Consider the following 72,089-nt stretch of genomic DNA (forward strand, 5'->3'; position numbering starts at 1 on the left):
AAAAGCAGGATAAGTGCCTGCTATAGGGGCTTCTCTGAAAGGCTCCATCCAACAGGGACTTATAGCCAAACTTTGGGCAGAGCACAGGGAGTCTTTTGTTGTTGTTGTTTTATTTTAATTTTTATTAATTACACTTCATTCACTTTGTATCCCCCCATAAACCCACCCCCCTCCTAATCCCACCTCTTCCCTTTCTCCACGCATGCCCCTCCCCAAGTCCACTGATAGGGGAGTTCTTCCTCTCTTTCCTTCTGATCCTAGTTTATCAGATCGCATCAGGAATGGCTGCATTGCCATCTTCTGTGGCCTGGTAAGGCTGTTCTGCCCTTAGGAGGAGGTGATCAAAGAGCAGGCCAATCAGTTCATGTCAGAGGCATATTACTCAGCAATGAAAAACAAGAAAATCATGAAATGTGCAGGTAAATGGTGGGAACTGGAAAGGATCATCCTGAGTGAGCTATCCCAGAAGCAGAAAGGCACAGGGAGTCTTATGGAAGAAGGGGAGATAGAATAACACAAAGGTGACAGGAGCTCCACAAGGAGACCAATAGAGCCAAAAATTCTGGGCCCAGGGGGTCCTGCAGAGACTTATGAATCAACAAGGACCATGCATGGAGAGGACATAGATCCCCTGCTCAGATGTGGCCCATAAGCAGCTCAGTCTCCATATGGGTTCCTAGAGCAGGCTTCCTCTGTCATGAACTCAGCTGCCTGTTCTTTGATCACTTGTCCCTGTTGTTGTGACCTTGCTAGGCCACAGAGGAAGAGGATCCAAGCAGTCCTCATGAGACTTGATAAGCTAAAGATCTGGCAGAGAAAAACTCCCCCTTTCAGAGGACTGGGTGAAGGGGATAGCAGAAAGAGGGAGGGAGGGTGGGAATGGGAGGAACTGAGGGAGGGGGCTTCAATCGGGATATTTAATGAATAAATTATTTAAAAAAAAGAAAAAAGAAAAGAAAAGAAAGCCAAGAAAAAATTCAGAACTCGGAAACTGGGAGGAATGTTCTGAAACAGTTTCTTATCTGGATACACACTCTAGACTGTTTCTGATAGTGTGAAATCCTATAGAATATCTATTTTTATTTGTTTGAGGAGCCGCCATACTAGTTTACAGAAGCACTGGTAGTAAGAGTAAGAATCTTTCCGGTCTCCTTTCATCCTTGCACCGTACCCACTGAGAGAGTATAAGGGGACCACATGGTCTCCCTCAGTCATGCACCCACTAAGAATGTATAAGAGGTCCTCCTCACCTCCCCTCACGTGTGCATACTACCCACTCAGTGTATGAGGGGACCCACCATGTCTCCTTACCATTGCATCCTAGGCATTATTTATTTCTGGTTTCCTTGACAATAATAATTTCGAATTATGTGAGATGGAACCCTATTTTAGCTTTGATTTGCATTTCTTTCTTGACAAAAAATCTTTAGCCTTTAAATAATATATTTATTGGTCTTTGTTTATACTCATTTCCCACTTATTGGTTGGGTTTTCTTCTACTTTAGTAATTATTTTAGTTTTTTGTATTTTTATATTTTTCAATTCTTTATATATTTTAGAGTCACATTAGTAGTTGACAAAGATGTTCTCATTTTTTTAAGAATCTTTTTTATTCTGGTTATTCATATTACTTTGCTATATTGAAGCCTTTAAGAAATAATTTATTTAGTTTTATTTTATGTGCATTAGTGTGAAGGTGTCAGATCCCTTGGAATTGGGGTTATAGACAATTGTGAACTGCCATGTGAGTGCTGAGAATTGAACTCTGGTCTTTTGGAAGAGCAAACAGTTGCTCTTAATGACACTGAGCCATCTCTCCAGCCCCTGTTTTGAAGCTTTTCAAATTTTATGTCATCACATTGGTCAGGTCTTGTTATTATTTACTGAGTAAATTTCAATTCAGAAAATTATTCTTCTCTTGCTTTCTCTATAGCTTCTGATTTTTGGGTGTTGTGTTAAACTATTTAATGCATTTTTGAATTAATTCTTGTAAAGAATGAGAGATAGAGAGTGAACTAGCTGTAGTCTTCCACATACAGATTTCTAGTTATCAAAATATATTTTATAAGGATATCTTTTATCCAACAGATATTTTAGACACCTTTGTTGAAACTCATGTAGCTGGAGCTGTTTGGATTTATTTTTGAGTTCTCTCTTCAAATCTTTTAGGGTTTTGGAGGGAGGGATATAGCTGAAAGGATTTCTTTGCAGTCTATCCCTTCAGTTTATGCAGACTTTTGGGCTTGTCCTGTGCTATTTTGTTACATATGTTAACACATGTGTACCGTAGTTTAATGAAGACTCAGATATCCCAACACATCCAGAATTGTACTCTCTCTCCCTCCCTCCCTCTCACTCTCTGTCTCTCTCTCTCATGTGAATGTGCTTTCACATTCATTTTATATTTTTTTTCTAAGTATCTGAAATATATTGTTGGAATTTTCTTAAGGTTTGCATCAAATTGCAGGTTTACTTTTTTTTGTTTTGTTTTATTTTTTTTGAAATTTATTTTTATTTTTATAAATTACAGTTTATTCACTTTGTATACCCACTGTAGCCCCCTCCTGCAACCCCTCCCATTCCACCCTCCCTCCCTCATTTCCTCCCATGCCCCTCCCCAAGTCCACTGATAGGGGAGGTCCTCCTTCCCTTCCATCTGACCTTAGCCTATCAGGTCTCATTAGGACTGGCTGCATTGTTTTCGTTTGTGGCCTGGTAATTCTTCTCCCCCATTAGGGGGAGGAAATCAAAGAGCCAGCCACTGAGTTCATGTCATGGACAGTTCCTGTTCCCATTACTAGGAACCCACTTGAAGACTGAGCTACCATGGGCTACATATGTGCAGAGGTTCTAGAGGTTCTAGGTTATCTCCATGCATGGTTCTTGGTTGTAGTATCAGTTTCAGAAAAGTGCCCTGTGCCCAGAATTTTTTGATCTGTTGCTCTCCTTGTGGAGTTCCTGTCTATTCCAGGCCTTCCTATCTCTCCCTTCTTTGATAAGATTTCCTGCACTCTGCCCAAAGTTTGGCTATAAGTCTCAGCATCTCCTTCAATACTTTGCGGGAAAAGCCTTTCTTCTACAGCCTTCTGTGGTAGGCTCCTGTCCTGTTGCCTGTTTTCTTCCTCTTCTGATTTCCATCCCCTTTGCCTTTCTGCATGAGGATGGAACATCTTACCCAGGGTCCTCCTCCTTGGCTTTGGTGGTATAGTGGTGAGCATAGCTTCCTTCCTTTTGTAATGTAGCTATGTTCACAATAGAAAAATGCTAATTTGCCAGTTTGTATAGCACGTTCGAGATCTTTTCCTCATTGGAGACTTTCAGATTCATTCTGCAATATTGAAAAGGTTTTTATGACAGATGCTTTCACCTCTGTGATTATATTTATTTTTACTTATTTTTTTGATGCTCTTGTGAATGTGACTCCTTTTCTTACTCTGTTCTGGGAATGTCTATTATTGGTACATAGAAATGCTAGGAAGTTTACAATTGATTCTGTATCCTGCTACTTTGCTTAAACTATTTAGAATACAGTGGTATTTCCTGGTACAGGGCTTAACACTATTTAAACATAAAACTATATTGCTTGTAAATAATATCATTTTGGAATTTTTCTTTCTTATTTTTATTATTTTCAAAATTTTTAATTTTTTTCACAATTTATTCATTATATATCCTGGTTGAAGCCCCCTCACTTAACTCCTCCCAGTCCCACCCTCCCTCTCTCTTCCCCCCATCCCCTTCCCCTAGTCCACTGAAAGGGGAAGTTTTCCACCATTGCCATCTGCCCATAGCTTGTTAAGTCTCATCAGGACAGCCTGGATCCTCCATGGCCTGGCAAGGCCCCATCAGCAGGGGCAACTGTTCAAAGAGCAGGCAATTGAGTTCATAAGAAAGGCAGCCTCTGCTCCCCTCACTCAGAGATCCACATGAAGACTGAGCTGCCAATCAGCCACACCTGAGCAGGGGGTCTAGGTCTTCTCCATGCATGGTCCTCAGTTGGTGCATTAGTATCTGCAGGACTTCCTGGGCTCAGATCCTTTAGTTCTGTTGGTCTCCTTGTGGGGCTCCTGTCTCCCCCATGTCCCTCTATCCCTAACCTCCTCTTCTTCTGTAAGACTCCCTGTGCTCTGGCCATTAGTCTCAGCATCTGCTTCGATCCCCTGTTGGGTGTATTTTATCTACAAATTCAATGTCAATTGAATAAACATTGGAAAACTAATATCGTTTTCTCATTTCCAGTTTTAGAAGAAGTACTTCCAGTTTCCCCCACTTTACTGCAATGTTAGCTACACATTTGTTGTATATGAGCACAGGTATATTGATGTTTGATCGTTCTATTCTTCATGTCTTTAGGACATTTATCATGAAAGAATGTTGTCTTGAAAAAAAATGTTTAAATAGTATTTACTGAGAAAACCGTAATTTTAAGTGTATCCTACACTATACTTAGTGATTTATGTATGTTGAATCATCTTTGCTTTTCTGGAATGAAGCCAAGTAAATTCCTATATGGTATACATTTTAAATTAGCATACAAAGGAATGAGTTTAATTATGCATTTTTCATTCATTCTCAGTTATTTTTTTTTTTATTTTCATCTCCCTTACCTATGATGTGTGTTCTTAGTGCATCGTTATGGAAACATCAAATGTGGTGTATTTCTGCTGAGTTATCATGGAAATGGACAGTGGTTATGCACAGGAAGAACTAAAAATAGCATGAGAACGAGCAAAAGGAGGGACAAACGGGGAGAGGAAATGGTAAAGAAAATCATTATTGTAAATCTGATGAGAGAGACCCATATATATAAAACATTCTGAAAGACTTTCATGAAGACCAACAGAGCCAAAAAATCTGAGCACATGGGGCCCTGCAGAAACTGATTCACCAACCAAGAAGAATGCATGCAGAGGACATAGACCTCTTGCTCAGATGTAGCCAATAGGTAGCTTAGCATTTATGTGGGTGGCCTACTAAGGGGAGCAGGGGCTATCTCTGACATGGACTCTGTTGGATCACTTACCCTTGGTGAGGAGGCATTGTCAGGCCACAGAGGAAGAGAATGTAAGCATTCCAATGAGACTTGATAGGCAAGGGTAAGATATTAGGGGGGAAGCTCTCCCCCTTTCTGAGGACTAGGGGAGGGGAATATAGGGAGAAAGTGAGGGAGAGTGGGACCTGAAGGAGATAAGGGAGGGGGATGCAATTGGGATGTAAAGTGAATAAATTATAGAAATATAAAGTTAAAAAAAAGATTGGTACTTTTTGGAACTGAAGAGAAGAGAAATAGTAATATCAACGAGAAGATAGATTTCCAACTCTGAGAGAAAGCCTTTTTCTAGGCATTGTGATACAGACAGCTGGTTTGTTCTCTGGTTTGCATTGGTAACAAATGATTGAATTACTTTATCAATAATTATCAGCTACTTTATCTATGATAAAACACTCTGGCTTTAGGAATTGAAGTCAATGTAAGTAAGGAAGAAAGGGTTTGTTTTGGCTCAAAGTTAGATTGTAGGATCTATTATGGCAGGAAATTCTGCCACAAACCCATCATACTTGATCCTTAACTTTACATTCCATATCTCCATAATCTCATGACTACGTTATAATGCAAACATGCACCCATTCAAGCCTCAGAACTCCTCATTCCTTCGATGTTGAAAAGTCCAAAGGTTTTAGAAAATAAAAGCTTTTAGGCAAGGTTTGATAGAGTCACCTTCATACAGATTCCAGGGTGTTTTCTCCTGCACTAGCTTACCAGATTACCCCGCACACACTCCCCAAACGCTGAGCAAATCCAGGCTTCATTCCTCCGTTGAGGGACATCCAGGTTGTTTCCAGCTTCTATCTATTATGAATAGAGTTGCTACAGACATGGTTGAGCAAATGTCCTTGTTGTATACTTGAGCATAGTTTGGATATATGCCTAGGAGTGGTATAGCTGGATCTTGAGGTAGCGCTATTCCCAATTGTCTGAGAAAGAGCCAGGTTGATTTCCAAAGAGGTTGTACAAGTTAACATTACCACCAGCAGTGGAGGAGGCTTCCCCTTTCTCTCCAGCCTCTCCAGCATGTGTTGTCACCTGAGGTTTTGATCTTGGCCATTCTGATGGGTGTAAGGTGATATCTCAGGGTTATTTTAATTTGCATTTTCCTGTTGTCTACTGTGTAAATGAGTTTAAGGCTCTTCCCCACTTTTTCTTGTAACAGATTTAGTTTGTCTGGTTTTATGTTGAGGTCTTTGATCCACTTGGACTTTAGTTTTGTGCAGGGTGATAAACATGGATCTATTTGCATTTTTCTACGTGTAGACATCCAATTAGAGCAGCACCATTTGTTGAGTATGCTTTTTTCCATTGTGTTGTTTTGGCTTCTTTGTCAAAAATCAAATATCTATAGGTGTGTGTGCTTATTTCTGGGTCTTCTATTGATTTCACTGACCCACTCTTCTGTTTCTATGCCAGTGCCATGTGGTTTTTACTACTTTTGCTCTATAGTACAGCTTGAGATCAAGGATGGAGATACCTCTAGAAGATCTGTTATTGTAATTCTGTTTTGTTTTTCCATATGAAATTGAGAATTTTTCTTTCAAGTTCTGTAAAGAATTGTATTGGTATTTTGATGGGAATTGCATTGAATCTGTAGATTGCTTTTGGTAGGATGTCTATTTTCACTGTGTTAATTCTATCAATCCATGAGCATGGGAGATCTTTCCATCTTCTGAGAGCTTCTGCTTCTTCAATTTCTTTCTTTAGAGACTTGGTGGTTTTTTTTCATACAGGTCTTTCACATGCTTGGTTAGAGTCACACTAAGGTACTTTATGTCATTTTTGGCTATTGTAAAGTGTGTTGTTTCCCTAATTCCTTTCTCAGCTCTTTTGTCTTTTGTATACAGGAGGGCTACAGATTTTTTTTTTTGAGTTAATTTTGTATCCAGCTACTTTGCTGAAGATATTTATCAGTTGAAGGAGTTCTCTGGTAGAATTTTTGGGGTCACTCAAGGATACTATCATATCACTGACATATTATGTGACAATATATCTTCCAGCAAAAGTTTTTCTACTCATAGTGGACCTTACAGACAGCATGCAGGCTTAAAATTATTCAAGTTGCAGTACTATCTTTTGAAATCATTTGTATGAGTTTCTTTTTACCTAGGTTTTAATCATTTTTGAATTCAAACTCTTAAGTTCCTGTCTTTTATGGGGCACCGCTCATTACTGAAGCCCAATCGCACATGTTCTGACCTAGAACTCTAATTTGGAGTGCCCTTCCAACAACAGTACCTTCCTTTGCATATGCTTCTTTTTTGCTAAATTTATCTCTAAAGTTATGTCCCCATTTTCTATACTATAAATTTTACTCATTTGTAGTGTTTGTTGTTCGTATCCTACATTAAATCCATCTCCAGAAAAAAAAGAGATATTTGCTTTCTTGTCCTTCCAAACAAATTATCAGAAATTAGATTTCTTAAAGCAAATGAATTGTCAGAGTTAAAATCAAGATGCTAATAAAACTGTTTCCTGGTGGACATGAACAAAAAATAGTTCTATTTTTCTTTTTTTTTTTTTTCTTAGAGCTTCTTCTTGCTGTTCCAACTCTCAGCTTCCTCAATTTGATGGCTCAAATCCTAGTGTCTGCCCTTGTCTTCACATGGACTTCTATTTTTTCTCTTTCCTTTTTCTAAAAAGGAAATTCATAGGAACCATAAATCTCTCAATTTAGATGTCACTCTGATCTAAGTTTACTTCATTTTTATATCCTTTTCTTAATTGCTTTTGATAGAACTTTATTGTAAATAATTCTGCATATGTATCCAGGGATGGCCATTGGGTTTTGGGCACACAGTTTAACTCACGATGGGAAGTATGACTTTCCTGTTGTGTTCATTCCAGGACCTTTAGTCTGTTTTAGAGGTGGAACATAATAAGTACTCACAAATGATTACATTAGAGACTACAAAAGCTATACAAAAATTGAGTTACTCAGATCATTTATATTTATTCCATAAGTGTAATTTATTTTCTCTTCTTATGTTGTAAGTTCTTTGAAAGAAAAAAAATTCTCTTTGTGTGTTTAGGAATTTTGTATCTCTTCATTTACTTTTTTTTCCTTTTTCTGTGTATAGTTTGTGTGCACACATGTGTTTGTAAGTGCATACATTGATGGACCATGGTACAGTATGTGTGTGGGGATCAACTGAGTAAAATAACTTGGTTGTGCCTTCTTGCCTTCTATCTTTTTTGAGATATAGTCTTTTGCTTGCTAGGCTAGGTGGCCTGCAAGTTTCTGGAGATGTTTTCTCTTCCTATCTCATCATAGGCATCCTAGGATTCTGGATACCCAATACCATGTCCAGCTACTTCTCAATACAATATTGCATGACTGCATGTCCAACTGATAATGTATACATATACATGAGTGAGAAAGTTATTTGAAACCACTATTTATTTAGCTTATCTTGCCCTGAAAGCATTCTATACCTCCTTCTTGGTTTGTTTTTCCATTTTTACTGGAAGCAGTCTTTTCAGAAATGGAGGGCATTTTCACTTCCAATTGGATATGTCCTTTATTTTGGAGTGTCTGTATGTATATATGGAAATATATAATATATATGTGGAAATATATATATAATGAAATTGTGTCTGTATATATATATTTCCATATATACATGGAAATATATTATATAATATATGTTAGGAAATTGTGTAAATAAGATTCTACATTCTGGTACTAAAATTAGTGGTAAAATTTGTTACTTAGATAATCATTAGAAATTGTACTTGACCTACATTATGCTGCATTCTACTATTTATTTATAAGCCATGGTTTTGCACTACAGTGTGTGTGCATGTTCATTATATGCATGTGGATGACAGAGGACAACTCTTTAGTTCTCTCCTTCCACCACATAGATCCTGAGGGTTGAATTCATGTCATTAGGCTTGGAGTCAAGTACTTTTATCCACTGTGTCATTTCACCAACCCAGTTCTATTTATATGATAAAAATGCATAATTATTTGAAAGTGAAAATTACAAAAATCAGTTTAAAAAGAAGGTAGTTCTAATCCTGTCACCAATAATTTAATCCTTTTCCTCTCATAAGTGTTTGCTAAAAATGCCGAAGGCCCCAATTTAGCTACTTAAATTCCCATCAAAAAAGCATTCCCCAAATTGCCCATTCACTCACAGTCTTTATAAATCAGGAAAACTACCCGGGTCTTCCTGTGTGACTGTTATATGAAATTGGTAGAACAACTTTTTTTTTTCCCTCTCTGTGTAATGTTATGCTCACTTACCATTTAGTTACTTAATTAGAGCATAAATTTAAGGTATAAAATGTGTTTACAGAAACAATGTACTTATATTTTCAGAATGAAATTTAGAATATGTTATGCTTCTCCATAAAGGCTCACTAGAAAGAGGTATGAAATGCCCTATAGCAGTGGTTCTTGACCTGTGGTTAGCAACCTCTGTGGGTGTAGGGGTCAAACAAGTTTTTCACAGGAGTCGTATATCAGATATTTATATTATGATTCATAACAGTAGCAAAATCACAGTTATGAAGCTGTGATGAAATAATTTGTGGTTGGGGTTCATCACAACATGAGGAATTGTATTAGTGGGTCCCAGCATTTCGAAGGTTGAGAACCACTGCTCTGCTTTCTAATTGATTTTATGCCCAAAATATATACAGCTAAAATATTGCTTTCCTCAACTTTCATATAAATGTTAGGCATTACAAAACTTACACATATTTCAGTTCTTTATACCCCCACCAACTTCTCCAGTCAACACACCGCCATAAGATGGAAACATTTTGGACACTACCTAAATGAAAGACTTAGGCACAAGAGAGGAAACTCTTTTGTCATTGATAAGCCAGTCTTCATGTCCCTCCTCCTATATACACTGTTACTGATTTAATAACAGAAAATATATTTTCTATTACACTTAGCTATATAAAAAAATCTGTAGTTTTTTAATGAAAACATGACATAAAACATCTCCAGATACCAATATTCCGTGTTCAAGAGGAAAAAAAAGAAAGTAGGCTATTTAAAAGAATCTGTGAGAAAAAGAAGTAAATCTATTATGGGTTGACTGACTGGCCGCCAGGGTCACAGGCCTGAGTTTTCGCAAAGTCCCCCAGTTCTGAGAATGGAGTCCAGATGCTCTCCTAGGTATGGGTGTCATTATTTTTAGCAAAAGAAACCTTTTCACCCTTAGTCATGTCAAAACACGAAGAATTCCATAAATCAGTGCCAGGTTTGTTTTTATTTCTAAATATCTGAGCAAATATATACTTATGCCACATAAATTTTTGTCTTATTTTCAGAATAAGGATTTAGAGGATTAAAATGGACTTTAAAATGAGAGGGATAGAGGGAAGCATAGAGGGAGAGAGAAAGGTGGGGGGAGAGAGACTTCTTTTGGAGTTTTCTGCATCATGAAATTTCTTAGTTTGAAGAAATAAAATTGGACCAGTCAGTTTAATTTTATTGCTAGTCAGTTTCTTGGAACAAGACCAAGCAATAGGGTTTTTCTGAAAACATTCTAAGAAATGCTTAAAACCAGGCATGAATGTACATATAAAAACACTGTCATTACAGCTTCATAAATTTACAAATGTCTTGATTCTGAATGCGTGCCCCTTTTTGTCATTGGGAATTACAGAAATATTTGAAATTCTCCAGTAATCGTAGGCTCGCAAGTGGAAACATTTGATTGCATTTGGCTCATGAGCACACAGAGGCTTGTCTGCTTTTAGTTCTGTGTGATTAGAATGTACAGATCTGACATCAAATGTGTTATACTGTGGTTACAACAAAATGAACTCAGGACAAATGTACAAAAGGTTGGATGCAATTTAGATTATAATGTTCTAGAAGTGGAGAGAGAAAGAAGAAACAAGCCAAGTGTAATCCCCTGGGTACATATAGCAGATCAACACAATAACCACCCCTTAGGACTGGGCAATTATCTTACTGAGACCAAAACAAAAGTTGAAATCTCCACACGAGATTTCTGCAGTAGCTTGGTACATTTCAGATAAAATACACTGAATAACTTAACACCTTCCTTTTTAGTAAATTTTATATATACTTGCTAAAGTCAGATTAAATAAATGAACAATGAATTGACTGATCAAATATGTCATTAGGTGTATATTAATAGAACAGAAAGGATATACCAGTATATGGGGGGGAAAACTCTACAATCTCGTGTTGGAAATTATCACCTCAAATCCCTTGACACATAGAATGAGATAAACCTTTTTTTTTTTTTTCCTTATCCATCACTACGTACAGGTTTGAGATCCTATAATGAAAGATAAATGAGAAGAAAAGTTACAAAAAAAAAAAAAAAACATTATTACATACATTATGTGCAATGAGAAATCCAAAGAAATAGGGGAATCTCTTGCTATTTGTGGAATAGAACAACCAGTGAGATATGGTCAGTTGTTACTATTAGATTTTTCTCAGCATGTGTCCTTTTCCTATGCATGCAAAAAGGGACACAAAGTTTTATATTTGATGGGCAAGAAGAAAGTAATAGTGGCCATGTTGATTTACTTTCTAAGTGTTTTTGCATAATATTTGTTTTTCATTGTGATTACTTTTACTCATAATGATTAGCCTCATATGAGCAGGCATACATCCCTAAAATTTCTTTTCTTCTTTCCTCCCCCCGCCCCTTTTAAGACAGGGTTTCTCTGTGTAGCCTTGGCTGTCCTGGACTAGCTTTGTAGACCAGGCTGGTCTCATACTTACAGAGATCCAGCTGTCTCTGCCTCCTGAGTGCTGGGATTATAGGCATGTGCCACAGCTCCCGGCTTCATCCCTAAATTTTCAATGCTAGCCCTTTGCTGAACTAATGACACAAAGGAAAAGGAGATAAAATGGGAGCTTAATTTCAACCAGAAAATTTCAAAGTGAAACACATTACTAATCAGCTCATAGAAAGGTGTAGGTGGTTACTGAAACAATTAAAAAAAATTAAAAAACACACTTGAAAGGTAAAACTGCAAACATGTAGGAGGTAAGCAGTGTAATAATGGAGAATGAGTGTAATCATGGACACCCATGAGCTACCACACACGGAGGAATTACATATTTCGTAGCAGAAAAAGGTTGGCTAAGGCTAAAATAAAATACTTACACACAATTCAATCTGGGGACTCAATTATTCTAACACTATATACTCAGTTCTTATCCGCTTTGAAGAAATTCCCTTTGGAGTTGACCTCAGCTGATACTGTCATCCTCAAAACTGTATAGTATTGTCCCAGGGTCCACTAACCTCTGTTAAATCAAGGAAACAAACAAACAAACAAACAAACAAAAAATGTCCAAGATTTGGAAGGCATTATGTTGGGTGGGTCAATATAGCTCAAATCCTGCCTAACTTGTGTAAATGTTGTTTTTAATTCCTCAGATGAGGGGATGATGAGATGAGAGCTTACCCAAACTTTACAAATATGTGGGTTGGGCTGACCCCTGATCATTTCTATCTATCTATCTATCTATCTATCTATCTATCTATCTATCTCTCCCTAGGCCTAGGGGTGGAAGCTTCTAGCTTCTGTACAATCTAATCTTCTGCAAGCCTGGACCTTGAAAGCTTCAGCTTCCAGCTTCTGTCTGCTAACCTAGGCCTAGAATGTTTTCAGCTTCCAAGTGCTAAATAAGCTCACTCTTTCTAGTTCTTTTTGAACTCTGAGTGGCTGGTTCAACTTATATGTTATGGTTCAAAACTCCTCTCCAAGCTGACTGATTCAAACTGTCTTCTCTCTACTTCTCACTGAATTGCTCTGCTTGGAAAAACTCCCTCTGAACTTAAGGAACTCAACTGCAGAAACTCAACTTCACTCAGCCTAACTGCACTGAACTGTACTATAACCCCTAAACTCTATTGTACTGTCTCCAGGAACTAAGGACTCTCTCTGTTTGTGCATGTGTTACTCTTATGTAGATCCTCCTGTCTGCCCATGTGAAAGCTGAGCATATCCTATCTCTGACTCATTCTTTCAACTCTTTCTCTGATGTGTCACTTTGTCTATCCCTCAATAGACATGACTGTTTGGGATTAAAGTTGTGTGCTAAATTTCAGTCAGAGCGAAAGGTGTGTCTGTATTCCAGCCAGATCACCCAGCTCTAGGTCTCTGAATGTGACCCCTGCCAGAGTAACCATGTTGCTATGTTAAGTTTACTCTACAAACGTGTAGTAAACTTTTCATTGCTATGAATCTATAGATTATAATTGTGTTGATTGGACTAGGCTAAGTGAGCAAGACATACTTGAGATATCTTTAAGTAATTTAGATATTCTGGCAACATTACTTAAGCTGGAGAAGGAAGCCAGTCTGAAGGAAATGTAATTTTTCTCTTAATTCTATCATTAAGATGGTTTTCAAAAGCACTGCCACATGCTCTTTTCATTGTGATAATAAAAAAGAAATGATCATCGTGTGATGGTCACCAGTTCTCTATTATTTTATATTCTGTAGTTCAGTTATACAAGGTCAGCCCAACCATGTTCTAATAATATTAAGGAGAAATTTCCAGTAAAATCAGTTCATAAATAATAACTTCTCACCATTCTGAGCAGCATGATGACGTTTGACCAAAGCTTGCTCTGTTCCTCCTGGGGTGTGAATCATGCCTTGGTTCAACATCTGCACATATGTACACCTCTACCCATTAGTGTTAGGTACCCTGCCGCCATCTTGGGTAGTTACCCTGCTGGTGTTTTAGCAACCCTCGGCAATAGTCTTTTCACTATTGATTGAATAAAGGAGACTACAGTACACTAAGATATCTTGCAGAGAAGAGAAGATAATGCGAGAGGAGATGAGCAGAGAGACAGATAATAGATAGATAGATGATAAATAGAATATTTATTGTAACATATTGTTATGTATTTAATTTTATAAGTAATTATTGTTAATTTATTCTTACCACTCTATAAATTCAAATTTATAATAGGTGTGAAAAATATGCTATATATGTAGGGCTTGGTTCTGTCTCTGATTCGTTATTGAAATGAATCACCTTTAGATGGGTGGTGGGCATTATATGACCACATAATGACAACATATAAAACTAAGAAAGAAAAAGCTTAACCTTTATCACCCAGATTTGAAATATCAATTATAAAAGAAAAATACTGTCACCAATTTTCTTTTTAGTCTCTCTCAAACATAGTTTATTAATGTGATTTAATATTATTTGGTTCCTTTTTATAGCATGTGTTTTTAACATATTATGAGTATTGTCCAATTAATATATGTATCACTCCTCTGAATATAATAATCGAGATGCCTAATGCATTGCTGATAGATGTTCTAGATCTTTCACTGTTCTTTGTGCAGCACATTTAATGTTAGTAAAATCTTTTGAGCTTGTGTTAGGTTTAACTCTGAGTTTAAAGTGTTTATTTAGTGTTTATGGTCTTTCATAAAAGTTACTAATGAAGCTACATGGTTGACTTAGTGTGTTAGAATGCTATCCAAGATCTCCCCCATCCTCACAAAAACATTGAATCAGGTTACATCATCTGTAATGAAGTATGGTACTGTATAGTCACACGAATTTGCAACTTTTCAAATAACAGAACACTTTGAATAATTTAAAATATATCTATTAGTAATTTGCATTTTCTCTTTGCACATTCACATTTCTTTGTTTAAATATCCAATAGAATTTATGTATTACTTATTCATTAAGCCTCTTGTTTTGAAAATAAAATTGAAAATAAATTTTATCACAATCTTTATGCTTCTTTTACTTCTCTTTGCATATAAGTAAAAATTTATGTTAATATATTCAAAGTTATAAATCTTTTTATTTGTTCCCTTTTCATATATATTACATATGTATTTTACTTTTAAAACTTAATTGTTTTTATATGTTTAATTTTATTACCTAACATTAATTTATTTTTACATGTGGTAGAAAGCCCTGATTCCTAATTCATTTCATTCCAAGGATCAATTGATTCCTGTGGCATAACTGATAATTGATTCTTGTGGCTTGCCCCTTTCTGATCTGAAATGACCTTTTGTCATTACTGTATTATTAACTACGCACATCATGTATGTATTAGAAAATTTCATGACACTACTGTTTGTTTAAAAATGCATTGAGTTCATGTCAGAAATAGTTCCTGTTCCCCTTACTAGGCAACCAATTGGATACTGAGCTATCATGAGCTATGTTTGAGCAGATGTTCTAGTTTATATCCATACATGGTCCTTGGCTGGAGAAACAGTCTCAGAAAAGACCCCTGTGCCCAGATATATTTGGTCCTTGTGGAGCTCCTGTCCTCTCCAGATCATATTACCTCCCCATTCTTTCATATAATTCCCTGCACTCAGCCAAAGGTGTGGTTATGAGTCTTAGTATCTGTTTGATATACTGCTAGGTAGAGTTTTTAGAGGCCCTCTGTGGTAGGCTCCTGTCCTGTTACTTGTTTTCTCCTACATACAATGCCCATCCCATTTGTCTTCCTAAGTGAGGACTGATCATCTTACCCCAGGTCCTCTTTCTTGTTTATCTTTTTTAGGTGTATAGAGTTCATTACGTTTATCATATCTTATAGGTCTAAATAAGTAAGTATATACCATGTGTGTCTTTCTCCTTCTATTCAACGGCAGGCTGTTTGACCTCCCCACCCCCCAAAGGAGGAGGAGCCCTGCTAGATCACAGAGGAGGACTTTGCAGCCAGCCCTGAAGATACCTGATAAAACAGTGTCAAATGAAAGGGGAGAAGGTCCTCCCCATCAGTGGACATGGAAAGAGGCAGGGAGAAGATGAGGGAGGGAGGGTGAGATTGGGAGGGAATGAGGAAGCAGGATACAGCTGGGATACAAAGTTAATAAAATGTAACTAATAATAAAAATAAATAAAAATAAAAAATTAAGTTTTCATATATTCATATATAACAATGAAAATTCTTTCTTAAAATGCCTAAACTTTTTCTGAACTGAGCCTCTCATTACTAATCTCTAATCTATGATAGAGGCTGGGGAGTTTGGCTCATGAATTTATGGCCAGCCTTGGCTATAGACTGGGTTCAAGGGCAGTCTGTATAACTTAATGGAGTCTTCTGTCAGAATTTAAAACAAATTAAAAGGTAAAAGTAGGAAAGAGACAGAATGAGAAAGAAGAGAAAGTTAAGTGGAGGTTCAATGGCTTGAGAGGTCTAACTTCTATCCTTAATAACACACACACACACACACACACACACACACACACACGCGCGCGCGCGCGCGCGCGCGATAGATAGATAGATAGATAGATAGATAGATAGATAGATAGATAGATAGATAGATAACCCCACGGTGCAGGAAAAGATTGGGACTGACCTTAGGTCACCCAGACAATCATGGGGAAAGACACAGGGTTCCGAGGGTGTACAACAGCCAGCCCAGAGCCGAGCCAGGAAACACAGGTGCCAGCACAGAGTCCTGCCTATGCGCCTGACTTGCTGCCCCAGATAGAACTGTGGACCCCAGGGCACCAGAGACTGAAAATAATAAATCTAAAAAATTCCTCACACAAACCATCCAAGAAATCCAAGCCAAAATAAAAAGACAAAACCCAAGAATAATAGGAATAGAGGAAAAAGAAGATTCCCTCCTCCAAGGACCAGAAAATATTTTCAACAAAATCATTGAAGAGAATTTTTCCAACTTAAAGGAGAGGCCTACAAGAATACAGGAGGCCTACAGAACACCGAATAAATTAGACCAGAAAAGAAAATCCTCCCAGCACATAATAATCAAAACAGTAAGTATACAGAACAACAACAACAACAACAAAACACTAAAAGCTGCAAGGGAAAAAGGCCAACTAACATAATGGGAAACCCATCAGAATCACACCTGACTTCTCAACAGAGACTATGAAAGCCAGAAGGGCCTAGACGGATATCATGCAGACCCTAAGAGAACACAGATGTCAGCCCAGGCTGCTATATCCAGAAAAACTCTCAGTCCTCATAGACGGAAAAAACAAGATATTCAACGACAAAAACAAATTTCAACAATACCTACACACAAATCCAGTGTTACAGAAGATACTAGAAGGAAAAATACAACCCAAGAAAACTAACTATTTTCAAGAAAACACAGGAGAATAACCTCAGTACAGCAAAACAAAAAGTAGCCAAACATACAAACACACTACCATAGCCAACATCAATATCAAAGGATCTAACAGCCACTGGTCATTAATCTGCCTCAACATCAATGGACTCAGTTCTCCAATAAAAAGACAAAGACTAACAAAACGGATACATAAACAAGACCCAACAATCTGTTACATAAAAGAAACAAACCTAAGTCACAAAGATAGACATTACCTGAGAGTAAAGGGCTGGAAGAGAGTTTTCCAAGCAAATGGACTTAAGAAGCAAGCAGGAGTAGCCATTCTAATGTCTAATAAAATAGACTTTCAACCAAAATTAATCAAAAGAGATAGAGATAGAGAACAACACTTCATAAACTTCAAGGGAAAAATCCACCAGGAAGATATCACAATCCTGAACATCTATGCCCCAAATGCAAGGGCACCCACATATGTAAAAAAAAAAAAAAATTAATAAAACTTAAAACACACATAGACCCCCCCGACATTAAAAGTGGGAGACTTCAAGACCCTACTCTGGACAAAGGACAGGTCAACAAAACAGAAATTAAACAAAGAAACAATAACTCTGACAGAGGTCATGAATCAAATGGACCTCACAGACATCTACAGAACCTTTCAGTCAAACACAAAAGAATTTACCTTCTTCTCAGCACCTCATGGAACCTTCTCCAAAATTGACCATATGGTTGGTAACAAAGAGAGCCTCAACAGATTCAAGAAGATTAGAATAATCCCTTGTATCATATCTGATCACCATGGACTAAAGCTGGACCTCATTGACAAAAATAGCAAAAGGCCTACACACACATGGAAACTGAACAACTTGCTACTAAATGACAGCTGGGTCAGAGAAGAAATAAAGAAAGAAATTTAAGTCTTCCTAGAATTCAGTGAAAATGAAGGCACAATATATCCAAACTTCTGGGACACAATGAAAGCAGTGCTAAGAAGAAAGTTCATAGCACTAAGTGCCTTCAAGAAGAAATTTGAAACATCTCATTCAAGCAAGTTAATGGCTCACTTAAAAGCCCTAGGGAAAAAAAAGAAGAAGCAGACACACCAAAAAGGAGTAGACAGCTGGAAATAATCAAACACAGGGCTGAAATCAATCAATTAGAAACAAATAAAACAATTCAAAGAATCAATGAAAACAAAAGCTGGTTTTGGAGAAAATCAACAAGCTAGACAAACCGTTAGCCAAACTAATTAAAAGGCAGAGGGACACTATCCAAACCAACAAAATCAGAAACGAAAAGGGGGACATAACCACAGACACTGAAGAAATTCAAACAATAATTAGGTCTTACTTCAAAAGCCTATATGCCAAAAAATTTGAAAATCTAAATGAAATGGGCAATTTTCTTGACCAATTCCACATTCCAAAGCTGAATCTAGACCAGGTAAATCAATCAAATAGTCCTATATCACCTAAGGAAATAGAAGCTGTCATCAAAAGTATCCCATGCAAAAAAAGCCCAGGACCAGATATTTTCAGTGCAGAACTCTACCAGACCTTCAAAGAAGAGCTTACATCAATACTTTTCAAACTATTCCACAAAATAAAAAAGAAGGAACACTACCAAACTCATTCTATGAAGCCCCAGTCACCTTGATAACTAAACCTCACAATGACCCAACAAAGAAAGAAAATTTCAAGCCAATCTCCCTTATGAACATCGATGCAAAAATACTGATCAAAATACTTGCAAACCGAATCCAAGGACACATCAAAGATATCATCAACCATGACCAAGTAGGCTTCATCTCAGGCATGCAAGGGTGGTTCAATATATGGAAATCCATCAGTGTGATCCACCACATAAGCAAACTGAAGGAGAAAAACCACATGATCATTTCCTTAGATGCTGAAAAGGCATTTGACAAAATCCAACATCCATTCATGTTTAAGGTCTTGAAGAGATCAGGGATACAAGGCACATACATACCTGAACATAGTAAAGGCAATATATAGCAAGCCTATAGCCAACATCAAACTCAAAGGAGAGAAACTTAAATAAAACCCACTGAAATCAGAAACAAGGCAAGGCTGCCACTCTCTCCATATCTCTTCAACAGTGTTCTTGAAGTCCTTACTAGAGCAATAAGACAAGTAAGGGAGATCAAGGGGATACAAATTGGAAAGGAAGAAGTTGAAGTATAACTATTTGCAGATGATATGATTATATACCTGAGCGACCCCAAAAATTGTACCAGGGAACTCCTACAGCTGATTAACACCTTCAATAAAGTGGCTGGATATAAAATTAACTCAAAAAAATCAGTAGCCCTCTTGTATACAAAAGACAAACGGCTGAGAAAGAAATTAGGGAAACAACACCCTTCACAATAGCCACAAAGGAAATAAAGTACCTTGGTGTGATCTTAGCCAAGCAAGTCAAAGACTTATATGAAAAACATTTCCAATCTCTGAAGAAAGAATTAGAAGAAGATATCAGAAGATGGAAAGATCTCCCATCCTCATGGCTTGGCAGGATTAACATAGTAAAAATGGTCATCTTACCAAAAGCAATCTACAGATTCAATGCAATTCCCATCAAATTACCAATACAATTCTTTACAGACCTTGAAAGAAAAATTCTCATCTTCATAGGGAACAACAAGGAACCCAGAATTTCTAAAACAATCCTTTACAATAAAAGATCATCTGGAGGTATCTCCATGCCTGATCTCAAGCTGTACTATAGAACAACAATACTAAAAACTGCATGGTACTGGCATAGAAACAGACCGGTAGATCAATGGAATTGATTAGAAGACCCTGACATAAATCCACACACTTATGGAGACCTGATTTTTGACAAAGATGCCAAAACCATTCAATGGAAAAAAAGACAGCATCTTCAACAAATGGTGTTGGTCTAACTGGATGTCTACATGTAGAAAAATGCAAATAGATCCATACTTATCACCCTGCCCAAAACTAAAGTCCAAGTGGATCAAGGACCTCAACATAAAACCAGACACACTAAACCACTTAGAAGAAAAATGGGGAAGAACCTTGACCTCATTGGCACAGGAGACAACTTCCTGAACAGAACACCAACAGCATAGGCTCTAAGAACAACAATCAATAAATGGGACCTCATGAAACTGAAAAGCTTCTGTAAAGCAAAGGACACTGTCATCAGAACAAAATGACTGCCTACAGATTTGGAAAGGATCTTCACAAACCCTATATCTGACAGAGAATTAATATCCAGTATATATAAAGAACTCAAGAAGTTAAACAGCAACAAATCAAGTAATACAATTAGAAAATGGATAACAGAGCTAAACAGAGAGAATTCTCAATAGAGGAATATCGAATGGCAGAGAAACACTTTAAAAAAATGTTCAGTGTCCTTAGTCATAAGGGAAATGCAAATCAAAACGACACTAAGATTTCACCTTACACTCTTCAGAATGGCTAAGATCAAAACTCAAGTGACAACACATGCTGGAGAGGTTGTGGAGAAAGGGGAACCCTCCTACTCTGTTGGTTGGAATGTAAACTTGTACAACCAATATGGAAATCAATCTGGTGCTTCCTCAGACAACTAGGAATAGTGCTTCCTCAAGACCCAGCTATTCCAGTCCTAGGCATATACCCAAAAGAGGCTCAAGTACACAATAAGGACATTAGCTCAACCATGTTTGTAGCAGCTTTATTTATTATTATTATTATTATTATTATTATTATTATTATTAACATTTTATTAACTCTGTATCCCAGATGTATCTGCTCCTTCATTCCCTCCCAAATTCTCCCTCCTTCCCTCCCTCATCTCCTTCCTGCCCCTTTCCAAGTCCACTGATTGGGGAGGACCTCCTCCCCTTTCATCTGACCCTGTTTTATCAGGTATCTTCAGGACTGGCTGCAAAGTCCTCCTCTGTGGCCGAGCAGGACTGCTCCTCCCTTGGGGGGGGTAGTCAAAGAGCCTGCCATTGAGTTCCTGTTAGAAATAGTCCCTATTCCCCTTCCTATGGGAAACCAGTTGGTTACTGAGCTACCATGGGTTTCATCCACGAAGAGGTTCTAGGTTATATCCATACAAGGTCCTTGGTGGAGTGTCAGTCTCAGAAAAGACCCCTGTGTCCAGATATATTTGGTCCTTGTGCAGCTCCTATCCTTTCCACATCATACAAACTCCCCCTTCTTTCATATGTTTCCCTGCACTCTGCCGAAGGTTTGGTTATGAGTCTTAGTATCTGCTTTGATACACTGCTAGGCAGAGCCTCTCAGGGGCCCTCTGCAGTAGGCTCCTGTCCTGTTACTTGTTTTCTCTATGTCCAATGCACCCCCCATTTGTCTTTCTAAGTGAGGATTGATCATCTTACCCCGGGTCCTCTTTCTTGTTTATATTCTTTAGGTGTATAGATTACATTATGTTTATCATGTCTTATAGGACTATATGAGTGAGTATATACCATGTGTATATTTCTCCTTCTGGGATAGCTCACTCAGAATGATTCTTTCTAGATCCCACCATTTGCCTGCAAATTTCATGATTTCCTCATTTTCAACTGCTGAGTAGTATTCCATTGTGTAAAAATACCACAATTTCTGTATCCATTCCTCCATTGAGGGACATCTGGGTTGTTTCCAGGTTCTGGCTATTACAAATAAAGCTGCTACAAACATGGTTGAGCAAATGTCCTTGTTGTGTACTTGAGAAAATTTTGGGTATATGCCTAAGAGTGGTATAGCTGGGTCTTGAGGTAGCCTTATTACTAATTGTCTGAGAAAGCACCAGATTGACTTCCAAAGTGGTTGTACCAGTTTACATTCCCACCAGCAATGGAGGAGGGTTTCCCTTTCTCCACAACCTCTCCAGCATGTGTTGTCACTAGAGTTATTGATCTAAGCCATTCTGATGGGTGTAAGGTGAAATCTCAGGGTCATTTTGATTTGCATCTCCCTGATGGCTAAGGATGTTGAGCATTTCGTTAAGTGTTTCTCTGCCATTCCATATTCCTCTACATAGAATTCTCTGTTTAGCTTTGTATGCCATTTTTTAATTGGAGTATTTGATTTACTGCTTTTTAGCTTCTTTAGTTCTTTGTATATGCATATCAGCCCTCTGTCAGATATAGGGTTGGTGAAGATCCTTTCCCAGTCTGTAGGCTGTCATTTTCTTCTGACGACAGGGTCTTTTGCTTTACAGAAGCTTTTCAGTTTCATGAGGTCCCATTAATTGATTGTTGCTCTTATAGCCTGTGCTGTTGCTGTTCTGTTCAGGGAGTTGTCTGCTGTGCCAATGAGTTCTAGGCTGTTCCCCACTTCTTTTTTTCTAACCGATTTAGAGTATCTGGTTGTATGTTGAGGTTATTGATCCACTTGGACTTTAGTTTTGTGCAGGGTGATAGATATGGATCTATTTTCATTTTGCTGTATGTAGACATCCAGTTGGACCAGCATCATTTGTTGAAGATGCTGTCTTTTTCCATTGAATGGTTTTGGCTTCTTTGTAAAAAATCAAGTATTTATAGCTGTGTGGGTTTATTTCTGGTTCTTCTATTCTGTTCCATTGATCCTCCTTTCTGTTTCTATGCCAGTGCCATGCAGTTTTTATTACTATTGCTCTGTAGCTTGAGATCGGGTTTTGGAGATTCTGGGTTTTTTTGTTCTTCCATATGAAGCGGAGAATCTTTCTTTCAAGAGCTGAGTTGGTATTTTGATGGGAATTGCGTTGAATCTATAGATTGCTTTTGGCAGGATGGACATTTTCACAATGTTAATCCTACCAATCCATCAGCACAGGAGATCTTCCCATCTTCTGATATCTTCTTCAATTTTTTTCTTCAGAGACTTAAAGTTTTTTTTTTTTTTTTCAAACAGGTCTTTCACTTGCTTGGTTAGAGTCACCACAAGGTATTTTATGTTATTAGTGGCTATTGTGAAGGGTGTTATTTCCCTGATTTCTTTCTCTGCTCTTTTGTCTCTGCTTCTGATTTTTTTTTTGAGTTGATTTTGTATCCAGCCACTTTTGCTGAAGTTGTTTATCAGCTGAAGGAGTTCTCTGGTTGAACTTTTGGGGTTGCTCATGTATACTATCATATCATCTGCAAATAGTGAGACTTTGACCTCTTCCTTTCCAATTTGTACCCCTTGATCTCCTTTAGTTGTCTTATTGCTTTGGCTAGGACTTCAAGTACTATGTTGAAGAGATATGGAGAGAGTGGGCAGCCTTGCTTTGTCCCTGGTTTCAGTGGATTGCTTTAAGTTTCTCTCCATTGAGTTTGATGTTAGCTATAGGCTTGCTATATATTGCCTTTACTATGTTTAGGTATGTGCCTTGTATCCCTGATCTCTTCAAGTCTTTAAACATGAATGGGTGTTGTATTTTGTCAAATGCTTTTTTGGCATCTAAGGAGATGATCATATGATTTTTCTCCTTCAGTTTACTTATGTGGTGGATCACATTGATGGATTTCTGTATGTTGAACAACCCTTGCATGCCTAGGATGAAGCCTACTTGGTCATGGTGGATGATATCTTTGATGTGTTCTTGGATTCTGTTTGCAAGGATTTTATTGAGTATTTTTGTATCAATGTTCATAAGAGAGATAGGTCTGAAGTTCTTTTTTTTGTTGTTGTTGGGTCTTTGTGTGGTTTAGGTATCAAGGTGACTGTGGCTTCATAGAATGAGTTGGTAATGTTCCTTTTGTTTCTATTTTTGGAATATTTTGGAGAGAATTGAAGTTAGCACTTCTTTGAAGGCCTGGTAGAATTCTGCAATGAATCCATCTGGCTCAGGGCTTCTTTTGGAAGGGAGACTGTTGATGACTGTTTCTATTTCCTTGGGGAATATAGAACTATTCAGTCTTTCTTCATGATCTTGACTTAATTTTGGTAGATGGACTCTATCTAGAACATTGTCCATTTCTGTTAGATTTTTGAATTTTATGGCATATAGTTTTTCATAAGAAGACCTAATGATTGTTTGGATGTCCTCATTGTTTGTAGTTATGTCTCCCATTTCATTTCTGATTTTGCTGATTTTGCTAGTTTCTCTCTGCCTTTTAGTTAGTTTGGCTAAGGTTTGTCTATCTTGTTGATTTTCTCAAAGAACCAGCTCTTGGTTATATTGGTTCTTTGAACGGTTTTATTTGTTTCTAATTGATTGATTTCAGACCTGAGTTTGATTATTTCCAGCCATCTGCTCCTCATAGGTGCATTTGCTTCTTCTTTTTTTTTTTTTCCTCAGTTGGGCCATTAAGTTGCTTGTATGAGATGTCACAAATTTCTTCTTGAAGGCACTTTAGTGCTATGAATTTTCCTCTGAGCACTGCTTTCATTGTGTCCCATAAATTAGGGTATGTTGTACCTTCATTTTTATTGAATTCTAGGAAGTCTTTAATTTCTTTCTTTATTTTTTCCTTAACCCAGCTGTCATTGAGCAGCAGGTTGTTCAGTTTCCATGTGTTTATAGCTTTCTTCTAATTCCATTGTTGTTGAGGTGCAGCTTTAGTCCATGTGTGGTCAGATTTCAATCCTCTTGTATCTGATGAGGCTTGCTTTGTGATAAACTACATGGTCTGTTTTGGAGAAGGTTCCATGATGTGCTAAAAAGAAGGTTTACTCTTTTGAGTTTGGATGGAAAGTTCTGTAGACATCTGTTAGGTCCATTTGATTTAGGATCCCTGTAAGTGTCTTTATTTCTTTATTAAGCTTCTGTCTAGATGATTTGTCCCTTGTAGAGAATGGGGTGTTGAAGTCTCCCACTATTAAGGTGTTGGGATCGATGTGTGATTTGAGTTTAGTAATGTTTCCTTTATGAATATAGGTGCTCAGGTATTGTTCAGAATTGTGATGTCCTCTTGGTGGATTTTTTCATTGATGAGAATGTAGTGCCTCTCCACATCTTTTTTTTAATTAATTTTGGTTGAAAGTCTATCTTATTAGATATTAGGATAGCTACCCCAGCTTTTTTTCTGGGTCCGTTTGCTTGAAAGACATTTTTCCAGCCCTTTACTCTGAGGTAGTGTTTGTCTTTGTTGCAGAGGTGCATTTCTTGGATGCAGCAGAATGTTAGATCCTGTTTCTGCACCCATTCTGTTAGTCTGTGTCTTTTTATTGGAGAGTTAAGTCCATTGATGTTGATAGATAATAGTGACCAATGAACGTTAGTTCCTTTTATATTGGAGTTGGTGGTCTTGCTGTCTTCCATTGCTTGTGTTCTTTTTAATTTTTTGTTGGGATATTATCATATACTATTTTTTTCTTGGGTGAAGTTGTTTTCATTGGATTGGAGTTTTTCTTCTAGTATTTTCTGTATGGCTGGTTTGCTGTATAGATATTGCATAAATTTAGTTTTGTGATGAAATGTTTTGTTTTCTCCATCTATGTTGATTGAAAACTTTGCAGGGTATAGTAGTCTGGGTTGGCATCTATGGTCTTTTAGAGTCTGCATGACACCTGCCCAGGCTCTTCTGGCTTTCATAGTTTCTTATGAGAAGTCCGGTGTGATCCTGATAGGTCTACTTTCATATGTTACTTTACCTTTTTCCCTTGCTGCTTTTAATATCTTTTCTTTGTTCTGTAGATTTAGTGTTTTGACTATGATATGACGTGATGTGTTTCTTTTGTGGTCTAGCCTATTTGGTGTTCTGTAGGCCTCTTGTATATTTATTGACATCTTTTTCTTTAAGTAGGAAAAATTTTCTTTTATGATTTTCTTGAAAATATTTTCTGGACCTTGGAGCCTGGAGTCTTCTTTTTCATCAATTCCTATTATTCTCAGATTTCATCTTTTCATTGCATCCTTGATTTCTTGGATATTTTGTGTTTGGGACTTTTTTGATTTTACTTTTTCTTTGAAAGAAGTATCAATTTCTGCGAGTGTATCTTCAGCTCCAGAGATTCTCTCTTCCATCTCTTGAATTCTGTTGGTGATGCTTGCCTTGTGGTTCCTCATCTTTTCTCTAAGTTCTCCAGTTCCAGGGTTTTCTCAGTTTGTGTTTTCTTTATTGATTCTAATTCTGTTTTCATGCCTGCACCATTTCCTTCATCTGTTTGAATATGGATTCCTGTCTCTCTATGATGATCTCTATTTTTTTGTTCATTTCCTCTCTATATGCCACTAATTATCTCTCTACTTGTGCCTCTATTTGTTTGGCTATATTTGCTTGTGTTTCTTTTAAAAATTTTGTCCACTTCCTCTTTCTTTGCCTCTAGATGACTGGCCAAATCTTTGATTGATTTGTTCATTTCATTTTTAACTGTCTGAATTTGCATGGCTATTGCTCTGAAAGAATTGTTTGTTTCCTCTTTATGAGCCTCAAATAATTGGGTAAGCATAGCTTTAAAGTCATTTCCTGTACTTCTGATGAATTGGAGTATCCATCAGTTTTGGGGGTTGCTGGTGCAGTCATGATGTCTTGATTTATGTTGGATGTGTTCTTTCGCCTACCACTGGCCATTGGCTTATCTGAAAACCTCCCTGTTTGTTTCTGGATTCTGCAGATCAGACTGGTACTGTCTCTTGCTGGTGTCTGCGGAGTTCTTCAGGAAGCTGAGAGAGATCCTGTAGCCTCAGTGTGTGCGTTGGCACACTATGTGTACCTGTGGGAGGAAAGTATGCAGGCCCAGAAGGGCAAATGTAGGCTCGCGCAAGCTAGCAGGAGCTAGTAATGGTCGCTGCACATTAACTGCCTTAACTCCTCAGTTGGGCCCATAGGGTAGGGGGTTCAATGTCTCAAGAAGCCCTATGTTTCTCATAGTGGGTATGTGGGTGAGAGGGGTCCAATGCCTGGCTTCTATTTTAGAAGGGCCCTGGATATAGGGTTCTGCAGACACTCAAGGGCATACTCACTCTTATGCAGGTCACATCAGCAGGGATCAGGGCTCTCTGCTCTCTGGTTTGGCCCTGCTTGGTCTGCAGGAGGACTGACAGGCTCCAACAGCTCAGTGCTGCTGCCGCCGCCAAGTTAGAAAGTCCAGCTGCAGCTGGAGACTGGGATGCAGGTCCAGATGCCTTCTGGGAGGTCCTGGGTGCCCTTCACTGTGCTCTCCAGGCCTGGGAGGCCCAGCACCTGGTGAATCTAGCTTGTATGGTGGGTTTGTTCGGCTTTGGTGGGTACATAGCGAATTATCTGTCTCTGAGGGTTTGGACGTGCCGTTCAGTCACTAGCTGGGTGACCCTGCAGAGCCAATATGGTGGCAAGCAGACCTGGGACCTCTCAAGCAGGTCACCCTCACAGGGATCAGGGTATCCAGGCTCTCTTCTCTCTGGTTTGGCCCTGCTTGGTCTGCAGGAGCACTGACAGGCTCCGCCAGCTTAGTGCTGCTGCTACCGCCAGGTTAGAAAGTCCAGCTACAGCTGGAGACTGGGATGCAGGTCTAGATGCTTTCTGGGAAGTCCTGGGGATCCTCTGCTGTGCTCTCCAAGCCTGGGAGGCCCAGCGCCTGCTGTGCCTGGCTTGTATGTTGGGTCTGCTGGGCTTTGGTGGGTATATAGCATACCCACTGAAGATCTGGGCGGGTCCTTCAGTTAGTGACTGAGCGACTCTGCAGAGCCAGTATGGTGGCCAGCAGACCTTGGACCCTGGGAGGATGGTTTTTGAGGGTCTGAGACTCCAAGACCAGTACAGCTGCCACTAAGGGGCTAGGGGACTCTGTCTTTGCTGCTTCGGACCCCAGGCAGTGAACAATGAGCTGAGAATCTCAGTGAGCCTGCTGTGCTGAGGAGAAGGGAGGTCCGAAAAAGGGGGGTGCCAGGGGATCAAAGGATTGTTTCTCTCCTCCCCCACACAATTCCCCAGTTGGCCCGAGACCAAAGTTCTCACGTCATGTGATGTTCCCTGTCGTTTATAAAGCCTCTCCGTCCTTTCCCTGACTTCAGAAGTCCTTCCACTTACCCACTCAGGCATTCAGCTCTTCCACAGTTCAAAAACTGTGCGTGCTAGTCGCCATCTTGGCTCCGCCCCCCTTCAGCTTTATTTGTAGTAGCCAGAACCTGGAAACAACCCAGATGTCCCACAACGGACGAATGGATACAGAAATTGGGGTACATGTACACAATGGAATATTACTCAGCAATAAAAAACAAGGAAATCATGACATTTGCAGGTAAATGGTGGGATATGGAAAAGATCATCTTGAGTGAGCAATCCCAGAAGCAGAAAGGCACACATGGTATATACTCATTCATATAGACATATAATATAGGATAAACCTACTAAAATCTGTACATCTAAAGAAACTGATCAAGAGGGAGGACTCTTGCCAAAATGCTCAATCTCTATGCAGAAAGCCAAAGAGGATGGACATCAGAAGAAGGAAAAAAGAGGGAACAAGTCAGGATCTTGACACAGACGACCTCTGAAAGGCTCTGCCTTGCAGACTATCAAAGCATACGCTAAGACCTATGGCCAACTTTTGGGCAGAGTGCAGGGAATCTTATGAAAGAAGTGGGAAACAGTAAGATCTGGGAGAGGACAGGAACGCCACAAGGAGAGCAACAGAACCAAAAAATCTAAGCATAGGGGTCTTTCCTGAGACTCGTACTCCAACCAGGGACCATGCATGGAGATAACCTAAGACCCTTGCACAGATATAGCCTATGGCAGTTCAGTGTCCAAGTGGGTTCCATAGTAATAGGAACAGGGACTGTCTCTAACATGAATTGATTGGCCTACCCTTTAATTACCTCTCCCTGAGGGGGAAGCAGCAGTATCAGACCAGAGTAGAAGACAATGCAGCCACTCCTATGAGACCTAATTGACTAGGATCAGTAGGAAGAAAAAGAAGACCTCTCTTATCAGTGGACTTGGGGAGGGGCATGCGTGCAGAGGGGGGAGGAATTGAGGAATTGGGACAGGAAGAAGAAGGGAATCGCAGGGGGGGGATACAAAGTGAATAAAGTGTAATTAATAAAGAATTAAAAAATTATAATTGAATATCCTTTTTAATAAGTAGTTTTGACATAAACTGAAATGAAAATTATTAGTTGATATTGGTTAAATTTTTCTTCTCTTCTATGTTATATGGTGCAATAAGAAGCACAATTTTACATTTTTGACAATGGTTGAGGCTTTTCAAATCTCATTTCCTATTTAATTCACTTTTATAAATGTACAACAGGAACAGGTTCTTGAATAAATATTGCTTGTGTGATACATAACAATTATAATACTAAGTATATAATACAGAATCGGTGATTTCTTTGTTTCTGCCATATATCCCAATACTTTTATCTTCTTTGTTTTCACTTTAGTATTTGTCTCTCATTTTGTATAAGTACACAGAGCATAACAGAGTTTATTTTTAACTCACTAAATTACTTATAATGGTAAAGAGCCCTGAATTAAAGGAGTAGTTGATGAGGTCAACCAGATGTATTTGAGAGATACTTTAGAAAGGAGAATGAGTATGACCTGGTGACTCGAATGAGAATAACATCATTATATGAGGTAAGCAAACAAATCCTGCAGGAAGTCTTCACCTGTGAGAGGTACCTGTAGATTCTGCAGAGCAGAACAGGAATATACATCAGGCACTGGATAAATGAAAGAGTTCAGATATATGATAAACCTTTACTTCAATTGACAAGGGTATCGTTTAATGTTCGAATTGAGATAAAAATAAAATTTACTACAATGAATAGAAATGAAAGATTGAAGATAACATGAGAGGTGTGCTTAATTAATCAGCAATAGTTCTACAACATAAGAAAATCTGTGGACCTACAGCAGAGGCACAGCTTTCATTCTAGGTAGGAGAAAGACTTCCAAACAGGAAGATTAGTACAAATAATAACTTGTTAACCTGAAAATTATATGAAGGTAAAGGAGGAGTTATTTATCTTTTTATTTATCTACTTGTTTTGCTTTTGCTTTGTTTTCTTGCTTCAGTGTTTTAAGCTGTGATGCAATCCCTGCTGAATCTTGCATTTCATACACTACAGATAGCTCAAGGCATTTGGACTGAACCTCTGTGCTTTTTCTTTCCTTGTCTTGTGTTCTCTTGTAACACATGTAAGATTTCTGAGCTATTATCCTGTTCAGAAGGAAGAGAAAAGCAAAGGTAACAAATTAAGTACTCTGAAGCAAATAAATAAATGTAAAAAATCTTTCAAATTCTGTAATGTTTAAAATGTCAAAAGAAAGTCCAGACACACTGAACTTAAGAAAAATTGGTAAGTTTTAGTCAAAATTCTCAAACTGAAGGCCAGGAGAGACCATGTGATGTAACGGACAGGAATGACACATGGGAGTTAGCAGAACAGAGTCCAATCCAGGGAGTTCAAACAAAAGCAGAACATTATTTTTCATGAAGACTCTCTGCATAGAAGTTATTCCATTAATTGCAAATGACCTAGCTTTATCAATTCAATGATAGATATGAGAGAATTGAGATTTTTTAATGTATTTTTTTATTAATTTCAGTTTATTCACTTTGTATCCCAGCTGTAGCCCCCTCACTCATTCCTTCCCAATCACACCCTCCCTCCCTCATCTTCTCCCATGCCCCTCCCCATGGCCACTGATAGGGAAGGTCCTCCTCTCTTTCCATCTGACCCTAGCCTATTAGATCTCATCAGGATTGGTTGCCTTGTCTTTCTTTGTGGCCTGGTAAGGCTGATCCCCGCCTTAGATGGTGGTGATCAAAGAGCCAGACATTGAGTTCATGTCAGAGGCAGTCCCTGTACCCATTATTAGGAAACCCACTTGGATACTGAGTTGCCATGAGCTACATCTGTGCAAGGGTTCTAGGTTATCTCCATGCATGGTCCTTGGTTGCAGTATCAGTCTCAGAAAAGACCCCTGTGCCCAGATTTCCTTTTTAATTCTGTTGCTCTCCTTGTGGAGCTCTTGTCTTTCATTTCCTCCTTCGTTCATAAGATTCCCTGCACTCTGCCCAAAGTTTAGCTATGAGTGTCAGCATCTGCTTTGATACACTGCTGGGTCGAGTCTTTCAGAGGCCCTCTCTGGTGCGATCCTGTCCTATTCCCTGTTTTCTTCCTCTTCTGGTATCCTTCTGTTTGCCTTTCTGAATGAGGATTGATCATCCTTCCCAGGGTCCTCCTTCTTGCTTAGCTTCTTTAGGTATACAGATTTAATAAGAGAAAATAAGCATATGCTGCTACAATCAACTCAAACATAACTTTGTTTATACATAATTTGCAAGTAAAAAATGTTCAACAATAATTCATTTGAAAGCAGGAACACATACTTCATGACAAACATTATCTTGAGTCAGAATGAACATTACATACCAACAGACTTCTTGATTCCAAAGTAATTATAATCTTAAATATGTGCATATATCAGCAGCACCTTCTAAGAGCATGATACCAAATCTGATAGGATTCAGATAGTAAATATAAAAATCAATAATTACAACTGAAAATGTCATTGTTATTTTTTCAACAATTCATGTAATAATGAGTCAGAAACATAGAAACAATGGGAATGAACTGAGCAATATTTTAAATCAATAGGAAATAATAGGACATTATTGAATACCCCCAACCATTGCAGAATACATGCTCTTTTCACATTTTTTCACAGAACCTAAAGCAAAACAGCTTCTATCCTCAGCAATAAAACAAACCTCTATAATTTCAAAGTCTTTGAAACATGCAGAGCTCTGCTCTATGGACTCAGTGGAAATTGCTAAAAAAAAATAGAACACTTGAAAATTAAAGACATGCTTTTGAATAATCCACTCATCAAAGAGGATTTCTCAGAAATCATTTTATAGATGTAATGAACCCAATAGCAGTGAAACAGGAGCATTTAAAAAATGTGGGCTTCTGAGCCCTGCCAAGAGAAAAATTACATAACTCAATGTTTACTCCATGAAGAAGCATGCTATTGTAAAACATTCTACCATCCCAAGAATCCCAGACAAGCAAGCCAAGCCAGCAGGATGTGCCCATAGTAAGGGGTACTAAACAAAAAGTAGTGAAAATAAAAAAGGGAGAAAGAAAATAAAGGGAATCTGAAAGAGGCTTCTTTGAAAAGATCAATAAAATTGGCAAATTTGTAGCGTGACTGAAATGAAAAACACAGAGAAGACACAAATTACTAATCAACGCAAATCACATAGCTACCAAGAGAATTATGAGCATATACTGATAACAGCTCTGAACAGGTAAACTTCCTGCCTTTGAAAGAATGTTTCCCGTCCTTAGAAAACAGAAGTTATAACAAATGACAGCAGTTTTCTCAATTTGAAAGAGACAATGTGCCTAGAGTTACAAACACTAAGAGAACTGAGTTATCCAAAATGTTATCCACAGAACCAAACGATTATGAGGGAATCATAATAAATGTCACCAAGCTAACAGCGATTTTTAAACAGTCTTTTCTAGAAAGCAAAAGGGATAAAAAAAAAAAAAAAAAAACATAGCCTAATTTGTTCCATAACATCAGTACTACAAACTGACTCAAACTTGTATGGAATTGGAAAGTGCACAGCAATTTTCTTCGTGTGTATAGATACCAAATAGCATTATAAAACATCAGAAGATGGAATTAAGTAATATGTAAAAGTAATTGCAGAACATGACATGTCGATTTATTCCTCAGATTCAAGACTAGTTTGATGAAAAAATGAGCGGTGTAAATTGTTATAATGATAAGACGCAGAAGAAAAATCATATAACGATATTACCAGATGCAAAGAAGTCTTTTGATAATATTTAACATCATTCATGACTCAAATTCTTAGAAAACTAGGTGCTGACATGATATTTAGTGGTAAAAGACAGTATTTTCTTGCCAAGATTAGGAAAAAGGCAAGGTCTAATCTTACTATTAATATTCAATATGGTTCTGGAAAATCTATGTGCAATAATAAATCAGAAAAGAACGTAGAAGACTAGAAATAAGAAATGAAGCTGTCCCTATTTGAATATGACATGGCACTCTATGCAGAAAATCACATGGAACCTGTACAGAAAAATTTAAGAAAACTTCCTACAATAAATGAGTTCAGCAAGGTTGCAGAATATAAGATTGACATTAAATATTAACTGTATTTTAAACATTTGCAATAAATCCATGGATATGGAATTATTTAAAATTATAATAGATGGAGATGAAGAAACACAACTATTGCATGTTTTCTTTCATAGGTGGGATTCAGATTTATAAATATGTATGATATACATATATATATGTATGTATATATCTTGTGTATACGTACATGACATGAAGACAAAATGGGAATGATGGCAGCATTGGCATTTAGCGAGGAACCCAGGACTGTGGAAGAACTGGAAGAAGACACGATAAGGGCTGAGGAAGTCGAAGGGGAGCCAAATAGGGGCAAAGTTGAATTAACGGTGTGTGCATGGGCCTGCCAAATAAAACCCACTCGTTTGTATGACAATTAAAAAATTAAAAATTACAATGGAATCTAGAGTCTTTGAAATAAAATAATTTTTAATTTAAAAAACACACAATTTGTTTGTTTTTTAATTTATTTATTATTCATTATCATGTATTCACTTTGTATCCCAGCTGTAGCCTTCTCCCTCATCTCCTCCCAGTCCCACCTACCTCTCTCTTCTCCCCTTATACCCTTTCCCTAGTCTCCTGATAGGGAAGGCCCTCCTCCCCTTCTATATGACTCCAGCTTTCTAAAATTTTGTTGTTGTTGTTTTTATTCTTGTTATTCTGCAGTGTTGGGGACCGGTCCTAAGGTACAGTTTATGCTGGTCAAATGTTCTATTACTGGGCTATATATCCAGCCTATACTGAAAATACTTTCAAGTAAATTCAGTAGAGACTTATATATGTGAGGTTTCTTTTTTTTTTTTTTTTTTTTTACTCGCACTTTGGAATACAATTTATTAAAAAGTAAACAGACTTATACTACATAATCCAAGCATTGTACTTGTGGGTGTTTTGCCCAAATGAATTATAAATTTATGCCTTAACCAACACTATCACATAAATGTTCAGAGAAGCATTACTGATGGCCAGCCCAAATAAGAAGCAGTCCAAAGGTAAGAGAACAAACAAAGAATAAAAAATTCATATAGTGAATAATAACATTCAGTTTTTAATATCATTTACTTCAGCAATAAAATTTCCTTGTCAATTTTTATTAAATTACTACCCAGAATTAATACAATTTCTAATATAATTTAGCCAAATTTTTTTCTCATTTTTATTTTTTATTTTTTTTCATCAATTACACTTTATTCATTCTGCATCCGCCAAAATTTTTAAGATCTATTTTTTCCTGGGTTTTGTGTATATGAGTGCTCTGTGTTCTTGCACACCTCTTCTATGCAATAAGATCCCGTTAGAGATGGTGTGAGCCACCATGCTGTTGCTGGGAATGAAACTCAGGACCTCTGGAAGAGCAGTCAAGTTCTCTTAACCATGGAGCCATCGCCTCAGTCCTAGAAGAATTTTTAATATCTGCTGGAATGATTATTGTAAATATGTGAATAGGCAAAAGAACTAGAAAGCAAAAATTGAAATTTGGAAGAAGGAAAATTCAGTAGGTGAAATCAGTAAATTTAGTAATTGTGTTCCAGTTTATATACTTATTCTGTACGGCTGTTTAGTAGTGATTGTACGATCCAGAAATCAGTAGAATGAATGCGGTTCTAGAGGACACCAATCAAGAATGAATTTTAACATAACCACAAAAGCAACCCAACTGAGGGGAACTGCATTAACACTGCTAAGTACTAGAGAGAAATTGAGTGGCCACAGGCAGAGAGAAAGAGAGAGAGAGAGAGAGAGAAACGCTTACTCTATCCAATATTTACACAAAAGTTAACTAAAAACGTTCAAATGTTTACATAATTATGTTTGTTTTTTAATTAATTAAAAAATGTCAGTATATTACAGTTCATTTTACTTCGTGGCTTTTGAATTTGGAGGAAATTTTTGCCAGAACTAGAGGACCACAGGTGGGTAATTGGAAAAACCAGTGGAAGACTTTCCTTCGCAGAATTGTGTTTTCTTCCAACTACTTAACTATAACTTGCGTTTGTTAATTAGAATATTCTTGGCCTTCATTTTGTAATTTAATTGGGTGCAACGCTCTCACTTTAGCATAGAGGACTACCACTTACCCACAGAAGCACACTGTAGCATGTACTGGATCTGCTGGAGTCCTCCTTTTGCAATTTCCTTTGCCTTTGTGGTTACAGCTCAGCCCCTGCTTCTATGGTGTACTACTTCCTATTCGATTAAATCTCATTAAAAAAAATCTACAGGACTTGGGGCGGAGCCAAGATGGCGACTAGCACACACAGTTTCTGAGCGGTGGGATACCTGATCTTCTGAGTTGGAGAATGGAAGGACCCCCAACCCAGGAAAACCACAGCGAGGCTTTCTGAACACCAGAGAACATCGCAGGAGGTGAAAACTTTGGCCTCCGGTCACCCGGAGACTTGCTTGGGGAAGGAGAGAAAAGATCCTTTGTTCTTGCTGCACTCCCTTCCCCCAGACCTCCTTCCTCCTCGGCACAGAGGCACAGCGGACTCATCTTTCTCAGCGCAGACCTAACTGCCTGGGATATACAGCCGCTGAGACGGAGCCCCAAGCACTTTAGCGGCAGACAAAAGCCAGCAGTACGTGCCCCGGAGTCCCAGATTCGTGCAGCGGCTGCACCATCCTCCCAGGGCGCGAATCTGCTAGACACCATACTAGCTCCGCAGGATCGCCATCACTGACGGTACGACCCGCCCAATCCCACAGTGACAGAGAATACGCTATATACTCACCAAAACCAGGCAGAAACGTCATACAACCTGGACACACCAGGTGCTGAGCCTCCCAAGCTTGGAGAGCACAACGAAGAGATCCCAGGACTTCCCAGAAAGCATTGGGACTAGCAAGCCAGTCTCCAGTTACAGCGGGACGTGGCAGCGGAGCAGTACTGAACTGGCGGGGCACCACAGCCCTCCAGTTTAAGACTAACCAGGGCCAAACCAGAGAACAGAGAGCCTGGTTACCCCATCCCTGCTGAAGTGACCACCCTGAAATCTCCAGCTGCAGCAAGACCTCAGAACCTGGCAGTAACAGCAGCACAGAACTGGCGGAACACATCAAAGAAGCAGGGCCAAACCAGAGAGCAGAGAGCCCCGGATACCACGATCTCGGCCAAGAGACCTGCCTGTAAGTGACTGCACCCTTGAGAATCTGCAGTTCCCCAGATCCTGGGTCCTTCTAAATCAGAAGCCAGGCATCGAACCCCCCTCCCACCCACATACCCACTTTGGGAAACAGAGGGGCACTAGGGACATTGAAGTTCCTGCCCTGTGGGCCTGATTGAGGAGCTAAGACAGTTAATGCCAGAAATTGCGCTGAGATCATCATTAGCGCCTGCGACATATACAGTGCAGAGCCCCTCCCACACACTCAAGGGTTCAACATTAGCCATCACTCTGTCCCTCGAGAAACTCATCCACGCACACTTACACACACAGACACACGCGCACACGCACACACACACACGCTTGCATTTGCCCCGTTTGCGCCTGCTTACTTTCCTCCCACAGGTACAGCTAGTCCTCAGCACACACTGAGAGTGCTCAGCTTCCTGAAGAACTCTCCAGACACCAGAGAGAGACAGCACCAGTCTGATCTGCAGAATCCAAAAACAAACAGGGAAGGTTTCAGATAAGCCAATGGCCAGAGGTAGGCGAAAGAACACTTCCAACATAAATCAGGACATCATGACTTCACCAGCAAACCCCAAAATCGATGGATACACCAATTAAGCAGAAGCACAGGAAAATGATTTTAAAGCCATGCTTGCCCAATTATTTGAGGCTCATAAGGAGGAAATGAACAAGTCTTTCAAAGAGATGGCCAGTCAATTGGAGGCAAAGAAAGAAGAAATAGACAATATCCTTAAAGAAACACAGGCAAACATAGCCAAACAAATAGATACACAAGTAGAGGAAAAATTAGTGGCATATAAGAAGGAAATGAAAAAAGAAATAGAGGCCATCGTAGAGAGACAGGAATCCAAATTCAAACACATGAAAGAAATGGTGCAAGGCATGAAAACAGAATTAGAATCAATAAAGAAAACACAAAATGAGAAAACCCTTGAGCTGGAGAACTTGGAGAAAAGATCAGGAACCACAAAAGTAAGCATCACCAACAGAATACAAGAGATGGAAGAGAGAATCTCTGGAGCTGAAGACACACTTGCAGAAATGGATACTTCTCTCAAAGAAAAAGTAAAATCAGAAAAGTTCCAATCACAAAATATCCAAGAAATCAAGGATGCTATGAAAAGACAAAATCTAAGAATAATAGGAATTCACGAAAAAGAAGACTCCAGACTCCAAGGTCCAGAAAATATTTTCAAGAAAATCATAGAAGAAAATTTTCCCAACTTAAAGAAAGAGATGTCCATAAATATACAAGAGGCCTACAGAACTCCAAATAGACTAGACCAGAAAAGAAACACATCACGTCACATCATAGTCAAAACACTAAATCTACAGAACAAAGAAAAGATATTAAAAGCAGCAAGGGAAAAAGGCCAAGTAACATATGAAGGTAGACCTATCAGAATCACGCCGGACTTCTCATCAGAAACTATGAAAGCCAGAAGGGCCTGGGCAAGTATCATGGAGACTCTAAGAGATCACAAATGTCAACCTAGACTACTATACCCTGCAAAGCTTTCAATCAACATAGATGGAGAAAACAAAATATTCCATAACAAAACTAAATTTATACAATATCTACACAGCAAACCATCCCTACAGAAGATACTAGAAGGAAAACTCCAATCCAATGAAAACAAATTCACCCAAGAAAACAGGGCATACAGATAATGTCCCAACAAAAATGAAAAGAAAACAAGCAATGAAACAGGGTTAGATCATCGACTCCATTACAAAAGGAACTAACATGCATTGGTCACTATTATCTATCAATATCAATGGACTCAACTCACCAATAAAAAGACACAGGCTAACAGAATGGTTAAGGAAACAGGATCCAACATTCTGTTGCATCCAAGAAACACACCTATGCAACAAAGACAAACACTACCTCAGAGTAAAGGGCTGGAAAACTGTTTTTCAAGCAAACGGTTCCAGAAAACAAGCTGGAATAGCCATCCTAATATCTAATAAAATAGACTTTCAACCCAAGTTAATAAAAAAAGATAAGGAGGGCCACTATATTCTCATCAAAGGAAAAATCCACCAAGAGGACATCACAATCTTGAATATCTATGCCCCAAATACAAGAGCACCGACATCCGTAAATGAAACATTATTAAAGCTTAAATCATACATTGATCCTAATACCTTAATAGTGGGAGACTTCAACACTCCACTCTCACCAAGGGACAGATCAACTAGACAGACACCAAATAGGGAAATAAAAGCACTCACAGAATCCCTAAATCAAATGGACCTAATAGACGTCTACAGCTCATTTCACCCAAACTCAAAAGAGTACACCTTCTTTTCAGCACCGCATGGAACCTTTTCCAAAATAGACCATATAGTGGGCCACAAAGCAAGCCTCAACAGATACAAAAGGATTGAAATAATCCCTTGTATACTATCTGACCACCATGGACTAAAGCTCGACCTCAACAACAACAGAAACAACAAAAAGCCGACATGCACATGGAAACTGAACAACTTACTACTCAATGACAGCTGGGTTAAGGAAGAAATAAAGAAAGAAATTAAAGACTTCCTAGAATTCAATGAAAAGGAAGGCACAACATACCCAAATTTATGGGACACATTGAAAGCAGTGCTCAGAGGAAAATTTATAGCACTAAGTGCCTGCAAGAAGAAATTCGTAACATCACATACAAACAACTTAATGGCCCAACTGAAAACCCTAGAAAAAAAAGAAGCAGATACACCCAAGAGGAGCAGACGGCTGGAAATAATCAAACTAAGGGCTGAAATCAATCAACTAGAAACAAATAAAACTATCCAAAGAATCAATGAAACAAAAAGCTGGTTCTTTGAGAAAATCAACAAAATAGACAAACCCTTAGCCAAACTAACTAAAAAGCAGAGAGAAACTATCCAGATCAGCAAAATCAGAAATGAAAATGGGGACATAACCACAGACATTGAGGAAATTCAAACAATTATTAGGTCATACTACAAAAGCCTATATGCCACAAAATTTGAGAATCTAAATGAAATGGATAATTTTCTTGAAAGATTCCATCTACCAAAACTAACTCAAGATCAGGTAGAAAGACTGAATAGCCCTATATCTCCCAAGGAAATCGAAGCAGTCATTAACAGTCTCCCCTCCAAAAAAAGCCCTGGACCAGATGGCTTCAGCGCAGAATTCTACAAGACCTTCAAAGAAGTGCTAACTCCAATTCTCCTCAAGCTATTCCACAAAATAGAAACAGAAGGAACACTACCAAACTCATTTCATGAAGCCACAGTCACCTTAATACCTAAACCACACAAAGACCCAACAAAAAAGAGAACTTTAGGCCTATCTCTCTTATGAACATTGACACAAAAATACTCAATAAAATACTTGCAAACCGAATCCAAGAACACATCAAAGATATCATCCACCATTACCAAGTAGGCTTCATCCCAGGCATGCAAGGGTGGTTCAACATACGGAAATCCATGAATGTAATCCACTACATAAACAAACTGAAGGAAAAAAAACCACATGATCATCTCCTTAGACGCCGAAAAAGCATTTGACAAAGTCCAACACCCATTCATGTTTAAAGTCTTGGAGAGATCAGGGATACAAGGCACATACCTAAACATAGTAAAGGCAATATATAGCAAGCCTATAGCTAACATCAAACTCAATGGAGAGAAACTTAAATCAATCCCACTGAAATCAGGGACAAGACAAGGCTGTCCATTGTCCCCATATCTCTTCAACATAGTACTTGAAGTCCTAGCCAGAGCAATAAGACAACTAAAGGAGATCAAGGGGATACAAATCGGAAAGGAAGAGGTCAAAGTGTCACTATTTGCAGATGATATGATAGTATACATGAGCGACCCCAAAAATTCAACCAGAGAACTCCTTCAGCTGATAAACACCTTCAGCAAAGTGGCAGGATACAAAATCAACTCAAAAAAATCAGAAGCCCTCCTATATACCAAAGACAAAAAGGCTGAGAAAGAAATTAGGGAAACAACACCCTTCACAATAGCCACTAATAACATAAAGTACCTTGGTGTGACCCTAACCAAGCAAGTGAAAGACCTGTTTGAGAAAAACTTCAAGTCTCTGAAGAAAGAAATCGAAGAAGATATCAGAAGATGGAAAGATCTCCCGTGCTCATGGATTGGTAGGATTAACATTGTGAAAATGGCCATACTGCCAAAAGCAATCTACAGATTCAATGCAATTCCCATCAAAATACCAACTCAATTCTTTACAGACCTTGAAAAAAAGATTCTCAGCTTCATATGGAGAAACAAAAAACCCAGAATCTCCAAAAGATCCTGTACAACAACAGATCATCTGGAGGTATCTCCATTCCTGATCTCAAGCTGTACTACAGGGCAACAGTAATAAAAACTGCATGGTACTGGCATAGAAACAGAAAGGAGGATCAATGGAACCACATAGAAGACCCAGAAATAAATCCACACACCTATGAATACTCGATATTCGACAAAGAAGCCAATTCCATTCAATGGAAAAAAGACAGCATCTTCAACAAATGGTGCTGGACCAACTGGATGTCTACATGCAGAAAAATGAAAATAGATCCATATTTATCACCCTGCACAAAACTAAAGTCAAAGTGGATCAAGGACCTCAACATAAAACCAGATACCCTAAATCAATTGGAAAAAAAAGTGGGGAACAGCCTAGAACTCATTGGCACAGGAGACAACTTCCTGAACAGAACACCAACAGCACAGGCTCTAAGAGCAACAATCAATAAATGGGACCTCATGAAACTGAAAAGTTTCTGTAAAGCAAAGGATACCGTCATCAAAACAAAACGACTGCCTACAGATTGGGAAAGAATCTTCACTAACCCTTTATCTGACAGAGGACTAATATCCAGTATATACAAAGAACTAAAGAAGCTGAAAAGCAGCAAACCAAGTAATCCAATTAAAAAATGGGGAACAGAGCTAAACAGAGAATTCTCGACAGAGGAATATTGAATGGCAGAAAAACACTTAAAGAAATGCTCATCCTCATTAGCCATCAGGGAAATGCAAATCAAAACGACCCTGAGATATCACCTTACACCATCAGAATGGCCAAGATGAAAAACTCAAGCGATAACACATGCTGGAGAGGTTGTGGAGAAAGGGGAACCCTGCTCCACTGCTGGTGGGAATGTAAACTGGTACAACCACTCTGGAAAGCTATCTGGCGCTTTCTAAGACAAATAGGAATAGTGCTTCCTCCAGACCCAGCTATACCACTGCTAGGTATATACCCAAAGTTTGTTCAAGTACACAAAAAGGACACTTGCTCAACCATGTTTATACCTGATAAAGAAGATACCTGATAAAACAGGATCAGATGAATGGGGAGGAGGTCCCCCCCTATTAGTTTATAAACCATGTTTATAGCAGCTCTATTTGTAATAGCCAGAACCTGGAAACAACCCAGATGTCCATCAACGGTGGAATGGGTACAGAAATTGTGGTATTTTTATACAATGGAATACTACTCAGCAATCAAAAAGGAGGAAATCATGAAATTTGCAGGCAAATGGTGGGATCTAGAAAAGATCATTCTGAGTGAAATATCCCAGAAGGAGAAAGACAAACATGGGATATACTCACTTATATAGACCTATAAGATATGATAAACATAATGAAATCTATACACCTAAAAAAGATAATCAATTGAGCGGACATGGGGTAAGATGATCAATCCTCATTTAGAAAGACAGAGGGGATGTGCATTGAACGTATGACAGGAGTCTACTGAGCTCATCTGAAAGACTCTAACTAGCAGTGTTTTCAAAGCAAAGACTCATGACCAAACCTTTGGCAGAGTACAGGGAATCATAAGAAAGAAGGGGAGTTAGTCTGATGGGGAAAGGATAGGAGCTCCACAAGGACCAAATATATCTGGGCACAGGGTCTTTTCTGAGACTGACATTCAACCAAGGACCATGTATGGATATAACCTAGAACCTCCACTCAGATGTAGCCTGTGGTAGCTCAGTAACCAATTGGTTTCCCAAAGTGAGGGGAACAGGGACTATTTCTAACAGGAACTCAATGACTGGCTCTTTGTTCTCCCCACCCCCAAAGGGAGGAGCAGTCCTGTTAGGTCACAGAGGAGGGCTTTGCAGCCAGTCCTGAAGATACCTGATAAAACAGGATCAGATGAATGGGGAGGAGGTCCCCCCCTATTAGTGGACTTGGAAAGGGGCACGGTGGAGATGAGGGAGGGAGGGAGGGACTGGGAGGGAATGAGGGATCGGGACACGGCTGGGATACAGAGTTAATAAAATGTAACTGATAAAAAGAAAAGAAAAGAAAAGAAAAGAAAAAAAATCTACAAACAATTCACTTTTAAGATGTTTTATTATTTTTGTTTTGTTTTGTTTTGTTTTGTTTTTGTTTCAGCTCTCACCTTGTTTAATTCTAGCCCTACCGGCTACTTTTCATAAATTGTATTTAGCAGATGCAATTTTTCATTTTAGTATTTTAAAAATATAGCCAATTAAAAATCATTCTCTGGCTACCTTTTGTATTTCAACTACCTACGGGCATGTTTTTGCCACTTTTTTCTTATTTTAGTACTTTTAAAATTTTCTTTTATCATCATAGCTGATAAAGTTGGTCAAATGCGAGTAATGTTGAATGAGACATGACCTGGGTATTATATGTTATTTTCCCTCTGAGGATGAAACTAGAACCACGTGGCTGTTCAGGAAGCTAATGAGAAGAGCAGGCATCCATAAGCCAATGAAGGCTAAGCTGATTTGAGATGTTTTACACTTGGTAATCCTTAGTCTGTCTCTAAATTATCTCCACACAGACTTTTCCATTTAGGGTTTTCTGATTAACAGCTTCAGCGGCTTCTTCAACTCCCCTTCCACTGATATGTTGCTTTTTATTTTCTTTTCAATATTGTTAGTGTATGGATTTCTACATGTTAATACATGTTCTTACCTTGCTTTGGTCTTGTTAGGGTTTCTATTGCTGTGATAGAACACCATGATCACCAAGCAACCTGGGGAGGAAAAGATTTATTTCAGCTTACCATTCTCAGTTGCATTCCAACCCTAAAGGAAGTCAAGGTGGAAAGCCAAAGCAGGAACTCAAGGCATAGGTCTGGAAACAGGAAATGAAGCAGAGGCCATAAGGAAATCTGCTTGACAGCCTGCCTGCTTTCTTGTTGTCTAGAACCTTATGCCCAGGGAAGACACCATCCTTGGTGGGCTGGGTTCTTCCACATCAATCATTAATTAAGAGAATGCCCTGAAAGAAGTGGGAAACAGTAATATCTGGAGAGGACAGGAACTCCACAAGGAGAGTAACAGAACCAAAAAATCTGAGCCCAGGGGTCTTTCCTGAGCCTGATACTCCAACCAATTACTATGCATGGAGATAATCTAAGACACCTGCACAGATGTAGCCCATGGCAGCTCAGTGTCCAAGTGGGTAATGGGAACAGGGACTGCCTGCTCTTTAATTACCTCCCCCTAAGGGGGGAAGAAGCATTACCAGGCCACAGAAGAAGACAATCCAGCCACTCCTGATGAGACCTAATTGACTAGGATCAGAAGGAAGGAAAAGAAGACCTCCCCTATCAGTGGACTTGGGGAGGGGCATGCATGCAGAAGGTGGAGGAAGGGAGGAATTGGGACAGGAGGAGAGAGGGAACCACAGGGGGGATACAAAGTGAATAAAGTGTAATTAATAAAGAATTTAAAAAAAGAGAAAGAGAATGCCCTACTGACTTGCTTACAGGCAATCTGATGGAGGCATTTTCTCAGTTAAGGTTCCATTTCCCAAACATGTCTAGGTCCCTGCCAATTTAACAATATATAAAAAGAAAAAAGAAAAAGAAAAACAGCACAGTGTCTAAACACTTCACCATGTGAAGTTTAAGAACTTGATGAATTTCTTTGTGAAAATTTAGCTGACAAAATGGGTTTTTCTTTGAACTCCACTCTTCCTACACATCTGAGCTTCCCATGTCCTGACCTTAGGTTATATGAACCCTACTCTTTGTCTTCCTGGCCCCAAGCCCTTATAGCTTTGCTGGCTTCTTTATTAGCAGCCACCTTTGCGTGTGGACTCTTAGCCTCTCCTTCTACTCTCCCCATGAATTAGGGTGTACTCTGAGAAGAAAAAAGGGACAAATAACGGTAGACTCACCCCAATTAACAGCACTTGCTGGAGTGTCAGCTTTCAAGTCGTGTCTGTCTCCTAAGTTTTGAAATACCTGAATCCTGTGCTTAGTGTGAACAAAGCTCTAATAGAACCAACCATAGCAGAACGCAGACAGACGGTAGGGCCAGATTTTCCTACAGCAATGCATATGGCCATAGCGGCACAATACTATTGTAATATTGTGAGCTAAGGAGAGCCAGGACGAGTTACTAGGAGCAACTCAAATAGCAGATATTTATTATATACCCGCTCAATTTTCACTACTATGAAGTCATGGATTTGGAAGGAAACTGAAAATAGTAGAAAATACAGTTTCTAATGTTTATAATTTAATGAGCTGGAGATTAAATATCAGAATTATAAAGCAATGCCTTTGAATTGGAAGGAGAAAGTTGAACTTATGAAGTTACCTCAATAATCTTAAGTATAATAAATATTAAGAGCACTAATAGACAAACACTATGAAATTACGTCAGTCACCATGATATATGTATACATATATGAATTTCCTGTGAAATATACTTTACAAAAATGTTTAAGAGCAACTTGCTCTTGCCTCTTCCAAGATTTGCTTTTTATAGAAAATTCAATAATACACAATCCTTTTAAATTATTGCATGAAAACCAATCAGACAAATTCAGGTTATGTGACATTATTAGGCTCTCCTGGTTACACAATTTCAAAACACCTTGTGAAAAGGAGTGAACATTTCTTGCCACCTGCCAGCCAAGCAAAATAAGCCATAAGAGGTGAACAAGCTCTATAATCAAATGCTAATTGTTAAAGTCTTATATTGATTGCATTCCCTGGTTCAATAGAGCCTGCTACGTAAATGCTATTTGGGACAATTGTGCAAATTTTAATATAGATTTAGGTTTATATTAGAGGATGGTGTTTAACTTTCAAAGGTATGAATAGTATTGGGACTATGGAGGGAATTATCTTTATCCTTAGTTAAGGAGTGCTGAGGAACTTAGAGAAGATGCATCATTATCTCCACAATTGATTTTTAAAGTGGCTTAGCCAAAACCGAAAGATAAAGAAAATACATTAATGTTATATCTTAGTAGTGACTCTAAAATGTTACTGAAGCACTTTTTTCTCTTTTTTTTTTTTTGTTTTTGTTTCTCTTTCCAAATATTTTAGGGGAGGAGCTGGAAAGATGGGGTCAGTGGTCAGTGGTTACGAATATTGGCAACTGTTGTTGCAGATTGGAGTTTGGTTCCTTGTACCGATACCTGCTGGCTCAAAAGTACCTATAACTTCAGCTCCAGGGTTCTGACAACCTCAATACTTTTGGCCTTAGCAGTACCTGCATACACATGTATGTGCCCCTGCCCCCCTCACACACACCTGCACACATGCTCACACACACGTACATAATAGTAAAATAATAATGATTTAGGAAAAGTGAAGAAAATAATGTTCAGGACTGACAGCTTAATTAGAAGGAGTTATTGATGCGAGCTGAGGTCATCAGTCAAGACATAGTTACTGACAAGTTCAGGTTGGAGCTGGGCTTTCAGGATTAGACAGATGGGGTAAAAGTGGGAAAGCATGGCTAGAACAGGAAAATAGCATCAAAAGCCAAGCAAGTGAGACAGAGATTGAATGTCATGCTCAAGTTGGTCCACTTTAATAATTGTTCCTGAAGTCCTTCCTATGGGTGCTCAAGCTGGATCTGGAACTTTTTGCAGATCTATGTTATAAGCCAGGGCAAAGGATCCTCCATCTTTTATTCTTGCTGAGCGCCTTTCAGGTTTAACTAGACCTCCTTGAGGGAAAAATTCCATGGAAAACTACATACCTCTGTTCTAGAAATCAAAGGTCAAGATTCCCTAGCTAAGTTATTTTAGTTTCTGTTAAATTGCCTGTTTGTACAAACTCTCCTTTAAATACCAACCCTCACCCTGTGTTCTGGACATTTTGAGCCACACCTAGGTTCCTCAACACTTTGGTGTGGTCCGAGCCAGCTGGAATAAAGATTTTCAATTGGCTATACGCTGTGTGTGTATGTGTGTGTGTGTGTGTGTGTGTGTGTGTGTGTGTGTGTGTGTTCATCTCTGGTATGCTACCTAGAACATTATAACAGTATCAAATTCTCTCAAACAAGAGTTTATATGTTTCTACTAGAATTATAGAAGATATGTGTAAACATCTCATTGATATACCTTATAGTTCCTTATTAGTTCTTTCATCAAAGTTTCAATTTAAAGGATCACCCACACTTCTTCAGTCACAAATATGATTCTAATTTACAGGGTGATATGAGAAATATACACTGCCTGTATTGTTATTATTGTTTTGATATACTCTTTAAGTGTATGTAGTAGTTTGAATGACAATGCTTCCTATAGGTTCTAGTATTTGAATACTTGATTCCCAGTTGGTAGCAGTGTTTGGCAAGGTAGCCAAACATTTGGCTTGAAAGGAGAAGTATGTCACTGAAGGTAGGCGTTCAGAGCTAAAATTTTCCTGATGTTTCTAGCTTTCTGCTTGCCGTTCAAGATGGGAGCTCTTAGCCTCCTGTTCTGGGACCATGCCTGCTACCTGCTGCTCTATTGTCCCCAATCCCCTGGGACAGAAGGACAAAATAAACTCTCTTAAGTTGAGTCATGGTGTTTTATTACAACAACAGAAAAATAACTAATACAACATTTAATAATCAAATTGTTTCAAATTGATTAATATAACCAATGCCTCCATATAGGCTGTCTGTCTTTTGCCTTGCGAAATAAAGTTAAAGTCCTTAGTGAAACTTCTTCATGTTCTTCTGTCTTGCTACCTAGAGTCCTCCCTGCTTTTCTTGCCAAATTCTTTTGTATCCCAGTTACAAATAATCATAATGACAGCTCTGCACTTGGTTTCTTTCCTTTTGAATGATAGCAGAACCTAGCACTTATGCTGTATTTGGTTTTCCATTTTCAAAGTGCATTGCAATCAGTTGCTAGCTGAGCTCCCTTACCCGTGAAATTTATTTCCTGATGACACAAGGAACAGGTTCTTGGCATCTGGCTATGCCTACTACTGCTACCACGGCCCAAGGAGGAAATCAGTGCAGTGGATTGAGGGGAAGGTGAGGGGTCAGGATATTTGTGTCCAATTTTTGACTCTGCACTTGATTTCTGCACATCCCGGTTTAAGGCAGGCAATTGCTCACTGTAAATTTCACCACCTAAAGGAAAAGGAGGATGGAATCCACACCGAAAAAGGTGAGATGCTCATTTGCAATAAACAGGATGCCTTGAATTTCTAGGAGTTTGGTCCTTTAGACTGTTACTTAGAAGGATTCATGGAGTCTTTTCCTCCCGGTGTGATCAGATTTCTCATTAAAAGACCATCTAAAAATCTAAAATTATAAACCTTCTCATTATATTTTCATTCTGCAGTCTTGCCTTTCAGGGACAGATAGATAGATAAGTAGATAATAGATAGATAGATAGATAGATAGATAGATAGATAGATAGATAGATTTATAGATAGATAGATGATAGATAGATAGATAGATAGATAGATAGATAGATAGATAGATAGATAAACAGATGAGACTGAGAGGAGAGACAGACAGAGAGTAAGAATAAAGGAAACATGGATCAAGGCACAAGCATGAACCAGTTAGTAGCATTCAATAAGCTATGTTCCCTTTTTGTATGCCATAGTTATTTATAACTTTTAATGACTATAACAATAATTAGCTAGAATTTCTAGTGACAGTATATGACAAAGTACTTGGTGATCAAAGTGACAATGTGAACTCATCTAGCATTTAATATTATTTTTCTGTTTTCCCTGAAAGTGGCAGATTAAATTGTAACAAATATTTGTTATCACAGAAGAAATGAAGACAGGGCAGAAGAACAATAGATAATGGTAACAAGAATGACAGTGACTCAGAAGATAGCAAAGGCACTTATCCAGATATCTGTTCTGGCATGATGCTTGTCATCTATTTCCTCCTTCATGACAGATGTTAGCGGAGAGAGAACATTTGTCTTAATGGAATTTCTGTCCATTCCAAGACTCTCTGTCTCTACCTCTCATCCAAGAAAATATGCCATGGAGTTGTTTTACTTGAACATGCTGAATTTGGAGGATCATAGAAGACTAATACTAAATATGAGTATGTGTTCTGGATTTCTAAAAGAAATGAAAGCCATAACCCTTCAAAATTCAGCAAAGAAGGTAAAATTTTGATTTAAGGAATTATGACTGGAAGATGTAAGATGATATATAAATGGGAGAAAATTATTTCTGTGACTTTCAGTTGGAAAGGAAACCTCAGTCTCAATGCACAGAAGGTACTTTCTGTCCTGAGCCCATTCGGCAGGAAAGAACTGTATCTAATAGAACAGGTCTCTGAATTCACGCGGAAGTATCTGAAGTATCTGGCATGGTGATGCTGGACTTCAAGAGTTTATGGTGGCAATTGTTAGTTTTTCCAGAGAAGTACCACCCATACCCCTGTCCTGGCATATATGCACCTGTTCTTTAGGCTGAATATTTAGATAAAAGTTTAAAAGCTTAGACAAGGAGACCTAGCTAAGTGACAACAGACTCTTGACAATATCCAGATGGCTGATCACACAGTTTAATCACTGAACTGTCCTCTAGCCAGAAGAGGGGACGTGAGTAGTCGTTTTACATACTCATTGCCATGGTTTTATAGTGATTCGGCTCAAATCTATACTTAAAAAGAGATTTTTCTCTGCCTCGTTTTTCTCAAGGTATTTCTAATTGGAAGTATAATCAATAGCTATTTATTGTTATTATATAAATATCTTCTGTTCTTTAAATCCTTTACACCACCAGTATTGGATTCAATTCTTAGGACTACCAATATCAAAATTAAGGAAACAACATCAACCCCCCAAGCATTTATCTTAATTTGTATCTCTAACCTTAAAATATTTTTTCATTATAAACCACAGCTTTACTGAAAAACACAAAGGCACTCCTGTAAACATATAATTCAAGTGTTAAATCAAGATATATTTGTGTATGCTTATTAAGTGTAAAAGACTGGCATCCTTGCTCTCATAAAATTATTATAACTTTCATCAGCACCGTACTGATGAAACTATTTTAAAATTCAAAAACCCTATCTTAAAGACACACAGCATACCAATTCAACTTCCTAATGTTCTGTTCAGCATCATAGGAACTTCTATATTCTGGATGTTTCCTTCAAGGGCTTCCTTTACGCTTCAGTTTTACATTCAGAACCAAGATCAACAAGTGATTTGTGTTTTTACCACCACACTGAACTTGAAAGACTCAAATTGTTAAGCAATGTGCAGTAAGATCTGGTTTGAGAGGTTATTGAATATTTTAAGCATACTCTGATCATGTGGTACTAATTCCATGGCATCTGAACACACACAAAGCAGCATTTAAACACACGGCACAGCATTCTTGGAAGAGTCATGATTCTGGAGCGATTGTAGTAAATGTCTGACAGCAGCAGAAAACGCTCAAGTGAGAAAGAAACTTCAGCCCTGATGACCCTTCATTAGATATTGCTTCTAGACCATCTACACTAAAAGTGGTAGGAAGGTATTTCACGGACTCAGGCAAGAAAATCCATCAGAAAGAAACCAGCTTGTTTTAAGATGATAATTTTTGGGCTTATTATTAAATCAGTGAAAAGTGAGGTAGAAAATATAACAATCTCATCTCCTTGAACGGGTTGGTTTTCATTTGGGAATTGTAGCATATTGATTGCAAAAAGTTTGAGCAAATAACGCTTCCTAGTAGAGTCTTGATAATTGAAATTAGAAAAAAAAAACTTGTAAGCCAACACAATCGCATTTAAAAATAACAAGATATCATTAGCTTACTGGTATTTACAGAGATAAACTTATGTAGACCTAGAGATTTCTATAACAGTATTTGGATAATGGGGTTCATTGTTGATTTTTGTTAAAGCTCAGAGAGTTTTGTACTTTTTGTAAGGTTTGTGCTGTTTAGTCAGTCTTACTTTGACACCTGAAAGTTACATGGTTGGGGTTAATGTCATTATTTTGGTTGGCTTTTCTATAAAGTGTTAAATCTTAGCTACCATATAGAGCTGTGAAAATTAACAGTAAAACTGAGTATCAGGAACTACAGATTAATATCTGATATTTGTCCTTACTGAAGCTTGCAGCTACAGTTTTACAATAAGCACTTTGTAAGACAAAATTTCTAACAAAAGTTATTTACCTAAAAACTTCCTGAGAGGCTTGAGGATATAGCCTAGTAATAGAGCACCTGCTTCCCAAGTGTGAGGCCCTGTGTTGACAAACACACAAATGCATGGAATTTATTCTGTTACTCTTGCTTCTCTTAATTGAAAATACTAGCTTTGTGTTGTATAGTTTCTTCTATGGGTCATCAGTTATGGGAAATGTACATAGATTCACTATGCCAACATTATTACACTTTCTTAAACGCCTGTTTATAGATTTTGTTCTTTATACCACTGAAATGAATCCTTTTAAACAAACATAGTAAGCATCTTAACAACTAAACAGAAAAATGTTCCAGTATCATTTAAGAGAATTAACAAATACCTAATGATTCAGATGCAGTGTAGGACTGATTTACCTCTGATCAGCTGTCCAGGTCTGTAGAGAAAACGTGATGCTGCCAGGCATATTTAAGTGAAGTTACCGTTTGGCTAAATCAAACCATACACAGAAAGCTCATTCACACCTGCCTACATGGCAACTCACTAAGGAAGGCAAAGCAGTTTAGACATTCACAATAAAAACCAACTTGAACCTTATTTAACTTCCAAACTGTCTAAATTTCTGTAAGGCTCAAATAATTCGCACAAAGCCTTGCCACACTTTCTAGCACTTTACTGCTTGTCCCCTGGGAAATCAAACTGCCTACTTACTGGAAGAAACAAACGCCATTTATATACTTCGGTACCACTTAGGTATCACACGTTTTAAGAAAATTTAAAGAGATGGGCAAGAGTTTCTCTTAGCTTTGTGTGGTGGCTTTCTGTAACCCAAGAACCTGGGAAGTTGAGGCAGGAAGGTCATGAGTCAGAGACCCACCTGAGGAACACAGTGGATTCCAAGTCAGGGCTGGCTACTGAGTAAGACTACTACGTCTTAAAAATAATAATTATGAATGGTTAAGAAATAAATTAGGGTACGTGTCTGATATTCATGCTGCATGTTGCATGGGCTGATGCTTAAATGTCTGAAGGTAAAACAGAGCACGAAATATAGTGGAACAGTTTTTAAATGCAAATTCTTCTAAGGAACTTTGAAGGCAGGAACCAATGAGTTAGTAGTCATAGTCAGACGACCAGGTGGCGAACGTGTTCCATTCCGTTGAAAGGATGCTCGGAGCTGTGCCTTAGTCTCACCTTTACTTAGGTTCCCGCTCCTCTCTCAGACATGAAGCTGGTTGGCGAGAGGACCATCCTCGCGTGGGCAGTATTTGTAAACACACAGATGTGTCAGTGTGGGGCTTAACCTTACACACAGCCAGGAAGTCGACCCCTGATGACTGTGGGGTTGTCTGAACAAGAATGGGCTTAGTCTCAGAAACAAACACACAAAGGATAGACATACTCACAGAAAAGCCCAAGTACTCATGAATGTTAGTAGAATAAATAAATAAATAAATAATGTAAAAATGAAATAATGTTCACACAGTTGGCAGTGATGTAATATAATCATCATGTAATGACTGTAAGAATGTGATGTAAGAAATGATACCTAAATTTAAAATGTATAGAATAAGTTATCTCTGATTTCATAAATGACAAATATATATTTACATATACAAATGTAAATATATATTTACATTTCCTTTTAGTGAATTACAGAGGAGTCCTCTACTTCCTGAAACTGGCTATGTGTATATATATATATATATATATATATATATATGTGTGTGTGTGTGTGTGTGTGTATAAATAAATTATAATATATTTAACATATTATATTATAAATTATAAATAAATATCTTTAATTACAATTCAAAGGAGGCTTGTTTTTTTTCCAATTGTACAGTTTTTAAGAGTGCCTTAAATAAGTAGAATAATGACTGTAATACAGTGATGAACAGTCATCTTGTAAAAACGTCATTGTTGTGTTAAAGCTTAAGCTTTGCATTCAAGTATAAAATACACAGAAGAAATGCAAATGAATAATAAATATACAGACTGGATTTCCTTTTAATTTCTTGTCACTGTTTCTTGTGTATGACTATCTTGCCTGCATGAGTGTCTGTGCACTGTGTGTATTTCTGGAGCATGCAGAGGACAGCAAGAACATCAGCTCTCCTGGAACTGGATCTACCGACCTTACATGAGTGGTTATGGAGGTGCTGGGAATCAAACCTGGGTCCTCTTTTTTTTTAATAAATCTTTTTTTTAATTTTTATTTAACTTTTATTAATTACACTTTATTCATTTTGTATCCCCCCATAAGCTCCTCCCTCCTCCCCTCCCGGTCCCACCCCCCCCTTTCTGCATGCATGCCCCTCCCCAAGACCACTGATAGGGGAGATCCTCCTCTCCTTCTTTCTGATCTTAGTCTATCAGTTTTTATCAGAAGTGGCTGCATTGTCAGGGTTCTAGGTTATCTCTATGAATAGTCCTTGGTTAGAGTATGAGTCTCTGGGAAGTTCCCTGTGTTCAAATATTTTCTTGTACTGTTGCTCTGGGTCCTCTTAAAGAGCTGGTGCTCTTGACTACTGGGACATCTCTTCAGCCTGTGGATTTCTTCAGCATCACCAATATTCAAACAAACAAACATTATTTTGATTGTTTTAATATTGCCCACATTTATTGTCTTGTTGGTGTCACAAAACATCCTGAATGAAAATAACTTAGGTGAGCAAAGGTTTATTTTAGCTCCCAGTTCACAGTCTACCATAGAAGGGAAGTCAGGAACTTAAAAGTGCTTGTCATATTACATCCATTGGCAAGAACAGAGAGAAATGGATGCATGAATGTTTATTACTCAAACTTAGGGAGTCCAGGACCCAAATCCTGTGAATAGTGCTGTCTCAGTGGGGTCTGCCCACATCAGTTCATGTGATCAAGGCAATCCTCCATATATTTAGGCACAGCCCAGCCTGATCTAAGAATTCCCTCCTTGTGTGCGACTCTTCTCTGCTGATTCTAGACTGTCAAGGTGACAAAACTATTCCAGCTACCCTAAGTCCATCATGCCTAAATTTGAAACTTAGAAATTTATATAGATGGACAATCTTACACACACACACACACACACACACACACACACACACACAGGAGTGAGGGGCAGACAAACCCACGCAGTTTACATTACATGCAGTGCTGAACTGCCCAGCATGGATGGGAACTGAACTAGGGTCCTTTTCAAGGGTAACACTGCCAAACAATCCCTCAAGCCCCAGGAATAGTGTATTGAATATCTGTTTTGTAAATCTAATCTAATCTAATCTAATTTTGTTAAAGACGAGACCATTTTAAAAGCGAAATTTGTAGAGAGCAGTTAATTCTCTTGCAGGGGAGAAATTCACAGCTTATCTGTTAATTACTCATAAAGGTAACACACAGACGCATTGTAACAATCACTATGTACCCATTAAAACTTTTGTTATGAAAAACGTTCAACCAAAGGAGAAGAATGTAATGAATACATTTTACATAATCTGATATAAATGTTCACAGTGTCTTATTTTATCTTATGTACACCAAGTAACTGTTTTAAAACAAATCTTCAATAACATTTCAACATGTGAAGTATAGACGTCAGTTTACCTATCTTAGAAATGAAGACTTAAACATGGCTGTGGATGGGTAGATGGCTCAGCACTTAGGAGCATTTGCTTCTCTTTCTGAGGACCTGGATTATGTTCCCATGTCCCAGTTTGAAGGGACACCATAGTCTCTTCGGACAACTGTGAGAACTGCACACACATTGTCCACTTACATGCAAATGAAACACTTATACAGCCCCTCTCTCCCCCTCTCTCTCTCTCTAAAATTATTAGAAGATATAAATATAAAGGAGAGGTGAAGTTGTACTGATAGGAGTGGGGAGGGGAAACTGAGGTCTGGATGTATTGTATGAGAGAAAAATATATTTTTAGTTATGAAAAAATTAAATACAGAAAATAAAAAAGATAAATATAAAAGTAAAGCGTAAAATCACTGTACCTTAAATTATTTCTGGTAACACCGATTAAATTTGTTTTTTCTAACAATTTTCTTCATGTATATATTGAATTATTTTTAGTCAATATTGTCAATGCATCATATTTTTTAATTATGAAAGTATTGAATATATAAACATTAAGTTTTCCATAAATTGTAAAACAGTTTTACAATTTAAGGTTAATTAGAGCAAAAGAAACTGATCTTAGATTATATACCCTTAATTTTGACTAAATCTACAACATTTTTCTTTTTCCCATTTTTGTCTCTAGCCTTTATTATTAGCCTTACAGATTTGCATTCTGTATTCAAATTTATGGATCTCTGTGATATGATTTTGTAGTTGAATATTCTTTTTATCACTTAACTTGTCATAAACTCAGTTATATCTATAGATTTAGACTGATTTTTTTCTTTCTGTTTTCTTTTTTGCTGTTATTGTTGTTGTTGATGATCTTTTTGTTTATTGAGAGATGGGCTTACTATTTTTCTCAGGGTGCACTCATACTCATAAGCTCATGACACTGTGTTGCCTCAGTCTCCCTGGTAACTAGAACCACAGACATGAGAGGTGACATCTGGTTGGCTGGATTGTTTTTCTGTCATCTCTAATTTAAAGGATTTATCTGGATGCAGAAGAGAGGGGTGTCTTCCAGGGACAGGCAGGCTTTGATTAGGGGTTCTTTGTTCTGGTTGGTGCTACTGTCCCTCAGCTTCAGGCCATCCTCATTGAAATCAATTATCATAAATAAACCACTGAGACCAGACTGTAGCCAGGACACATGTCTTTCTTCTCACAGTCTCACTTCCAGGAGTGGATAGCATTCCTTCTTTATTATTTCACCACTGACATAGAAGCCAACCTTCTATAGGGCTAGATATAAAATAAATGCAAAAAAGAGAAGAGCAATCTGGGCCGTTTTAGGGTATTTGAGCCAGATACCACTTGCAACATCTAAAGTATAAATCTGCCATTAACTTTGAAGGCGTAATTCTTAATTCTTTAAAACAAGACTATTTGAATGTTAGTGCTGATGATAGCATAGCAACAAACATAGTAAGCATAGCAACAAACAATTTTAAATGTTTTAATTTTATAAACCTTATCATATAAACCTCATAAACAAATAAAACCATCACATATAAAAGATAACCATATCCAAGCTGGACGCAGTGATGCAGGCCTGTAATCCCTGCACTCAGAGAGGCAGAAACAGGTGGAGCTCTGTGAGTTCAAGGGCAGACTGGTCTACAAAGGGAGCCCAGGAGAGCTAGTGCTACACAGAGAAACCCCATCTCGAAAAACAACAACAACAAAAAAAACAAGTTAATCATATTCAAAGTCTATACAATTCAATGAACTTTTTAAAAAATTTTAACAGGTTTATTTATAATTGCTATGAAGCTGAAGTATTGAAATGTGTTCCCGGAAAAATTTTGCTTGCATTAATGCTGTACATCATGCGTTTATATTAACGCAAGCAAATGAAAATGGAAAAACTGCCAATACCTGATTTTGGTCCCCTGTTTTTCCACTTGCAATCATATACTTAGGTTCCTTTTGACCCGATGGAAAAATATCTAACATTTAGAACTACTGATTTCTTGAGAACAAAATGTTTCCCCTCATAGTGGACTCTTAAGCACATTCTCCTGGTATTCTAGGTACCATGAATGGCACACAGGTAGGTATCTTCAAAAAAGCCAGCCAGCCAGACCTCCCTTGCCTCCTGCAAAGCATCAGCTGCAGTTTGGAAGTGCAGGTCTGTTTTGAAGTCCTGAGTAAAAGAAGTTCAGTGGACTTCTTTTCTTTTTTTTATAATTATTATTATTTTTTATTTTTTTAATATTACTTACAGTTTATTGACTTTGTATCCCAGCTGTACCCTGCTCCCTCATTCCCTCCCAATCCCACTCTCCCTCCCTCAACTCCCTGCCCCTTTCAAAATCCACTGATAGGGGAGGGTCTCCTCCCCTTCCATCTGACCTTGGTTTATCAAGTATCTTCAGGACTGGCTGCAAAGTACTCCTCTGTGGCCTAGCAAGGCTGCTCCTCCCTCGGGGCAGGGAGAGGTCAAAGAGCCTGCCATTTGAGTTCATGTCACAGACAGTTCCTGTTCCACTTACTAGGACACCCACTTGGATACTGAGCTGCCTTGGGCTACATCTGAGCAGGGGTTCTAGGTTATATCCATACATGGTCCTTGGTTGGAAAATCAGTCTCACAAAAGACCCCTGTGCCCTGATATATTTGGTTCTTTTGGACCTCCTGTCCTCTCCAGGGTATGCTAACTCTCCCTTCTTTCATATGATTCCCTGCACTCTGCCAAAGGTTTGGTTATGAGTCTCAGCATCTGCTTTGATACACTGCTTGGAAAAGTCTTTCAGAGGCCCTCTGTGGTAGGTTCCTGTCCTGGTACTTGTTTTCTCCTGCTTCCAGTGTCCACTCCATTTGTCTTTCTAAGTGAAGATTGATCATCTTATCCCAGGTCCTTTTTCTTGCTTATCTTCTTTAGGTGTATAGATTTTAGTATGTTTATCCTATCTTATAGGTCTAGTATCCACTTATAAGCAAGTATATACCATGTGTGTCTTTCTACTTCTGGGATAGCTGATGCAGGATGATCTTTTTAGATCCCACCATTTGCCTGCAAGCAATCCAATTAAAAAATGGGGTACAGAGCTAAACAGAGAATTCTCTGTAAAGGAATATAGAATGGCAGAGAAACACTTAAAGAAATGCTCAATGTCAATAGCCATCAGAAAGATGCAAATCAAAACGACCCTGAGATTTCACCTTACACTCATCATAATGGCTAAGATAAAAAACACAAGTGACAACACATGCTGGAGAGGTTGTGGAGAAAGAGGAACCCTCCTCCACTGCTGGTGGGAATGTAAACTTGTACAACCACTATAGAAATCAATTTGTCTCAGACAATTAAAAATAGTACTTCTCCAAGATCCAGCTATACCAGACCTAGGCATATACCCAAAATATGCTCAAGTACACAACTAGGACATTTGTTCAACCATGTTCGTAGCAGCTTTATTCATAATAGCCAGAACCTGGAAACAACCCAGATGTCCCTCAACGGAGGAATGGACACAGAAACTGTGGTACTTTTACACAATGGACTACTACTCAGCAATTAAAAACAAGGAAATCAGTGGACTTCTGATAGCATCGATTTTCACAGAGTGCCATAATACCAGGCTTGTAGCAGTGAGTTTTCTTCACCCGTCCAGTAGAGGGTGCACTCTTGTGAGCGGCTTTTGTAGCCACTTATTTCCTGGGTGTTTTACCACCCGTGGATTTGTGGGCAGTCTGTTTTGTAGGAGCCATGGTAAGAGCACCTCCTTATTTTACCCCTTTCTTCTGCTAGAACTCTACAAGCTAGAGGCAGTGCTGGACTTAGAGAGAGAGAGAGTGATGCTGCAAACACCTCAATGAACTTTTATACAGTTAGACTAGGCATTTGGAATAGAAGCTACAATGCTTCACTTAAATTTACACATTCACTACTGAGTATGTTTTATGAACTACCCAAGGCAAACCCCAAAAATCCATGGCATAATTAGAACTAGAAACACAATAAACTTCATATAAACTATTATAACTCGCAGGCTCTTTAATCAGAGTTGGATTTCCTTATTTGTTTAGCCTTACAAGAAACTGCACTTGTGACCCTTATTTGTCGTTGTTAACTCAGCAACTTAAAGACTATTGATTGCACCAATGGCATTTTTGATCACTTTATTAAAGCAAAAGACAAGGGAGACACATTCATTGCCTGTGTGCACATGAGTTTATTCAGAAATGTTCAGTGACTCTGGTGACTTGGTACTATATTTCCAGTGGTGAGTGCCAAATCTACTGAAACTTGTGTTATTGATGAGCTGTATTGGTAGAGATATGACACAGCACGGGCATCTAGTATAGCAATACATCTATAAACCATAAGGCAAATATTAGAGATAAGGAAGTGTATTTATGGATATCCATAAATTCATTTTGATTTGTTTTTCTTCCGTAGTTGTCAACTTTCAAGCCTTTATCATGCTCTTATCCTGTTTCTGGCTTTCATTTAATCAGTGCCATTATGATTAGTTGTCATTAACGTGTTTTCAATTTCCAGTATCTTTATTTTTACTAAATAAAGATGGCACAATTGTACTTTTTGTATTTACTCCCAGACACTTCCCATAGCCACACATTTTTCCTTCACCTCTCATTCCCTGGACTTCCCTTTGATCAGATGGAGTAGGTCATTTCTCCTGAATATTTTCTGAGGACTAGATTGTGATAAGGTCTCAAGACACAGAAGCACATTAGAATATGCCCTGTCTAATTTGGTTACTGTATTTTCCATGCTTCCTCATTATCTAGAGCATCATTATTTGGTTTTTCTATTTTAATTAACAGTTTGACATTAAAATCACTGTTATTTGAAGGATGATTCATTTTTACAGACTTCGAAAAGTTTAAATCTTTATTTGTAACACAGAAATTATCCAGTGTGTTAGTGTCTTACAATTCCAACACACAAGACTGTTTTAATAACAAATCCATTATTGAAATACATGATAGGTTCAACATTTTAACTAATCCATTATTGTCATAAAGCTAAGATGTTCTTATCAAACTCAAGGTTAAAATGGAACTATCATTGACTAAATATGAGATACAATAATGACCACATACTCTATTTATATATAAATTAGATAACTGAACATAGAATTTTTAGCATGATGGTATCAGAAGGATATAAAAGTGAACTGCAGTGACAGCAAACGCAATATTGCTGAATGATTTTGAAGGACAATATTTACAGATATTGGGTGTTTATGTTCAGCTTTCAAACATTTCTTGGAACTTGAACAATATATTAGACAGATCCTTGGTTTTTACAGGATATTTGATCACACTGTGAACCTGGAGATTGTGTAGGGGAAAAACTCAGCCCTAGCACACACCTTCAATCTAAGAACTTTCTGTTTATTTTAAACAGGTAGGTGTGGTGGGGCTCAGCCCTAAGACACATCTTTAATCCAAGAGCTTTCTGTAAACAGGTTTATATAAAGTCAGGCCATAGGTCAAGAGGCAGAGCAAACAATCAGTTGACAGGTAGTAAACACAGGAGAGGATGTCCAAAGGAGGGATAGAGAGACATACAGGAAGTAGAAAGGAGGGACACTCAGTTTGAAGGGTTTTAAAAATAGTGTGAAGGAGAGAGCACTTTTTTGGGAGGGGGGTGGCTTAATAGGAAGGTCAGCCAGGTGCTTTCTCTGCCCCTCTGAGCTCTTGCGCTTTCACCCCACCATCCTGAGTATTGTTAGAATCGAAGGAACAGGATTTTGTTTAAAAAGAACATTCAATAATTTAAAAGCCATAAAAATTTAAATGTCTCATTTCACGTAGGATTATAGATTCTGAAATTTAAGTTGATTGGATCCACTGTGTTCTCTGGGCTTCACAGAGCACACCTAAACAAATGTCTCATAACAGAACCTGGGGGAATGATATAGAGCCTACTTACTTCAGTGTCCCACCAAGCGCAGAGTTTTCCAGCGCCTGCTGGCTAGAGCATTGCTCTTAGTATGAGATGTACATGCCCCACAGTCAGACAATAGAGGGACCTGCATTTACACGGGACTTCTTGAAAGCTTAGCCTGAAAACGTGTGAGCAGATTTGTGGTAATCCTTCATTTGACAAGTAAGGCAACTCCCTGGTTTTCAAAAACAAGTCTCCCAGTGTTACTTAGATTTCAAGAAGTTGAAGATTTTACTGACAATCAGATCTTGAAAAACCACTGTTCTCCAGGGCAGAGTTTCATGAAAACAGCTATCCTTTGCTCTACCTTGTTTCTAAATTGTCTCGAATAGATACCATTCAGAGGATGATCACAAAATTTAAAAGTGAAAAACTGATTCTCACTGTGGGAAAGCAGGAGATTCTAATAGAAATGTGTTTACTACGTAATGGTTGATTCAATGAAATCTTACAAAGTGAGCACATTTTACCCATTTATATAATTTCTATCCCTATCATAATACTTCTCATCGCTTCAAATGCTTGCATGTGTTCACAGAGATGTGTGGGTGAGATAGCTGTGATTATTTCAACCACAGGGAAGATTTGTTGATAACAACTCTCTTACACCTGTAGGATGCTATGAACCAGTCCCACACAGAATTTTCTCTTGCCTGGAAATGGTATGTTTTGTTGGGGGGGGGAGGGAGGACTTCAGAACTTGTGTTCGTTAGTTTGTAGGGATTTATGTAAATGATTCTTGGAGATTGCACTGAACTGGGATCCTCATGATGGCAAAAGGATTGCACAAGGTTTATGGACTATCAATTACATAGAACTTGTGCTTTTCATGAACTTATAATTCACAAAGCAACATTCAGATGTATAAGGTACACCACTGTCATTTCAAAGTAATAAAGATTATGCACTTCCCCTTTCCCTTTTGTAATGTAGTACAAGAGTCCATTTGTTATTTTTCTCCTGGTTATTTATACATCGAATTAAAACATGTTTTAGCCTTGGAAGAAAGATAATAGTAAATAAAATTGCATCCCTCCTAAAATTCCTTACCCTCCTTTTTATAGAACATAAACTGTCAATGGTGAGTGAATAACAAATGCAGGACATGATCCAGACAGTGCTCAGAGAATGAGTCTCAGAACAACTGACATTTAAGCCAGAACTCAGATGAAATGAAACAAAGAAAAGGAAAAAAAGAAAGAAAGAAAGAAAGAAAGAAAGAAAGAAAGAAAGAAAGAAGGAAAGAAAGAAAGAAAGAAAGAAAACAGATGGGAAGTAACATGTCAAATATCAGACATTCTGACTTATTCTAGTAGCCTTGAATTTATTCAGTATCACTTGTATGGATTAATTAATACAAATGTGTCTATGTTCCATTCAAAAGCTACAAATTTTGATGTTGAAACATGCAATATGAATTGCCAATGAATTTAGATAGAGGGAAATATACTCAATATGAAAATACTAGGAGTTATTACAAAGAGATGAAACATACTTTATTTTCTTCAAATTTTAATCTTTTAAGAGGAAATTAATTTTACCAACTGTAACTCTTAGCTAAATGGAGTTTAAGATAAACAGCACAGTAAGTGTACTGTCTAGATTTTACACATTGTTTGTTAACGGTGATTCCAAAGCAAATGAACATAAAAATGCTCCTTAACATATTGACAGGTGGCTCAGGCAAAGTAGCCCAACTCTAGTACTGACATTAAGAAAGGTGGTGAATTAGTAAGGTCAGGAAGATAACTATGAAATCAATGTCTGACTACAGTCATAAATGTGTGTGTAAAACTGCTTGTCCGTACCAACTTACGAAAATGCAGTGAGTATGTGCCTAGGATGCAATTATTGCATGGTGTATTCTTTTATTTACCCAAAATGTTAATCTGAAGGACAATTCAATCTAGGTTTTCTTGTAACACCAAACTAAGCTTATATTAAGACAGATACATTAGCTAACAAAATTTCAGCCGTTTCTGAAGACTTTTAATATTATACCTGTTTCATAAAGTGAAGCAAAAATTATTCAAGGAATGTCTTATTGTATTAATTTTATAGATGTTAAATTTGGCATTTTAATTCATCCTAAAGGACATTACCCATGGAAACCAAACACAACATTTAATGGGAAAAAATCCCATATTTCACAGGTATTGACAGTATAATGTTTGTTTAGATACAGATAAATTGAAAATAAATGAAGAGTCTAAATGACTAAATTAAAGCATATATTTTTTTATAATGTCCATACCTGTCTTCCTCACATTTCCTCTGATTAAATTACATAGAGAAATATTGATCCTCCCGACACAACCCTGCTTGCTGTTAGGAATCTAAGGACCCAAACATCCCTCCCTGTCTCCTTGCATTTGTCTTCCATATACACAGCAACCTTTGAAATCTGTGGGATATGAGGGAGTGCAGTGGGGGATGAAAATCTGTGAATTCCATGGCCATTTCTCAGGTGGAAGATTGGGAGAGCTGCCATCTTAATGATGCTTCTCAGTGGGGGACGCAGTTTGATGAGGCTGACTAGCCTGGAAGAATCGACTTCAGGATATAAAGAAAGAGTATCCGAGAGCCTGGCTGCTTTCAGGGGCAATCTTGAAATACTGAGTGGTTCAGCTTCTTTCTAATTGAATTTGTGTAATTTTCAGCCTCCTTTTAAAAGAGTGTCTGTTAGTTTTTTTTTTTAAACCATCAACTAGTGTCTGTCATCTCTTGATGTTGAAGCTCATTCCTTTAATTACGTCATCTTTTGACACTGTCAATAATGTCTCTTAATTATTCTTTTTATATTCTGTAGGAAACTGATGCAGAGTTTTCCTTCTAAGATACTTGTGCATTTGTGTACTTCTCACACTGAATTCTGGAGTTCTCAAGGCTGTTTCTAGTGGTTTCCTCATTTTAACAGCTCAGGTTGAGAAAAGCTCTGCTGCCCTGCGACTGTGACTTCCTTTAACTCGAGCATGCTGCGAGAGGAGCTTGTTCTAAAAATTACATTAAGGAAAAATATAAAATTAATTTCTCTTTCATTTCCCCTTCCCATATTTATCTCTGGTATCTGTTTCTATATCTTTACATCTCTCTGTATCATCTATACCTAGATCATCTCTATCTCTATGTCTGTGTCTATATCTATGCCTTATCTATGTTAGGCACAACTCATCTGATTAATTACATAGGAAAATATTGATCGTACTGACACAACTCTGCTTGCTGTTAGGATTCTTTTTTTTCTTATTATTCTTATTATTATTTAGAATTTATTCACTTTGTTTCCTTTCCTCATCTCCTCCCAGTCCCAACCTCCCTCCCTCTTCTCCCACTATCCCTCTCCCATAGTTCACTGATAGGGCAAGAACTCCTCCCCTTCTATGTGACCCTACCATATCAAGACCCATCAGGACTTGGGATTCTAAGGATACAAATATCCCTCCATTTCTCTTTGCATTTGTCTTCTATCTACACATCAAGTTTTGAAATTTATAGTATGTAGAAATCTATGTAAACATTGAGAAATATCTTGAAATATACAGGGGATATCTGAGCCCCCACCAAATGTTAGAAATACAGATTTTTTTTTCCATTCTTACAGAGTTTTAATTCTTGGTACCAAATGTTGTGATACATGCTCAAGAAAAAATAACATATATGGTGTTCAAATAATTATACATAAAGTTCAAAAGGATAGACCAAAAGATTTGGATTAATAAGAAATGCTTACATTGAAAAAAATATTATAACTATACATTTGATCCAAGAAACTACATGCTTCAGTAGGGTGTGGGTAAACAATACTACTGAGTGAATTAAAGTATTAATGAGATATCTGGGTGAAATCCCTTCCAAGTGGCTACAGGACACAATACCAAATGCTAGAGCAGGAAGATGTGGAGGTCACATTCAGTAATCCAGCCCTTAACCAGCTGTCCTTGTTAGGCCCAGCTTCTCAAACTCCAGCAGCCAATCACAGTGTTTATCATAATCATAACGTTAAAGACTTTCAGGGAAGACCTTCCCCTCAGCTGTCCTTAGGAGCCTATTTTAAGTGATTAAAATTCACTGCTGTCAAGAAGTTCTTACATTATGTCAACTTAAATTTGTCTTGCAAGTTAAGCCATTTCCTGCTGTAGCTCGGGAGCAGCTGCTCATCATCTTTTTTATGTTCCCCCTACTTAAGTTTGAAGATAACAAGAAAGACTTCCGAAGCTCTTTTGTTGCTGTTGTTGTTTTAGTTCAAGTCATCATAGCTTATTCATATTTTTTTCTCCGTTCTTACTTTTCTAATGATACAATTTATTTCCAGGGCCACTAAGCTTTCTGATATCCCTGGGAGATTAGTGGATGGCAGCTACTGGTCATTTCCATTATAGACAGTAACTGGCCAAGATGATTTCAAATTATGGATGCCTATCTTTTAATACACTGAAATGACACAATGTTCCCTAAACAACACAAATATAATTGACATCTGTAATTAACATTAGGTCACACTTTTCTCTCCCACATTAAAAATGTCATCTCTGAAACATTATTTCACTGGTTATGTTTGTGCCAATATAGATATAACCCAGATATATTAGCAGTGAACCATGCAACAGGGAAAGCTTAAATCTTCAAATGTCCTTCACACACCAGCTAGTATTAAATCCTCTGAAACAGGGTGTGAATAACTGCCTATGATATTAAAGGAATATTTGTTTATTTCTTTTTTTCCCACTGGACATGGGGGTCTGTGTCCTTACCATACTATTCATGATACTATAGTTGAATCATTTGCCTTCATATATATATATATATATATATATATATATATATATATATATATATATATATATAAACTGATGCCTTGGATCCAATTTTTCTCTGATACTCAACAGTTAGAGTCTACACAGGAATCATTCCGGTGTACTTGCTTAATGCAGTTAAGTACTCAGAAGCCTATAAACCACTAGGCTTCATTAATTTATTCAATTACATACTTTTTCAGTAATACATGTAGTTTTCAAAGGCTGTGAGCTACCGTTTTCATTTGTTAAGTTAGCTTTCTTGAATGATGATTATTTTCATTCAATTTTGACTATGGAGTTGGAGTCTCTTTATATGGTTATTAAATACAAAATTCTCTCCAAATCAGAAAGAAAAATATATGATATTTGTGAGACTTCTGTACATCTACCACTAAAGCAAGAGTCAGCTTTATAGAGTCAGATCATAGCCCTTTTTGCCATCGTTCATCTATTATATTTTATCATTATATTCCAAAATAGTTAGTTCACCAAACACATGGATTAAACACAGCAGTTTATCAAACGATGCATGGACCAGAAAAGATGTAGGTGTATTTATACACAGAGATTCTGGAAAAGCACCACAATATAATTAAAATGATTATCTGAGTGTTAAGATCATGAGTTATTTTTATTTCTACTTCCAGTGTGTGTGCTTTTTTAAAAATTTTTATGTAGTGAATGTGTATTTGCTTACTTAGTAAGTGAAAGATTTGATGGAAGGCATTCTAAAGAAAACATCAGCTGCAAGTACTGTTAAACATAGAATAATCATTTACATTGTAGTCTGAAACTATCAGAGTCTCTGCACTAGAAACCAAGAATGTTAATGGACAAGGATCTCGCTTCGTGTGTTTTCTTCTGTGAGTACTCAGATTCGAGTACACTGTGCCCACACTGCATTCAGGTGTATTAACTAGAGAAAGCGGGAGAAGTTGTGAGCTATCCCTCACTCCCCATGCACAATGGAAGCTCTAGCTGGAGTTGAATAATGGAAGCTAAGACCTGACAGCTGGTGTGTGCGGCACAAGGGGAGATCTCAAGTCCCATGATAATATGCTGGGGCATTTGTTTCTACAAATAAACATGCAGTTATGCTAGGAATGTCATGTAACCACGAAGCTGCCCATCCTTCACTCCAGCCTTTGTGGCTGGAAGCACCAGTTCAATGTTCTAAAGTTTCACAGTTGGACTTAAAAATATAAAAGAATCTTCTTCAAAGCAACTTAATTCGAGTTACTTCAGGCATTTCTTTGGGTGATGAACTATTAAGAAACTACATTAAGCTAAAATATAGCCAGCACATGGACTCCAATCCTCTGTAGCACCTAGAAGCAATGCTTCTCAGAAATCAGGAATCTCATCCATTTACTTTCAATGTCTTTCTTTCTTTCTTTCTTTCTTTCTTTCTTTCTTTCTTTCTTTCTTTCTTTCTTTCTTTCTTTCTTTCTTCCTTCGTTCCTTCCTTCCTTCCTTCCTTCCTTCCTTCCTTCCTTCCTTCCTTTCTCTCTCTCTCTCTCTCTCTCTCTCTCTCTCTCTCTCTTTCTTTCTTTCTTGTTGTTATCAATTACTACAATTTATTCAATTTGTATCCCAGCTGTGGCCCCCTCCCTCATCTCCTCCCAATCTCACCCTTCCTCCCTCTTCTCCCCCTATCTCCTCCCCTAGTCCATAGATAGAGGAGGTCCTCCTCCCATTCTGTTTGGCCCTAGCCTATCAGGTCTCATCAGGGCTGGTTGCATTGTCTTCCTCTGTGGCCTGGCAAGGCTGCTCAGAGAGCCTGCCAGTGAGTTAATGGCAGAGAATGTCCTGCTCCCCTTATTAGTGAACCCACTTGGAGACTGAGTATGGGTACATCTGAGCTGGGGTTTAAAGTCCTTGGTTGGGGTATTATTCTCTTCAGGGGCCCCAGGGCTCATTTTTATGACTTTGTTGGACTCCTTTTGGAGATCCTGTCCTCTCCAGGTCTTTCTATCCCCCTTCTTCTTTCAAAAGATTCCCTTTTTTAAGTTCAAACTTGGATAGTGTACTGTGGTTTTGATCTTGCAAACAGAACTTTAGTAAAAGAGTTAGAAAGCATTTTTCACCAGTGAAATACAAGAAAAGCACATGAATTCAAAGTATATTTTATTCATATTCCTTTATTTTAATAGATAAAGTACAATGCAATAGCAAAGAATGTATTTTAGACAAACATCACCAGCCTCTGTATTTCAGGTCAAATTATTATGACCCAACTCATAATTCATTTTTTATGAAATAGTTAACAGTAAACATGCATGTGCTATAAAACTACTATAATTAGACAAGATACATATATACTTATATAAAATACTAGCATATTGCATATTTGCTGGTGTGTAGAACACATTCTATTAAGGTTAACATTGAATCAAAGCACTCACTATGTGCTTTGCAATACATTAAATGTTAAAAAAACAAAACAAAACAAACAAACAAACAAAAAAAAAACACCTATGAGCCCTGAAGTCACCAAGTCTAGACTCACTGAACATTTCATTTCAGCAGTGACAGGAAGAAACAAGCAGTTCTGAGGGTGATGACAAAGGTGATTTGAGTGTTGAGAAGATGCATACACGGAGTGCTACACCATGGTGAAAAGATTTATAGTAATAATGATGATTGCTTTCAGATGAGTGAAGTCAACAGTCAGGCAGGGAGTTGCAGTCTGGATTCTAGGCAAGTACATGTGAAGCTACTGTTCAGTGTTTATGTTAGTTTAGAAAAAAAAAAGGAAATGGATACTTTGAAAACAATAGGCTGATGCATAAACTCAGGTATATTACCACCTCACCAAAGAAGCTTCTCTTTGAAGAAGATGGAGAATGACACAAAAATCAGCAACCGGTCAAAATAAAGAGAAAAACTGATTGTGAGATGTTCATTCCCAATCAACACATTCACGGCACATACTTACATCTAAAGCTCAGGAAAATGATGCAAAGGGGGTGGAAAGATTGAAAGAACCTGAGGACTGGGGCATCTGCTATGATGCCGAATCTTCTATAGATGACAGGGAGCTGAAGCTTTGCAATCTTAAAGACATGCTCTCCTAATCACAACATACACAATGACAACACCAATTGACATCCCGGTGTGACTGAGGGAAACTCCATAAGACTCAACTCCTACATGAAGAGACTAATGGCTGCTTAGAAGGAGAATCAGTCTTCTACAGTTAAGAGCCCATTGATATATTCCTGAGAGACTAAAGTAAATTTAAAATGATATACCTGGGTTTGTCCATCTCAAAGAAGTAAAAGGAGGAAGAGAAGGAAGAGGATGAAAGATTCAGAGAACTGAGAACATGTTAAAGAATGGCTCTGAATCAATACAGTTGGTAGGATTTTTATTACTTAAATTATTGTTTATTCACTTTATATCCTGGTTGTAGCACCATCTTTCCTTCCCTCCCAGTACCATTCTTCCTATGCCTCTCCCCACTGCCTATTTCTCAGAAAAGGAGTGCTCCTTTCCCTTCCAACCCAGTTCATCAAGTTACATTAGAACTGAGAGTGTGTTCTTCCCCTACGGTCTGACAAGGTAGTCATGCCAGGAGGGAGTGATCAGAAAGCTAGAAAGTGAGTTCCTGTACAATGCAGTCCCCACTTCCCTTATTAGAAGACCCACATGAAGCCTAAGCTGCCCAATTGATACATCTTTGTAGAGAGTCAAGGTCCAGTTCGTGCTTGGTCATTGGTTGATGCTTCCATCTCATCAAGCCTCTCTGGGCTTGTTGGCTCTGTTAGTCTTCTTGTCACCTCCATGTACTTTTCTCTTGCCTCCCACTTTTCCACAAGACTTGCTACTCATTGCCTAATGTTTGGTTGTGAGTCTCAGCATCATTTTTGAGGGGCTGCTAGGTAGATTATCTCAGAGGACAACTCTGACAGGCTTCTGTCTACAAGCTTAGCAGAGTATCCTTCATAGTGTCAGGGGTTGGCTCTCTCCCACACAGTAGGTATTTGGATGGGCCAGGCATTGGCTGGACAATATACCTGCCCTATCTTTATTCCTGCACATCTCATAGGCAGGGCAAATTTTGGGTTGAGGTTTTTGTGGAGGGGGGGGAGGGTGGGACCAGGAAGGGAGGAGGGAGGGGCTTATGGGGGGATACAAAATGAATAAAGTGTAATTAATAAAATTAAATAAAAAATTAAAAAAAAGATTTATGCATCCTCCCTTGGATCTTGCTTGTTATTTATCTTCTTTGGGTCTCTGCTTCATAGAATGAGTTTCCTGTATTATATAGCTAAAGTCTCTTTATTAGTGAGTACATGCCATGTGTGTCTTTCTGGGTCTGGATTACATCACTCAGGATGATATTTCCATTGATTGGCCTGCAAATTTCATGATTTCTTTGTTTTTAATGGCTGAGTAGTATTCCATTGTGTAAATGTGCCACAGTTTCTTTATCCATTCTTTGGTTGAGGAACATCTAGATTGTTACTAGATTATGGTTATTATTAATAAATCTGCTATAAAAATAGTTTTTAACAAGTGAGTTGATATCTCCTTTTTCTCAAGGAAGTCATTAAATTGTATTTTCTAATTGGTAAAGAATTTTCACTCATAGAGCTACTTATAATTTGGTTTAGCAAAATAAAATCATTATTCTCACAAGAAGACAGCAAAAGAAAGTACAAGTCCTATAATTAGCCTTAGAGGTTGGGGAAGACATCTTTACGACTGGAGCAAGTGTACAAGATGGTTGGTATCATGCCCATGATTATAGATGCGATATTCAGAATTTCAAACAATGTTTACATAGATCCTAATTTTTATTTCTCTGAATAATATAAGTGTCTTTTTTTTGAAATCTTATATCAGGATAAAAGCAGTTGAGAAAAAGAAAAGAGCTGAAAAATGATGTTTGGAAAGTTGGGTTGATACTGAAGACCATGAGTCTATGCTGAAAACAAGCCCCACACTTTATTTAATTTTCATCAACAGTGCTGAGTTTCTTGTGTCTATTGCTAGATAGGCTGTGATCCGGTTATTCAAATCCAAGGTGTTCTTGAGAAAACGTCAGGGGAGAAAAATAAGCTGTGGAGGGGGAAAAAGGCTGCTAATAGATAAAAAAGAAGTACAAGGTTGACCCCCTACTGGTCTCCTGCTGTCTGTGTGGACAAAGCAAGCCTGACACAACTGAACTCCAGGCTTTCACCACGTGGCTCTGGCAGGTAGAATACTTCCAAGACAACCCCTGAGAACTCATAGACTGGTCGGGCAGACCACGCCAGAGACAAGCAATGCCTGGTGCCACAAGGCATGGGCAGGGCATAGTACTCCTGAGACAACCCCAGACACCCAGACACATCAGTCAAGTAAATGGTGAAGAGGTGGAAGAGGAAAAGAAGCAGAAGGATGTGTGCACAACGAAGAGTGGTGGAACTGGAGGCTCAAAGGTAGTGAGAAACAGCCTGATCTCAGTGATGCCACCTACGGGCATAATGAGATCCTGGACTGTGCCGCTACAGAGGGCCAGCTCTGGGTCCATGGCTCTGCAGCACCAGGGTCTGTTACCAACAAAGACAAGGCTGCCACCAGAGGCCAGACTCATGTATACATTCTCTACACAGCTGGCCTTGCCCCTTGCCAGTTGTAGTACTTAGGAGAGTGGACCCCGCACCTCACCCATGAAGCACAGCAGACCTAGCCCTGCTGGAGTGCGTGCTGGTGAGCTGACCCTGAAGGGTGAACACAGGAGCATTGGCTGTACCCCATGCCAGTTGTGGCATTGGGTGAGATAGCTGGGGCAGTGCCGGAGAGCTTATCTGGTAGTGTGGGTGTGGGAGAGCTGGTGGGCTGACCAGTTCAGTTACCACTCAGGCCCAAATTCAGGGCTTTACGTTGGCCCACCCCAACATATACCCATCTACAAACTGCTAGAGCTGGGCCTATAGATCCAAAGATCTCCATGACACAGGGCAACAACAGGATATGTGAGAGGAGTTCCAATGAAAATCAGTATTGATACTGCAGCAGGAGCCAGAGACCTCAAACCGGAGCAGACCAGTGATTCACTGAAATGAATAGTTGCAAGAAAAAACAAAACAAAACAAAACAAAAAAAAAAAAACAAAATGACTGTGAGCTCACTGTCACACACTACATCTTCAACAAGGGAATTTTTTTTTTCTTTTTTCGGGGGTTAGGTTACAAGAATGAAGTGGGGCATGAAGGGATATGGAGATGAGTTGACTGGAGTGCATTGTAGTTCTCTCTTTCCACAAGGGTCGTCGACCACCAGCCCAGGAGGACAAAGGAGCAGAGGCAAGGAACAGGGTTCAGCAGCTGTGAGTACGACAGAAAAAACTTCCTGGTGTCAGCTTCAGAGAGAAAGCTTGTTTTCTTGTCCCATGAGTAAGGTGTACAAGAGTTCTTAGGGTTACAAGTAGGAAGGACTGAGTTGACTGGAGTGCATTGTAGTTCTCTCTTTCCACAAGGGTCGTCGACCACCAGCCCAGGAGGACAAAGGAGCAGAGGCAAGGAACAGGGATCAGCAGCTGTGAGTACGACAGAAAAAACTTCCTGGTGTCAGCTTCAGAGAGAAAGCTTGTTTTCTTGTCCCATGAGTAAGGTGTACAAGAGTTCTTAGGGTTACAAGTAGGAAGGACTGAGTGGTTACGACACAGTAGCTGATTATCATAGGGCAGAAAGGAAAGAACGGGACATTATGTGCTTGCAGGAGGTTCTGTGAAGGGTCATCCTCCAGATAAGGTCAGGCAGAGAAAAGGAAGCCCCAAGGAGGAAGGGAATCCTCCATTTTGCACCCAGACATGATAGACTGTCAACTTCATAGCGGGGCCTCCAACAGTGCATGACGAGAAATTCATAAAAAAAAAATCAATAAATAGTTAAATTTTAAAAAGAAGTTCAGGGTTGAGGGAATGGGGATGGTGAAGAACAGCCATTTGGTAGAGGGGAGAAAAGGAGGGGACTTAAGAGCTTTGACTGAATAAAGTTGCTATCCAGGTTTTCAGAGATAAAGTAGGTTTGGGTGAGTGAAGACAAGGTCCACATCGAACCATGAAAACAAGTGTGTGAATTAGAAGAAAGAAGTTTGTCATAGAGGCAGGAGTAAGAACTCCGGGAGTTAAGAATTC

Source organism: Meriones unguiculatus, chromosome 8 (genome assembly GCF_030254825.1).
Source record: "Meriones unguiculatus strain TT.TT164.6M chromosome 8, Bangor_MerUng_6.1, whole genome shotgun sequence".
Classification (NCBI taxonomy): domain Eukaryota; kingdom Metazoa; phylum Chordata; class Mammalia; order Rodentia; family Muridae; genus Meriones; species Meriones unguiculatus.